Raw genomic sequence first — 65,116 nt, 5'->3', positions numbered from 1 at the left:
AAATAGCCATGGGGATATAAAGTACAGCACAGGAATGTAGTCAGTAATATGGCAATAACTATGTATGGTGTCAGGTGGGTACTAGACTTATCGGGGTGATCACTTCGTAAGTTATATAAATGTCTAATCACTATGTTGTATACCTAAAACTAATATATTGTATGTCACTGTAATTAAGAAATAAAAAATTTATTTAAAAAAGGCAAAGCAGCTGCGTGATTCAAATAACCACAGATTCTTCTTATCTCAACTCAGTTACATTACTTTTTTTCATATATGGAATGATATTTTCTAAGGACTTGGAGGTCATAGAGCATTCTTTGTCTTCTCTATGACAATGTCTTGCTGAAACAGACTTTGAATTTCTTCCCTCTTCAGCTGGAAGACTGGAAGAGAACGGTCAACACATAGGACTTACCAACAATTAACAAATTCTCAGTCTCATTCAGTGCACCTTGTTTTCACTGAAATCTGAGGCTTACAACACTGAGAAATGCTTACATAACTCTTCACGAAGAGGAGCATATTTTGCTGTGAAGCTACAGAATGATATGTATCTGTTACTACCTGAACAAAACTAATTCACTCCTTACTGCTGTCTGCTGAGTTTAAGAAATCATATATATAAAATCAATCACCAAAATGGAACGTCAAACATAATAGATTTTTGCACTGTAGTCCCAAGAAGCAGTCTTTGTAAGGATATATAGAAAAGCAATTTTCTATTGATTAAAAAAAAAATCTCTACATAATTGCTCTGTGGGCATTAAGAGATGTTACCAGCATTTTCTGTAAGTATGAAATAATTTGTCAGGAAATTGTATGCACTTTGGCTTTCCCAATAGTACTGTAGTCAAAAATCCAAAGTGGAACAATTCTTATTGTTAGCTTTCCCTTAGGTAGTACCATATGATAAAATGATTTGTTTAGGATTTTTATTTTATAAAGCACTTTTATATGTATTTTTTAAAACATAAATCTGTGTTGTAGGGAAGTCACACATTACTTTTAACATTTTACAGGAGAGAACATCAAGGTACAAAACCTAAGAGATTCTCCCAGAGTTAATTATCTAGTAAGTGACGGAGCCAGAACAAAAGTACAGACTTTCTGACTAGTCCAGTAGTCTAAAAACAATGTAAGCTACAACATTACTTGATGGAGGCAGCTTCTGATCCTGTTCACAGTGTAGAGAAAGTGGAAAATGAGTTGTTTTATAATATCCATGGATCCAAAGAATCACCTGCTAAAGATAAGAGGTTCTTTTTCTGATAAATATAGCCAGTGGTATCCTAGTAAATGTTTAACAATTAATTCTTGGGGAGAGGGTGGGAGTATCCAGATTTGTAGCATTTGCCAATTTCCATGGTGTAAATATTCCCAATGTGGCTAATTTTAAGCTATCGATGTTTCATCACTGAACACAAAGTTGGGAAAGGATTGTATGATCAGCTCTCAATCAGACTGAATGAATGACTCCAGCACACCAGTGAGTCTACACAACCTTATAATTCCATCTGATGGACGACATTTCTTATAATGTCTAGATAACATTTCTAGCTAACATTTATGAAGCACTCATCAAGTGCCAGACACTGTTCTAAGCACTTCACGAACATGAACTTATTTTAATCCTCACAACAATCCAGTGAGGTAAATTCTATAATTCTATTATTCCCAGTTTATTGATATGGAAACTGAGGCACACATAGTTTAATTAACTTGACCAAAGTCACAAAATTAATAAATACTAGATCCAGGATGCAAATACAAGCACTCTAGCTCCAGAGCTCATGCTATCCTACTTCCAAATAATAATTGTGTCGAAATTTTATATACATAATGATAACAAAAGTCAGCCGATTAATTAGCCCTTACTAATACCATGTTTCCCCAAAAATAAGACCTAGCCGGACAATCAGCTCTAATGCATCTTTTGGAGCAAAAATTAATATAAGACCCTATATATTATATTATATTATATTATATTATATTATATTATATTATATTATATTTATTATATTTATTATATTTATTATATTTATTATATTATATTATATTATATTATATTATATTATATTATATTATATTATATTATATTATATTATATTATATTGTATTATATTGTATTTATTATATTTATTATAGTATAGTATAATATATTTATTATATTATATTATATTATAGACCCGGTCTTATAGTAAAACAAAACTGGTTCTTAAAATACTTTTTGCTCCAAAAGATGCATTACAGCTGATTGTCTGACTAGGTCTTATTTTCGGGGAAACACAGTAGTCCAGGCAGACAGTTCACATTAGGTATTGTTCATCTTTACATAACACAGCATTGTCTTCCCAAACCTTCTGGGGCCACCATCTAGATTCATATCTGGGGAAAACAGAGATTGCTGAATGTCTGCTTCTGAGTCACTGTACAGCCATGGTGATTTCATCTTGTGTCTCTCCCCTTTATTCCAAGTTTGCTGCTGGCCACTGAACAGAACTGGACCATAGACTTCCTTGAACTAGTGATACAGTGAATTGGGGTAGGTCAAACTTCTTGATAGTTTCTGCTCCCCTTATTCACCCAAAACATCTCCAAACCAGCCTGTGCAGAAAGATGGTGATTCAGGTTCTCGTTCCACCCACTCAATGTAGGGGCTGTAAGAGAAGAGACAGACCCCAAGTATTCCCTTCCTGCTTGTGAACCCAGTGTTTTCAGCTGACGCTCCCTCAGAAGATGATCAAGGGTCAGTAAAAAAAATAGGTAAAATAAGAGTCTGTGCAGACCACTCAAGCCTGATCCATGTGTGGGCAACACCTCCCTTGGGAGGCTGGGATGGGAACTGTCTGGGGGGCCACTTTACAGGAAGTGGGGGACCTTATATACTTACATGGCTGGTTGATGTGGGCTAAAGCCAACAGCCTGCATTCCCAGGAGCCAGTGAGTGCCCACCTCTGAGCCTCAGTTTTCCCATTTGTTGAATGAGGGTTCTGGGCAGACAATATAGAGGTGTGCTGTTCAATATGGTAGCCACCAGCCACATGGGTCTTGTAGGTATAAAATACACACCAGATTTCTAAAACTTAGTACCAAAGACACACAAACATAAAATATCTCATTAATACACTTTTATTTTGATTATAGACTGAGATGATAATATTTTGGATATACTGGGTCAAATAATATAGCACATTAAAAATTTTTTTAAAGATTATGATTGACTAGAGAAAAGTACAATATTATCAGGGAAATTTCATTTTTACTTGTAAAAGCTTGTGAACACACATGAAAAAAGTAAACCCTTAACAGGGATTCCTCTCATGGACACCCCCAAGCCCTTGCCTTCCCCACCTCCCTTCCTGAGGCCCAGCTTTCTCTCTGAGAATCCATCTTTCTTCAAACCATCTAAGTGTGACTACCTCACTTCTTTAGAAAAACCCTGCCCCACTTTCACAAAGGTTCATTTGCCTCATACCCTCACCCCTGCCCCAGATAATTGGTGAGACAGTACAAGGTCAGTATTATCTTCCTTCACTGTTGAAAGGTAAAGACATTGAGCTTCCTGCAGTTCTTTGATGTGTACAAGTCACAGTGCCAGTGTGACGCAGAGGTAGCATTCTCCCTCTGTATCCAGAGCCAGTCTTCTTTCTACACCACAATGCTTCCAGTCATGCCTCCCTGACCCCAGGAACAAACATATCCAGATAGTCATCATAACGAGTTTTGAAGAACAGTTACTGGGCATCAATGTGCAGCAAGGATTTTCTAGATGAAAGGATATGAGTGCAGCATAGGTTCTGCCTCAAGATTACCCTTGAGATGCAGTCAAACAGGTAGACAGTCGTGATACACTGACGTCAATATTAGCATTATACATAGGACATTATGAGAGCTCAAGGAGGGAAATAATCTGCCTGGAGCATCTGAGGAAGATTTTGGTAGAAGGTGGAGAAAAAAAAAAATGACAACCAAATGTACTGCTCACATGTCAGCTCATTGGAAGGATTTTGCTTCACTATTGTGTTTCTAGAACACTCCTGATTGTGACTGTAAATGTGGTTGGTGCCAGCGTATGATGCAAAATCATTTGTAGCAGACCTGAATTTTTCCCTCTTTAGTCAACTGGTTATAAGGAACTGCTCGTGAGACTATACATGTAGGTTAAGGGAAAGGAGCAATCAGCAACAGTAGTTGTTGCAGAAGTCTGAACTCGGTTCCTGCAAATGACTTGTGTATTCTATTCCTGCTTGAACCCAATCTCTTACACCACTCCCACTTGATGATGGGTTACTGCTGCACTCTCCCAACCTTAAGGTGTGATGGGCTAGTTAACACATAGTTCATGATTGTCAACTTAGTTGCATGCTCACTTGAGGTCACATGGCCAGGCATTGAGACTCTGCCAGGGCACAGTATCAAACCAGGAACTGTTTTCCAAAGAATAGTTATTGGCAGAAGATATGGTTTGCTCCAAAGCCAATAGGGGTCTGCACTGTGATTCTTTTATTGACACTATTCAGAAATTCCATACAGCATCCCCACTGCAAAAAACTCTGAGTATTGTTCAATCTGCTGTGTCACAACTCCCAACGGGAAGAACTATTTGTATTACAGCCTGAGCTTATAGAAATGCCTTTTCTTGCTCTTGGGCCCACCTAAATCTAGCAGTTTTATGGGTTACTAAATAAACTTTACAAGCAGCACACTCAAATGTAATATACATTGTCTCCAAAATCCAAATAGTCTCATCAAGTATTTTTAGTACTTACAGTTCAAGGTGCAATAACTATATTTATACTTTGGAAGGGATAGTCTGACATATTCCAGGCCACCAAAATTCCCCAAATCACTATCTCTTATGTCCTTACTCAGCCCCTCCAAGATGAAGAATAATGCAAAGTAATATGGGACAGGGAAGGAACAAAGGGCCTTTTCCTAACACACATTTTAGTCCTGAGACTGTTTTTTTGTATTATTAAAACCACAAATTGTCATTTGATCTCTTTATATATCTTTTACTTCCTTCCCTCTTATTTTACCTCATTGGTCCTTTGTTTTAGTTAAAATTCTTGGGTGCCAAGAAATAGAAAACCAAAGTCTGGCTTGAAAAAAAAAGGAGAATTTATCTATAAAGTCAATGGTATCTCATAAAATCCAAGAACAGGAATGAGGAATTGAAATGAGAAATTGGAAAGGTATCAAAATCCTGTAAAAAATTTTGTTCCATTGTTTGATTTCAACCTCAGTAGTATTCTCTCTCTCTCTCTCTCTCTCTCTCCTCCCTCTGAAAATTTGATTTTCTATTTCCCAGTACAATTGGAAGAAAGAGACAGCTTCTACACAGTTGCCCAGTCGATATCACTTCATTTCCAGCCACTCCAAGAAAATAATTCATGATATCTGAATAGCCATTTCAAATATCAGGAGGGAGAATTGAATTGGCCCATTTTGGCTCAGGTTTCCATGTTTATCCTGTGTTGTTTTCTGTCTCGGGGTTGGGTGGTAGGGGGCAGCTAGTTCACATGCCATAAACAAGGATATGAAATTTTCAGAAAACAGAGGTTGGGTTGACATCAAACAAAGCTATAGCTACCAAAATCTTCTTTTCTAAGTGAAGAAGTTGCTTCTTTTTTTATTCCAGATTTTTATTTTTTTCTTTATTTTCCTCATTGCCTTTTGGTATTAAACCGACATCTATGCCCAGCTTCTTTTAAGTTTATTGCATCCTGAATTGACCCTTTTGACATTTATAGAAGGAATTCATATTGGAAAAGCAAATGATTACTAAGGTCAACATGTGGAAAGGGGAGTTAGCCACTTGCCAAGTTTGGCTATTGGTACCGGACCACCAGTCTAGAAAACAGAATCCAGCCAGTTTTTTCTGGTGGTGCAGCCAAAGAACATTGATCAAAGCATGTTTTTGTTGTTTACATCTGTTCAGTTTTAGCTGACGGAAACACGATAAAATGGTTTTTTTCCGATTAACTCTCCATAAGTTAAATTATTTACTTAAGAGTCATCTTAATGTGTGTTTAATTTATCACAGAAAGTTCTTCATCTATCAAGTTCTCTGCATCACTGTGTGGCAAGAAGAGTTTCAGAAGGAATTGAATTGTTACCTCTTACAAAATCAACCTAGCGATAAAGTCAAAGGAAAAGTTGGTGACTCTTGGCTAAATGTCGTGTGGAAAATAATCTAAATCTTTTTATAGTTTGGGTGCATGTGAGGGATTTAGAGTGTTCTACCTCTCATCTCATCTTTGAAGAGCACATATTTGAGAAATTATATGTAATCACAGATGAGGAGACTGACAAACTTAATCTGGACCGTGGAATGACTGACACATCTCGGACAGGCTGCCAAATCTGTCTGACAATGTCTATGAACAGTTTGAATCTCTGAGCACCTGAAGCAGTGGCGACGCCAGATCATTCTTTGCTGTGGGCAAGAACTCCTAAACTATGGTAATTAGGAATCTTTACATGATACCTTACCTGTATTTTTATAAGTTCTCATTGTAATAAATGACAACAGATTAATAAATTTCTTGTAGTTACTAGCTTTAATATTTTAATTCACATTATATGACTACTGGATTTTGTAGAGTGCTAAAATATGTCATTTAAAGGTTTAAATTTTTTAAATGGCAATCAAAATTAATATAATAGCACCTTACACAGGGATATTTAATTGCATTTCTTTACTAACTTTAGCCAAAGGTTTTCACATAAAGTTTATTGTCTATTTACTTATGAGGTAGCTAAAAGAGTTATTATATTCCTATCAGGGTTGAGAGAGAACTTAACTTTTGTAGGGCCACACAACTAGTTAGAATATCTGATACTAAAGCTCACATCTCCTTACTGAAAGTTCTGTGTTCTTTCCTCATTTAAACTATCTGGACTTGTGTGTACATTATGTGTGTGTTATATGGAAAATTTATGGTATATACATCAAAATGTTAATAATGGTTATCTCTGGCAGGTAAGAATATGGGTGTTCAAATTTTCCTACTTTTAGTTTGATGTAATTTCCTGCATTTTCTATAATCAAGGTTTATTATTTTAGGATCATAAGATAACATTAATATATTTTTAGATTTCTATTGAAATATAATACTGTGATATAACTCTCGTAAAAATCAAAATACAGGGAAATAAACATGAGAGTTCTAGTTTGTGTGTTTTTTCTCAGTTGAGGTTTTCATATTTTGTGCTTCCTATTATTTTGTTTAACTGTCTTTGAAATAGTGTGTGCACAAACTTATTAGAATTATTGTATTCACTCGTATGAGCAGTGCTTTGAAGGGTTAAACCTAAGTTATTGCAGAAGTTAGGGTTTTTCCAGCAGTTTCAATTATTGGGATTGTTCAGGAAAATCATTGGCACACAAATCTGTAATTATTCACAATAGAAGGAATATTTGCAAAATGAAAATGTCATCAGTAGCCCTGCTCAGGAATGTGACTTGAAAGACTCTGAACTACCCATTAACTCTTTCTCTTATTAACATCCTCACTTCCACTACCTTAGCTCAGGTTCTGATTATCTTATGCCTCAGTTTCCTAAACTGTCCCCCTGATTGCATCAGATTAGGAAAGCTGTCTTTTACCTAATTCGAAAGAGGATTATTTCTGGAAAATGGCAATAAATGAAAAAATATATTGTCAAACTCTTTTCCATTACAGATATATTATGCTCTATCGTGTTTCAAATAATAGCAGTTATTCAGCCTCTGCTGCCTAAAACACTACTCCAAAACTTTGTGGCTTGAAACAACAATCATTTATTAGCTCACAAGTTGGTGGATTGGCTATTTGGGCTGGACCCAGCTGGGCAGTTTTTCTGTCTGTCTCCGCTAGGCTCACTAATTCATTCATCTGCTGTCAGCTGATGGCTTGGCTAGGGTTGGATGGTCTAGAATGGACACACTTACCTACTAGGCATTTGGCAGGCTGTTGGCTGGAGAGCCTCTTCTACATGGTCTCCACACCAGAGTAACTCAGGCTTGTTCAAAGGGGGGGAGTGCAAAGGGATGAAATGAAATGTGCAAAGCCTCTTAAGGCCTAGGCTAGACATTATCTTGACACTCCTTCTGCAATGTAACAAGGGCAATCTAAATCAAAGGGATGAGGAATTAGACCCAGCTCTTGAGGGCAGCAGCTCCAGTAAATGTTTGGCCATTTTTAATATGTACATTAAAAAGTAAAGAGATATCCAATGACAAAACTAGAACAATTTAGTAGTGAGTTTAATGTTCTTTATTCAAGGGAAAACAGTCCATGGGTTGAGGAAATACAGTGCCTCGCAAGCAGTGAGCACTCTGCCAGAGGGGTTTGGGGCAAGATCAAGTTTTATAGAGCATTAGAAGAACAGGATTGGCTAGGAGATTGGGAATTTCCTTATAAGGCCAGCAGGTCCTATTTTCTAGGGTGAGGTGAGCTAGCTAGAGCTGAGTTAGAGGATTATTGTTATTGGTGTAGGTTAGTTTCCTTTCAGGTGTTTCCTGTAAGTGCAGGCTGATTTCGGTTTAGATTTGTGACATGGACCAGGCCACTGGGGCGGCATCCATTTTGTGGGTCCTGACATACAAATTAACTTTATAAGAAGCAAAGGAAGTCACCTTGTTAGCTACACAGCCAGGCTCCAAGACTGACTGATCCAACAGTAACTCTAAGTAATTCTTATTGTTCCTCAGAGGCATTCATCTGGTTATCTCTCCCCTCTAATCATCCCGCCCTATTCCTGTGACTCTGCCTCTTTTTCAGTGTTCCCCCTTTTACTTCCTTACTCAGCCCAAGAGAGTTCTTATTTGATTGTGTTCTCAATCCATGTAGCCTGTCAGGCAGAATTGTCACACTGGATCACCTCCAGAGGGCGAGCTTTTAAGATTTCTGATTCTGGCCTGTTTGAAGATTTCTGGTTCTCAGTGAGAACTCCCTGCAAAGACAACAAGCCAGTCACCTGTTGATATTATATTTTTACTTATTCAGCCTGAACAACTCTTACCCATTCTTCTAGAATAGGCTCAAACCTGCAAGAATTACCTCCACTGTAAAAGCTTCCCAATCATCCATAGGCAGAATTAGCAGCTTCCACCTCTGTGGTCTTATGGTTTCTCAATTTTGGAACTAGTTACATTTGTAGTAATATCATGGAAAAAGCACTGGGCAGGTAGGCAAGGGTATAGAAACATTTCTGGTAAGCAAAATGGGCTCAGGTTGAAATTTCCTGGAAGATCCCTTTTCTGGTGTTTACCTCTAAAGGTATAGTTATTGATTAACACTCATAGTTCTCGTAATGCTGGCAAAAGACAAGTCCTATTATACTGTTAAATTAATTAAAGAAGGCCATTAGAGTGAGGTGGCTTTAATGCCATGGCATTTACATAAGCAAACCAGGATTAAGCCTGTGAACACCTCAAGGTTAAGAAATCAAAAGCTAAGGACAGCCAATCACAAGCAGCCAACTAGGCTTTAAGCTTTAACCAATCAATAACGTCCTTGCTTTGCTTTTGCCTTTTCCCCAGCTCTTGTTGGTAGAGCCCTCCTAACTACTTCTGATTTGGCACTGCCCAATAGAATTGATTTTTGCTCAAATAAACTCTTAAAATTTTTAATATGCCTCAGTTTATCTTTTAACAACACCAAAGTAGCCTAAGAAGTTCATTGCCTAAAATCACTTATACCTCAGTAAGATATATTTCTAAGTGGTTCTCAAATGGGGTCAACTGAAAAATGATGTTTAATAATCTTTAGTTTCTATTATGCTACTGTTCTCTAACTAGAATTCTTACTAAGTCTAAAATATTGGACTATTTCCTTTTATATCAGTATCGGAAGAAAATTAATTGACCTGCAGATGAATCATTAGAGTGAATTTTAGTTTTAATAAATAAGGCATCTTTGCTAGAGTCAGAAAATCAGGTTTTAGGCTGTGAATATCATAAGGGAGGAAAATTTTTCTCTTCTGCTCTTCTAGGTTCTATGGCTGGTCTAAGAATTAAATTGACATAAAACAGAATGACAGGAGGGAAAAAACAATTTTAATTATGTTTTTAGGAGCCCCAGAAATGGCAGCCAGAGGATTTAGGTTTATATACCATCCTGAGCGGAGGAAAGGAATAGAGGTCTAGGGCTTCAAAGAGAAGGAAGGCAATTTATGGGAAGTTGAATAGAGAAAATGAAATGTTTGGTAAACAAATGTAGCCCTACCAGGTAGATAAGTGTCTCAGATAAAGTTATCTCTCATAATAGTTCTCTTCCTGGTACAGGCCCCCTTTCTAATGGAAAGTACATTAAAAAAAAGTAATTTTTACTCTGTTTTCAGAGCTTTTTTCTGTGTCTTCTGTTTCTAAAAATAATCAGCTCCAAATAATCCTTATGCCAAAGAGGCATGTTTTGGGATAGCATATTCTGCTACCCTTCAATATTTTACTTCCTTTAATAGAGCTGCAGGGAAGAAATAACTAATTTTTCAAAAATAGAGAAAGTGGAACAAAATAAAGAACAAAATGTATTTTCCTAAAAGCAGCCATTTCAGTAGTACAACAAAATTAGGTGGCCTTCTCCTTAGTGTGTTGTATTCATTTATTGAGATTGAACATTCCAATAATTTAACATAATCTAATTAAATTATTTGTATTTTAAAATTTGGTTGAAAAATAGCATGGAATTTCAGGTTAAATTCTCTAGGAAGCTGATTCTGAGCAGTTTAGCGTGTAGAATATTTGTTAGGGAGTGTCTGGGGATTAGGAAGGAGAAGGAAGCAGAAGGGGACAGAACAAGAAGTCAAGATGCAATGCAGGCCCAAGAAAGCTTTGGCTGACCCCACAGAGAGTACTGGATTTGGAATGGCCCTTCAAAATTGTCCTGAATCATCCCAAGATGTCCAGGCCTTCATGCCCCTGCCTCAATTATGTGGCAGTAGAAGCTGCTACAGCCATTCCAGAGAACAATTTAGCATCATTTAGTGTAACTGAGTAAGCACATACCTTTGGCAGAATTATTTGTTTGTGTGTGCTTCTGAGAAACTCGGTTTATAAGGAAACATGGTGTGGCAGGGAATGGGAGTCTGTGTATTATCCATCATCAAGGGACTACATAAACAGAATGGGTGAATTCATATGACAGCCCTGTTCTGTGGTCAGAAAAAATGAACTAGATGATGATGATAACATAGCAAACGTTTAATGCACTACTAGGTAATGATAATAATACTAGCAAACAGTAATTGTCCACTTACTGTTTGCCACGCCCTTTATTTACCTGCGTCATCTTTATTCAACCCTTTGTTATTTTCATTATAGTATTCCTAAATGTGGAAACTGAGGTATGGAGAGATGAAGTAATTTGCTCAAGATCACATAGCTAAAAAAGTAGCAGAACCAGACTTTAAAGGTAGGAATTATAGCTTTGAGAGGTTATACTTTTAATCACTACCCCAAGCATAGATCTTTGAGATAGAATGTTGAGTGGGAAAGAATTTTGAATTAGTGATGTTACCCTTGCCTGGTATCCTGCCTCTCCCTGACTCCATCAAACCTGAGCATCAGAAAGAACCAAGCCTCCTCCCCTGACCATAACAAAGAAATTTTGCAATAACCACATTCACCCGTATCCTTTTGAATAACCCATAGGACAGTATTTTCTAGGCTTATTTTTAAAGAATTGTTTACACAAACAGTGACTATCAATGACAAAGTACAAGGATCCTAGTTGATGCTTTCATTTCCCCCCAGGAGGACTGCAACGACTTGGTGCAGTCAACAGGGGGCGCTGCACATCCCTCCACATCTGCATCTCGAGCTTTCCCATCACACAGATTAAAGCCCTTAAACTTCCAAGCCACACATATTAAAGCCCCTAAGTTTCCAAGCCACACAAATGAACAACAGAGGAGGTAGAAGAAGGCAAACGTGGGGTCAGAATGCAGGAGTCAGAGACAGGGCCAGCTTCATGGGTGTGGGACCCACGTACTAACACAGGGCCCTGCATATAAAAGGGCCCACTCACACTTGGTTTAATGGTCTGCTGTTCTATCCTGAAATCCTTAATATTTTTTAACAGGAGCCCCACATTTTCATCTTGTACAGGATCCCACAAGTTATATAGCCAGTTCTGGTCAGAGGGCTTAGAACCTGGCACTTCCAGCCACATTTGGCATCCCTAAGGAAAGGTTTGATGCTGGGTTTTCTTCAATATTTTTTTACAATCCAGGTCCAGTCATAAAATCTTTCGATCCCATCTCCCCCTAAAATTGGCTAGAAGATACTTTGCCAGTGTTCAGCCAGTCTTTGAGTTATAGCCAATCAAATACTTTTTTTCATGTTCAAATTCCACTCTCCAGATGGGGAAGGAAGGATGGGAGTGAGTCCAACCAACATAGTTCCATAGAGTCATAGACTTGGTGCACAGGGTATCTTTTACCTAATTACTGCAAGTAATGCTGAGAGCCAGGGAACCGCAGAACTGGGACTGAAGTTGCCGTTGAAGCCAAGATAATGTGGCTCAGAAGCAGATATCGAAATATGGGAATCAGAAAGACAGAAATTCGAGCAGGGAGAAGTGTGTCAGGAGAAGAAAACGGCAATCCTGGCATTTGTCTATTGCCCACAGCTAACTTTGATGTACCCTTCAGGTCTCACTTTCATCTTATCTGCTCAGAAACTTTCCCTGAACACTATAACTAAAGCAACTCCCATTCACTTTTTAAATCAATATTATGGATTTGTGCTTCTTTCTTTGCAATTATTATAATGTTTATTTAGCTGTCATTTACTTGTTTATTAACTATTTCCCTCTCTAAATTTTAAGTCCTCTGGGGTCAGGAACCATGTCTGTTTATTCCTAGTGTTCTCACAGTTCCCAGAACATGGTTGGTGCTCAAGTATTTCTTGAAAAAGTAGATGAGTAATTGCTGGTGATCTTAAAAAGACAATGCTATGAGCCTATCATGCCAAAGCAGAAGGAGAGTATCTTATTTGTCTTGCTCTTCTTAGTGTTTAGACCCTCAGTAGCTGGTACCTGGCAAGCACTTAACAAATATTTTAGAATGAATTAATAAATGAGGTTGTGTAAAATGTAAACACCAATGTGTAGTTCATCTTAAAATCCTTACATACATAAATTAGTAGCTTCTGATTTTTTTCAGTTGTGTACGTGCGTGTGCATTTATTTTCTAAATCAAGGTGTATTTTAATGGATTCTAAGATCACTTTCTTCATACAACTGTAAAAGGCATTCCTTTTCTAAAGATGAAATCATGGGGGACTCATATGGTTTCTCATTGACAGACATTTTTAACTCACCAGGATTTGGGGGGGGAAATTGCTAACATCTATAAACTGAAAGAGAAGCTTGTCACTCATTTCAAACTGAAAAATCAAGCTCAATTTTCCTGATTTATTTCTGGTGTGTTGGTTCATCTCTATGTATTCTGACTATGCTAAGGACTATATACAGAGGGTGCCAAAAAATGTGTACACATTTTAAGAAAGGAAAACTGTATTAAAATTGTAATACTCAATATATGCCAATAACAAAAGATTACTACAAGTCATGTTTGACTTCTGCAATTACAAGAGGTGCTCAAAGTGGTTACCATCAGAGTCCAGACACTTCTGATTACAGCGAACTACTGCTTGAGCAACGCTGACCCAAGTGTCCACTTGTATACATTTTTTGTCACTCCCATATATTAGAGCTTTCTTCCCCCAAAGAGCTGACAATACAACCCAAGAGGTATCAATTCAAACAGTCCTAACAAATGCCACAAGAGGTCGGCATGGTCCCAAGTGTAATAGAAGCAGAGAGCAAAGAAAGGTAGATTACTGCTGATTGATGACTAGTAGATGCCTCATGGAGAAGGTAGCATTTCAGGTGGGTCTTATAATGGGCTTGTTGCAGTAACTATTATGATATGAGTGATGTAGAATATTTTATATATGCTAATTGGATAGAATCAACAATTCAAAAGGCCACTTTCAATATCCCTACGTGTTGCTACTAAAATCAAGGAAAGCTTACTTGGGTAGCCAGAAATTTCAAGCTTCAACTCTTGAAAGATCTTTAAAAATTAAAATAATAATAATAATAACAATAATAATATTATGTGTGTGTGAATTTTGTGAAATTAATAAGGTAAATGGCATGACAGAATGATATTTTTAAACATTTTAATGAGTAATGTTTTATCATAAGACCAGTTTAAAATTCTAAAATTTTAGCTTTGTTATCTAGTCCACTTCTCTTATTTTAAAAGTGAAAAAAAGGACTTGGAAAGAATAATCAACCTTCCCAATTTTACTAGCTGGTTAGCACAAGAGAGGGGACTCCACCCCACATTTTCCACTTTGATCTAGTTCTCTTACCACCATGTTATACTAACTTTCAAATAGTAAAGTATGGATTATCCTATTACAATTTACATTTTTCTGCTTGCCAAATTTTGGATTTCATAGAAAAACCTAATTAATAAAAATAAATCTCCCAACTCCTACTCAAAAAAAAAAAAAAGTAGATACAGCAAAGTTGGCAGTGGATACACTTTCAAACTGTTATTGAACAAAATTTTTAAATTATAGTAATTAATACTTTTTTAACACTTACTTTACACCAGGAACTGCATTAAGCAGTTTTAAAATGCATCATTTTGTTTAATCATCACAACAGCTCTACAGGTAGGCATTATTATTAATGTGTATTTTACAGGTAAAGAAGCTGAGGCAAGTATAATTAAGAATTTGCCCTGGATCACCCAGTTGGTAAAGTTGGGGCTTGAATCCACACACAGCCCATACCTTTAACCACTAAGTTACCAAGACAAAACTCTGTAGATGGGAGATGGTATCCATTAACTGACTCTGGACTACACAGACTGCATTATGTACTTTCGTCTCCATCACCTGCCTACTCCTCACTGACCTACCCACCCTGGTCTCTAGCACTTTATAAGCCTACTTATAAGCTACTCAGATAAATAAGGATTATTATTGATTCAGTGGTTCTGACTCACTAATCAAAACTTAAACCAATATGTTTTATTCTTCGGTTGGGGAAATAGTTATTGATCTGGCAGTCACTGGGTGTTGAGTCATGTTCTAGAAATAATATGAAAATATCAAAAAAAAAAAAAAAATCCCTAGCTATTGAGCAGAGCCAGGGCTGTGGAACTAAGGCTGAAGGTAGGGCACTGGGCCAGGGCACAGGTGGGGCCAGAAGAAGGGTGGGCCCATTGTTGGGGGAACTTGCCTCCAGAAGAGGGGAAGGCAATCAGGGGCGGACCAGGCACCAGGAGGACGTGACTGGGGAGACCGTAGGGAACCGTGAGGAACCGCAGGTAACACTCCAGACCCTTTTTCCGCGGATTCGAAATTCCCATTTTTGCCGTGGATATTCTCTTCTCCACACCTCCTCACAGTCTCCTGGGTCGGAACAGGGTTTTTCCCAGCCACTTCTCTCATGCCTGTGGTGGTCATCTTGCATTTGAGTTGGGCTCCTAATGACACCGGAATGCTGTTGGAGGGAGCCAGGAGCCCCGGTTTCAGGACTGATAGTGAATTCATGGAGGGCAGTGTGGAGGGGGAAAGAGGAGGTAATCCGAGCCTGTCCTCGGCGCTGAGGGCGGGTGGAGGGTCGAGGAGAAGGCCAGGCAGAGGCCTAAGAAAGAAATGGGCTGTCACCCATCGGCGGGGATAGTCGAAGCTGAGCTATGAAGGTCACAAGTCAGTCTCTGCTTCTTACCAAAGAATTTGACAAGCACTGAATAACCGGCTTGTCATCAAGTTCACTGGGCAAGACCATATCCACTGAAGCAATCTTGACCTAGGAAATTGGAGGAGGGGCAATGAAGATACCTAGAAATGAGTTAGATGGCGTGGCCAGTGGGACAAAAGGATAGCATGCAATAACAGCCAGTAAATATTAATGACGGTTTTATAAGGAAAAACACTCCAAAGTTCTCATTAGGGGAAAGCAACTGGAAGAAAGTTAAGCTCAAATTAAAATGAAGTTAGTTCAGGAGCCACTTTCTGAGACAAAACCCTAAGTAAACCTTTTTTTAATTAACCAAAAAGGAAGAAAAAGGAGGGAGGGTTTTGCATTAACTACTTTAGATTATCTTATAGTTCTACTAAACAATAACAGTATATCAAATAGTGATAGTTTTTAATTTTATCCCAAAAGGAATTTTGCTATATTTATTATGGGATGCTATTACAATTATTTTCCTGCCTTAAGGATCAAGTTTTAACTATTTAAGGGATTTAATATAGTTTTACTTGTGTATGTGATATAGAGGATAATATTTCAATAAACTGAAAATGTACAGCTAAAATTCTCTCAGATTTAAAAACCACTAATAGTTGTTAATGTAATATAATAAAAAAAGAGGAAGGAAATGGGATTTCTTTATGAAGTAACAAATTGTCAAGCAATGGTGCACCTCATTTTAAACAGTAATATGACCCCCCAAAAAATTAATTTGAGTAATTACTTTAGGAATTTTACTTACCTTTTACTTTGGACTAGTTGCCACTGCCACTTTCACACATCATGCAGTGTCACATGCTCTTTTCTCAACTAGAATACCTAAATTTCAAATTCATGTTTTCTCCTTCCCCTTTGCTAGTTAAAAGTCTAAAGACAAGGGCCTTGTACGTTTATATTGTATTAATCCTAATTCTTCTAGAAACTCTCCCATCCTCAAATATAAATGCTGGCTGCTTTGCAAAAGTCAATTTCTCCATCCTTACTGGATTTCTTTCTTTCTTTTTTTTTTAGGAATTGCAAATAATTTTTATTTTTGTAAAAATATGAAATAAGATGTAATTAAATCTTTAAAAGGTCTAAAAACCTTCAGATCTACTTACTTTTTTCTCATTTTATTTTATTCTTTTAGTGTTTTTATTAAAATATAGCTAACATACAACATTATATTAGCTTCAGGGGTACACCATAGTTATTCAACATTTATATACCTAAAGAGATGATCACCATGATAAGTCCAGCAACCATCTGACACCATACTATGCTATCACAATATTTTTTACTATATTCCCTATGCTGTACATTACATCTGCATGACTTATTTATTTTACACCTGGAGATTTGAATCTCTTATTCCCCTTCATTTCCTCCCTTCTTTAATTTTTCAATTACAGTTGACATTCAATATTATTTTATATTAATTTCAGGTGTACAGCATAGTAGTTAGACATTTATTTAACTTAAGAAATGATCCCCCTGACTAGTCTCGTACTCACCTACACTATACATAATTATTACCACATGATTGACTATATTCCCTGTGCTTTGCTTGATATCCCCATGACTATTTTGTAACTAACTACCAATTTCTGTTTTTCAATCCCTTCACCTTTTTCACCCAGCCCCCAACTCCCTCTCATCTATCACTCCAACAAATCTAGTACCCATCTGACACCATAAGTAGTTACTACAATATTATTGACTATATTCCTTATGCTATACCCCATATCTCCATAACTACTGTGTAACAACCAATTTGCACTTCTTAATCTCTTCCCCCTTTTCACTCATTCCCATCAAAATGTTCTTTGTATCTATGAGTTTCTCTCTGTTTTGTTTGTTTACTTTGTTCTTTAAATTCCACAGGTAAGCGATATCTCATGTGCATCTGTCTTTGTCTGACACTCCTCTCAGCACAATTTCCTCCGGGTCCACCCATGTCGCCTCAGACGAAAAGAACCCATTCCCTTCCATGGCTGAGCAATACTCCTTTGTATATATATGTACCACCTCCTTTTTATCCACTCATGCATTGATAGACACCCAAGCTGCCTCTGCTTCTTGGTTGTTGTAAACAATGCTGTAATAAACATATGGATGCACACATCTCCTGGAAGTAGCATTTGGGTTTCTTCAGATAAATACCCTGAAGTGGGATTACTGGGTCCCTCTTTATCTCTTGTTACAGCCTTTGTTTTAAAGTCTATTTTGCCTGGTATAAGTATTGCTACCCCAGATTTTTTTTTGTTTTTTGTTTTTTCATTTCCATTTTTGTGAAATATCTTTTTGCATCCCTTTACACTCCATCTGTGTATGTCTTTCAATCTGAAGTGAGTCTCTTGGAGGCAGCATATGTAAGGATCTTGTTTTCTTATCCATTCATCCCTCTATGTCTTTTGAGTGGAACATTTAATCCATTTACACTGAAAATAATTGTTGATAGATATGTAACTATTGCCATTTTATTATTCACAATTTTGATCATTGTATTTTTCCATCTTAAAAAGTCCCTCTAACATTCCTTGTAATACTGGTTTGGTGATGAACTATCTCCTTTAGCTTTTTCTTGTCTGGGAAGCTTTTACTGTCCTTCGATTCTAAATGATAGCTTTACTGGGTAGAGTAATCTTGGTTGTAGGTCCTTACTTTTCATCACATTGACTATTTTGTGCCAATCCCTTCTGGCCTGCAAAATTTCTGTTGAGAAATCAGCTGACAATCTTATGGGAGCTCCCTTATAAGTTACTAGTTGCCTTTCTCTTGCTGCTTTTAGGATTCTCTCTTTGGCTTTAACCTTTGCCATTCTAACTAGGTTAGTGCAAATGTAATTTCAGTTTAAAAGGTTAAAAATAATTGCAAAAACTGTGATTACTTTTGCACCAACCTAATATACTGTGTCTTGGTGTGGGCCTGTTTGGATTTATCTTGTTTGGGACTCTGCACTTCCTGGACTTGTATGTCTATTTCCTTTGTCAGGTTAGGAAAGTTTTCAGTGATTATTTCTTCATATAGGTTCTCAATCCCTTGCTTTCTCTCTTCTCCTTCTGATACCGTATGATGCAAATGTTGTTATGCTTGATATTGTCCCAGAGGTCTCTTAAACTATCCTAATTTTTTTGGATTCTTTTTTTCTTTTTACTGTTCCAATTGGGTGTTTTCTGCTACTTTGTCTTCCAAATTGTTTTGTTTGTTTGTTTTTTCATTTTTTTAACTTTTCGATTACAGTTGACATTTAATCTTATTTTATACTAGTTTCAGCATAGTGGTTAGACATTTACATAATTTACAAAGTGATACCCCAAATTAGTCTTTTCCATCTAGCACTAAACAGTTATTGCAATATTATTGACTATATTCCCTATGCTGTACTTTACATCCCCATGACTATTTAATAACTACAAATTTGTACTTCTTAATCTGTTCACCTTTTTCACCCAGCCTGACAAACCCCCTCCTATCTGGCAACCATCAGTTTGTTCTCTGTATCTATGAGTCTGTTTCTTTCTTTCTTTTTTCTTTTTTATAACTTTGCTTTTTTTTTTTCCTAATTTTTTTTGTTGGGGAATATTGGGGAAACAGTGTGTTTCTCTGAGTCATTGTCCTTCAATCTAGTTGTAGAGGGTGCAGCTTAGCTCCAAGTCCAGTTGCCATTTTCAATCTTTAGTTGCAGGGGGCACAACCCACCATCCCATGCGGGAATTGAACCGGCAACCTTGTTGTTCAGAGCTCACATTCTAACCAACTGAGCCATCCAGCCACCCCTCCAGAAGCTCAGTGGCAGCTCGCTGTCTCCAATCTAGTTGTGGAGGGTGCAGCTCACTGGCCCATGTGGGAATCAAACCAACAACCCTGTTGTTTAGAGCTCGTGCTCAAACCAACTGAGCCATCCAGCCACCCCACGTCTGTTTCTATTTTGTTTGTTTATCTTGTACTTTAGATTCCACACATAAGATCATATGGTATGTTTTTCTTAGTCTGACTTATTCCACTTAGCATAGTACCCTCTAGGTGGATCCATGTTTTCACAAATAGTAAGATTTCATTCTTTTTATGGCAAAGTAATATTCCATTGTATGAGTTCTTTATAAATTTTGAATATAAACCCCTTATCAGATGTATCATTGGTGAATATTTTCTCCCATTCAGGTTATCTTTTCATTTTGGTGGTTTCTTTTGCTGTGCAAAAACTTTTTAGTTTGATGTAGTCCCATTTGTTTATTTTTTCTTTTGTTTCCCTTGCCTGAAGAGATATATCAGAAAAAAATTTATTAACAATGTCAGTGAGTTTACTGCTCACATTTTCTTCTAGGAGTTTTATGAATTTGGGTATGACTTTTAAGTTTTAAATCCATTTTGGGTTTATTCTTGTATATGGTGTAAAGCGGTCCAATTTCCTTTTTCTTTTTTAGCATGTGTCTGCCAATTTTCCCTACATCATTTATTGAATAGACTGTCTTTACCCATTGTGTATTCTTGCCTCCTTTGTCATAGATTAAAGGACCATATAGATGTGGATTTATTTCTGGGCTCTCTATTCTGTCTCATTGGTCTGTGTGTCTGTTTTGCTGTCAATACCACGTGGTTTTGATTACTGTAGTCTTGTATTAGAGTTTAATATCAGGTTGCATGATACTTCCAACTTTGTTCTTTCTCAAAAAGGCCATGCCTATTCGGGGTCTTTTATGGTTCCATACAAATTCTAGGATGGTCCTAGTTCCAGGCGGCACTGGCTTGGGAATCCTTGTTCTAAGATCTAGGGCTCTTCTCCTTGTTCTATCTTGATGATCACATTTGGTTTAGTAATACAATACCCTATTGTGACAAGGTGGTTGTAATTTTCCAGCATTACGTCTCTGTGTAATATCTTCTGAGCAGGATCGAGCAGATACCACTCTTCCTGGGTGATGTCCATACATACATCTTGGAATGACACTTGTTCCTGTAATGGTACATTCTTTTTCTGAGATTTGTTCATTTTCCACTCTTAGTGGAGGAGGGAGTGCCACAGCTCCTTCACCAGGGATTGTTTCCTCCCAGGAGCTGGAGGCCAGTGAAGGATGAGCCAGGAGGAGGAGGAGGAGCCCAAATTGTTGATTCTGTTCTCTGCTTCATCTAGTCTGCTGGTGATTCCTTCAAGTGCATTCTTCATTTCAGTTATTGTATTCTTCACTTCGGACTGGTTCTTTTTTTTATGGTTTGTATGTCCTTTTTGTCCTTGCTATCTTTTTTTGAAGTTCTCACTGAGTTCCTGAGCATCCTTGTAACCATTGTTTTGAACTCTGTATCTGGTAGGTTGCTTGCCTCCATTTTGTTTAGTTCTTTTTCTGAAGTTTTCTCTTGTTCTTTCATTTGGGATATGTTTCTTTGTTTCCTCATTTTGGCTGCCTCTCCTTTTGTTTCTATGTAATAGGTAGATCTGCTATGTCCCCCAGTCTTGGCTAGGTGGCCTTATATAGTACGTGGCCTGTGGGGCCCAGTGGTACAGTCTCCCTCATCACCTACACCGGGTGCTGCAGGAGTGTCCCTTGTGTGGGTTGTGTGTGCCCTCCTGTTATATTTGAGCCTTGGTTGCCATTGGCACATCAGTGGGTGGGATTTACCCTCAGGCTGATTGGCTGTGAGGTTTTGCCATATCCATAGCTTACAGGCTACTATGTGGGGGCTTACCCCACTGTGTGGGATTCACCCCAGCAGGCTCTGGTGTCTGTTGAGACCACCCTTTGTGTGTGCCACTTGTGGAGCTAATTGGGCAGTGCTCTGCTGTGGTCTGAAGCCAACCTCCAAGTATGTTGGTGCTAGAGCCTCTTGCAAGGGCTCTGGTACAGGCCCAGGTCACCCACTGCCTGTGACCAGCCAAGGACACCTGGTAAGAGCTACAAGGTGATCCTCAGTTGTTCACTGCTTGGGCTAACCCTTGAGGCATGTTGGAGAGGCCATGTTGCAAACACAATGTCTGCTACCAGTACCAGGCCGGGGGTAGTTCCACAAAATGCCAAGACATCCTGAGACCTGCTGCCACCTGCCAGCTTGCATAAGTTTCAGCCACTGATAAAGCCTCGTGTAGTATGCAAATTGGGTGAAGCAAGGTCTCAGGAAGTCACTAGAGTGGGAAGACTTGTGTTCATCAAGTTAATGTAAATTCTAGTTTGCCAGTGCTGAGCCTGAAGCTATTCAGCAAAAGTCTCAGCACACTGAGGCCAGTCACTGCTCTCCTGGGGTCTGCTGGACTCTGATAGTTTTCTAAGAAAGAGTGCAATGCAGACAGGGCTGATTGCTCTTGGAGAAAGTGCCTCTGGTGTTGGGGGAGTTGGGTGGGGCAGAGTCCCACTGAGTCAGCAGGGCAGAGCTTCGGATCTCATCAGACCAATCAGATTCAGATTTAGCCGTAAGTATAGGGGGAGGGCTCAACACAGGAAAGATGGTGCCAACCTGCCAGCTACACAGGAGCAGGACCCCACTCAGGGAAAATGCTAACTATCCTCCAGCCCTCATTCTGAAGCCACACAACTTAGTCTGCCCTCCCTGTGTCTCCGACACCCCTCAAGTTACTGTCCCTTCACTGGAGCCCAAGGTGAGTGCCTGGGAGTGAGAGAATCTGAGTACAGGCCCATTAAGAGGAAACCTGGGTTTCCTGCCACCTTCCATCCCACCCAGATGGTCAGAATCCCCTCTGTGTTTCATGGCCAGATGTTGTGGGGGCTCCTCTTCCTGGCACCAGTACTCTGGGCTGGGGAGGCTGGTGTGGGGCTTGGGTCCCTCCTCTGGTGGGAAACTTTGTGGCTCAGATGTCCCTCCTGGTTCTCAACTGCCACACAGAGGCTTGGGGTTAGCCAGTTCTGTATCTATGCCCCTCCTATCAAACTCAACGTGGCTTCTTTTTTATATCCTTATTTTTAAACTTCTGTTCAGCCAGACTTCAGATGAGATGGTTCTCCAGGTTGATTGTTCTGTAATTTAGTTATAATTTTAATTCGAACATGGAAGGAAGCAGACACAATATTTATCTACAGTGCCATTTTGGATCTCCCTTTACTGGATTTCTTATGATTGGTTTCATAGAACTAAAACTGTAACTCTTTTGCTTCACTTCAACAGTCAGCTGGCTATACCCAAAGATATTGTTAAACAAAATAAAAAGAGAATAGAAATACTGAGTGATTGCTTTAAGCATATTAATTTCCATATGTCTTTGTTTGCGAAACAGGTTACCAAACAAAATGTGAAAAATAAATGTATTTGTCTACTCAAGGTGCTATAACAAAATGCTACACACTGGGTGGCTTAAACAGCAGAAATTTATTTTCTCACAGTTCTAGAGGCTGGGAAGTCCAAAATTAAGGTGCCAACAGGGTTGGCATCTGTTGAGGGCTCTCTCCTTGAGTTGCAGATGGCCACCTTCTCACTCTGTGCTTCTGTGACCTTTCCTCAGTATGAGCACATGGAGAAAGAGAACAAGATCTCTCTCTCTCTCTCTCTCTCTCTCTCTCTCTCTCTCTTCCTTTTTCTTCCTTTTTTTTTTTTTTTTTCTTCTTCTTCTTTAATGGATGGCAGAGACAGGGCTGCAAGGCTAGTCCTTTCTTAGAGTGTATAGAAATGCCTAGTCTTCCTCTTCTCATAAGGCCACCGACCTATTGGATGAAGCCCCACCCATATGACCTCATTTAACCTTAATTATCTCCTGAAGACCCTATCTCCAAATACAGTCACTTTGGGGTTTGGGGTTGGGGGGCACAATTCAATCCATAGCGATAAGCACAGTAACAGGAGTTACAGCAAAACAACATCTGTGGCGTGGTAGTTAAACAAATATTTTAAATATTTTAAATAGAGAATACCTATATTTAAAGATCATTCATCAGATTTGGTAATACATCAGATTTTAAGTCCAGCCATACTGATGGCAAGTAGATGAGTGTTGAACAGTAGCAAAATTAGTTTTTTTGTATAGTAGGGACAAATAATTTTTACATATGCACATAACAACATAACATTGCACTAATTTTAGATTTGTTTAGAGAAAACTCAGCTGGGGTGGGAGTGAAGAGAGGTAGAGAAGCCTTAATGCACTCGACTGTTGTTAATAATGGTATAACAAAAATTCTCTGAGTGTAATGGAGCTTTAGGAGGTTCTCTATGAATGGAGTACAGAAACTTCAGCATTTGAGTTATTACCACTATTATAGTGCTTTAGATTTTGTTTGTTTGTTTTTAACAGTATTGTCTGCTACTTTAGACATGAATCAAAGCAGCGAAGGATGTACGAAAAAGATTAGCAGTGTGAATCTTGACAAACTTATAAATGACTTCTCACAGATAGAAAAGGTATGTAAATATATCAAACAGTTGTGGTATATAGTGAAAAGTGGAACAGGTTTTGGCCAATGGAAGGAGCTGGGAAGAAAGAAAAAATGTACCCCCAAAAAATGATCAGGGTAAAGATAATGGAAATGTACTTTGCTAAGCCCTTTCTCATTTTAAAAATCTGTATTTAAAATATACCTGGTTTGGGCTTATTTGTACTAATGCATCAAAATGTTTCTCGGGCAAAGGAACAAATAAATGATATACTTTTGCTAAACTTAGTAGGAAAGTACATACTTAAATGTCCAAGATGTCCATAAACTCAGGAATGGTTTCAAAAAACTGAAGTAGACTCAGTCCTCAATCTCTTATCATTATGACTAACTCTAAATTTTTTTTTTCAGTCTTTCCAATTTTATCTGTTGCCCTTTCCTTCTCTTTTACCTAAGCAGACCTATTTGAAGTCCTCCCTCCCTGACTCTGGACAAATTACATGGTAGATCAAATCTAAAAGCATATATTAGGTTTTTTCCCCCTCCTGTGCCTCAGAGAGGACTATGAATAGCTGTTGAGAAAATGTAGATGGATAAATTAAAGATTTGTTTTGTGAAGCAGAAGTGGGAGGGGAAATAATACCTACCTCTATTTTCTCTCCTTTTCTTATCATTTTTCTCTATTCTTTCTTTTTATCTGCACAATGTAGTATTATTGCCATAATAAAAGAATTTTCATTATGATGGTTATTTTGAGGTAACATTATGAGCTTTTTGAAAACAATGAGCTTAGGTTTTCTTAACCAAGTGATTCTTACAAAAATAAGAGAAAAGAGAAAGAGATTTAGCACAGTAGATGGGAAAGGAATTGGAACAGTTTTCAGAGATTAATTTGGAAATATCTATCATATTCTTAAACATTTTAAATAAGAAATATTGTTCATTTTTTGATGTGGTAATGGTATGGTGATTTTACTTTTAAGAGTCTTATCTCTTAGAGATACATATAAATGGTAATCTTTATGTACAAAATAATATAATGTCAGAAGGTTGCTTTGAGATAAATGTAGAAATGGTGACAATAGGGAAGTGGATAGAGATATAGATCCACTTCATGATACAAGACTGGTCATGAACTGATGATTTTTAAAGGCGTTTGAAGGGTGTGTGGCAGCTGTTATACTATTCACAAACATACCAAAGAGATATGTTCAACAATGTTTATTCATTGTCTGCAATAGCAAAAAAAATAGAAACAGCACAGATTTTCCTCACTAGGGGATTAGTTAAATAAATTGCAGAATATTCATAAATGAAATTCAATGCAGCTGTTAAAAAGAATGAGGTAGACCTACACATGCTTATATGACATTATCTCCAAGATAATAGTACTAAGTTGAACTTTCAAGGTGCAGATAAGAGTATAATATGATCCTTTCCTATAGTTGTATAATCATAAAATATTTTGGAAACATATATAAGGAATTGTTAACAATAGAACTGAGGGTTGAATAGTCGGAAAGAAGGGGGTTCAAGTTATGTAGCATTTTTACTTTTCATAACTTTTCATAACTGTTTCAATTTTTACCATGTGACTTTTAAAATTAAAAGTAAATTAGGAAGTTGGCTTATTTAAAAATATATGTCAGGCTTAATTATTAGACATTCAGGTATTAAATGTTTTGTATTTTTATTAGTCTTACAGACATAGGTAAAAAAATAAAAATAGCAGCATTGATTTGGTAATAATGTATATTGCTTCTTCTACAGAAAATGATAGAAATTAGTGGAAAGAACAATATACTGGATATTCAGTTGGAAAAAACTAACTACTTATTAAAAGGAATGCAAACAAAGGAGGTCTCACTTAAAGAAGGTTAGTTCTTTGCTGCCTGAAATAATACTAAGTCTAATGAGAATGTTTTTTGATACAACAGTTATTAATACTGCCCCGTATATTTGTAAAATATTTTAAATTCACATAGTACTTTCCAGGCTATCATTTCATTTTACCCTTAAGATAGCCCTGAAAGACAGATAGGACTGGCATTGTTACTCTACCTCAGTAATGAAAAAACGTACAAGTAGACAAGAAGTTCAATAATCTGTGTAAGGCCACTCAGCTAAGAAATGGCAAGTCCAAGAATCAGTCTGACACTCTCCCCTCATTTCTTTGCCACCCATGCCAAATGTGTCACTCAGCTCCCAGTGGCCGCCTTCCCAGCTATGCCCTCAGTCTGTGCCTTCTCTGCAGCCAGCTGCCTGGCAGGGAGCCTGGGAGCCTGGGCTCCGTGGGATGAGGGACTGCTTACTAAGACATGTGCTGTGCTCTCAGGTGTTTACTTTGGGAGGCAGGGAAACTGGTTAGTTTGGGGGCAGAGATAGTCACTTTTCCCTATACTTATGTTTCGTGTGTATTTTATACTAGTATTTGAAAAAAAATAATTAAATACTTTTTAAAAATCCAATTCTACTTATTCTAAATCTAATTGCCTTTTTGCTGGATAATACATAGCAGAAGAAAAAGCAAGAATGACAACTTACAGAGCCAAGTATGTACTAATTCACTTAGAGAGGAAAAACAAACTGTATATATATATATGATTGAATTTGTTCTACAATAAATATATGATTGAATTTGTTCTACAATAAAGAATGAGATCTTGATAGACCAGATAAAGAATTTATTTGCCAGTTCGAGATGGTAAATAATATTAATACTGAGAATATAAATTCTTTTCATTTATAATTGTATTTAACATTTCCAACTGCTTTATGAAATAGATATTATGCCCAAATTGCTAGTTAATGGTAGAGCCTAAATTTCAGCTCAAAATAATCATTGATTTACTAAATTATATAGTATAAGAAGTAGCTTTGTATTCTGAGCTCTAGTTTGTAAGAATTGAATAGGATAGTAGTATTCTTCAAATTAAATTTTAAAGTTTAATAGAAATGATAATGTTTGCAAAGAAAATTGAAGCCATTATTCTAAAATAATGAATGGTATTCTACCTTGGGAACAATTCCTTGTTGAGCCAGTTTCCTTTGTTTAAAAAAAAAAAAAAAAAAAATTGTGTTGAGAGAGCCACCTTGTGTTCAAATTGTGAAAATACAGATTTTTGAAACATTCAGTATACTTTCAGTTTCAGGACTTCAATTTGCTGATTACTGACTGAGGTACCTTCAGATACCATACTTCATGAATTGCTGGATTCATCCTCTAAAAGACAACTGAGGACTCAGTTTACTCTCCCTTAATTTTTTAATTGTAGCAACTGACATAGTAACATACATGAAGTAGGTAATGTCAAATGTAATTTAACCATCATTCTATTACTGGAAACTAGCAAGAGAGAAAAAGTGAAGGATGGTGGGAACTTTGTCTGAGAGTAGGTGGTGGGAATGACAGAAGGCTGTTGGGAGAAGTGAAAAACCAGAATACTAGAGCCTTCTAACTGCATTAAGCTTTTAACTTCTGCAAAATACTTTAATTTCTATTACTGTATGTGCATGCTGAGTGCAGGACCTCTCACTGAGGGTGACCTTTTGCATGCTCCCTTCACAGTAGTGGTTCTTTTGTTTAGTCAGTAAATATTAATAAAAGAACTATTGAACACCTATGAAAGAGTCACCATGTTAGATGCAAGGAATAGCAAAAAAAAAAGATTATCTTTACCTGAAGGAGTTCACTATCTAGCGGGAAAAACCACAAATAACTACAATGCAATGTGATAAATGGAGAAAAGAGATAAACACAAATTGTGGGACACAAAGGAGAGAGAGAATAACATCAACAATAAGGAGGTTAAATATTTGTGAGTGAATTTACAAAGAATATTTTCTCCTTTGGTTGACAGAGCAGTCTTATATATAAGAATAGTCTCGTGTGTGAGGTAGGATGGGTGTTACCCGTACTTTTATTTTGCAGAGGAAGAACATAAAGCTCAAACAGATTAAGTATCTCACCCAGGGTGTCCTAGCTTGAAAGTAAGAAGGGGAAACTCTAATCTAGTTCCTCTGACTCCAAGTTTCGTGGTTGCCTCAGCATATCCTACAATTCCTGAGGAAGTATTGGATAAGCAGATTAAGAGCACAGGATTTTCAAAACCTGTGTTCTAGTCTATATCTTCCATGTACTAACTGTGGAATCTTTGGCAAGTAACCAGACCTCTATGGATGACTCCCTACCTTTGTAAAATCAGGATAATGATACCAACTTCTCAGTATCATTTAGAATACGAATTGGGGTAACGTTTATAATGCACTTGGTGTAATGCCTGACACAGTAAACATTCAATAAATGGTACTATTACTATACCTAGACAACTTTTTATTATTTGATACAAATGCGGTATTTAATATTTAACCATCAAAACAGATGCCCCATTAGAATGACAGCGAGTCAGCATGTCATACTAGTGCATGCCAGCTGAAAACTGGTCACAGGTCCCTAACGCTGAAAGAAAGAGAATCGGGCTCAATATTTATTAGCTGTTAAGCACATAAAGGTAAAATTGCCCTTAAACCTTAAAAGTTATATTTCCTTTTTAAAATATTAAGTTATTCTTTTTTGAAGTTTTCATCATTATGTATTTAGCTAGTATAATTGTAAATTTAAGCTAGTGCAATCTGTGTTTCCTAACCTTATAGTAAAAATGTGATGGCACTACCACAAAGAGTCTCTCTCCGGTTCAGTTTTTGCTCTCTTTCCAATTTACTCAAATTACTCTGAAGAAGTTCTCCTGAGCTCCTCCTCTTGGTGTCAGTAAAGTAGTTAAAATCATACACTTCAGTGCTACACTGCCGGGGTTCACGTTCTAGCTCTGCCACTTGCTAGTTATAAGTGTGACCTTGGGTAATTTACGGAATTTCTGTGTGTCAATTTCCTCATATGTAAAGTGAGGCAAACACTAGGACCTACCTCACAGGGTTAAGAGGGCTAAATGATTTAATATTTGCAAAGCATTTAAAATAGCAATATATGTTATTGTTTTCAGGCTAGAGCTCCTCCCCTTACCCCTTTCTTGCTTCAGCTTACTATGATATTGCCTGTCTGTAAATCAATCACTCAACAAATATTTATGGAGTGCCTACTGTGAACTGCAACTGCTGTATATGTTAGGGAGAAATGGTAAACAAAACAGAAAATAGTCCCTACTATCCAGGAGCTTATAGCCAAGTGGACTGCTTAAAGTTACAGAGGTTTCCACCACTGTTGCTACCCTTCAAAGGTTTAGCTGTTGCTGGTGATAGCCAAGAATATATTGAAAGCATATATGCACGTATCAGGCCACTAACGCTTGCAATGAAGGCTCCATCTCCCATTATGACGGAAGTCATTGGTACCAAAGTTGCTGATGCCCTGTAACTCCATACATTTTTTACTCCTTTTATTGCTACTCGCTTGCCCTAGCACTCAGGCATACATACTAAGAGGATACGTTGGAGGACGGTGAGGAATTAAAGCAGTATCTTATGCCAAATGACACCTTCTCACCAATTCTGGTTCTCTGTCTTTGAACAAAACAATGTATCTTGACTCTGTCCTTGGGATGTTCTTTCATGGAAAACTCGCATGGATACACTCATAGTTCCCCAGAGAGTCCCCAGTGTGCCTTCCATCCAGGGCAGATATTGCTAAGGCACCTGCAGGGAACCCGTACTAGACTGGATTTATTGTGCCTTAGAAAACTCACTACTAAATCCTGGATTGCATTTGACTTGTCTGGGTGATTAAAAAGTAGCCGTTATATAACTTACTTTGAAATACCTGGTTGCTTTATTAAGATCTCATAATTGTCAATTAAATATTATTTTATTTTAAGTATTTCAACTTTGACAGACTAATTCCAAAATGAAAGCAAATAATCTTCGAATAAATTTCTTTTCTATTTTAGAATGTGCTACTCTTCATAATATGATAAAAGGGCTACAACAGACCATTGCATATCAACATAATTTGAAAGGTAAGTTAGAAAAAAATCAAATCTAAAAAAAATATGATGTATTTGAGCACCTTTAAAAATAGAGAGTTTTTAGATCATTGACAATAAATTCCTTTTAATCTGGTCTTGTTAGATTCATCAGCTCAGGGAAGGATTCCTTACTACTTAATAATATCTTCCTCAACTATTAGGAAATAAGAAATGTTATGCTGAACAGAACAATTCAGTCATATTCTGACAGGGACATCAGGGTTTCACAATCTGTCATAATAATTACCCTTATTATTTTCAAATGTTTAGAGGTGTGTTTATTCTCAGTAGTGCTCTTGGTCTTTACTAACCCCATGTTCAGTTTTGAAGGGTGGGTATTTACTAGTAATTACATAATGAATATTTTATTCAAACTCCAGTGATAGTTTACCATTTGATTTTTTTATCAGAGACTAAGGCCACATTTGTGTAAATGAAGCTGGCACACTCGGCTAATCTTATTTTTGCTAGTCATGCTAACCCAACAGCCTACCATGGACAAAACAGACAAAGCAACCAAGTGTTTTATCCTGTTCTGATTCAGCTACAGTGCAGTGTTGTGGGGTTTTCCTCTACCATATTGGAGATTAAAGTAAACTGCCTTCAAGTTCCCCTCCAACGTAAAACTTACATCAAACGAGAATTTCTCATCTTAGTCTGTTCCTTTTATCATAAAGTACTTTACATATGTAAGTAAGATATAATGGTGATCCTACATGTAATTTATTTTATTTAGCATGTTATTCCTTACTGTCTTTATAATGTTCTAATTGAGGTTTATCTTTTTTTAAGAATTACTATTGTTTGTTTTCTCCCATTGCTTTCCCTTAAAATATTTCCTCAAATGTTAAAGAAACAAATATAAAAATTGTATTAGAAGACTTCACACTTACATTGTCAAAAAGCAAGAGTAGTACAGAAAGGATTCATTTTCCATATCAATATACCACTAAACGCTGTTCTGGAGATTAAGAAGGATAATAGATGGGGAACCATACCGTCTCCAATGCCTTTTCTTTTGGCTTGTTCCTGCAGGCTTCTTTCTCATAAATATTCACTTTACTTGGTACTAGCATTCTGCTCACTTTTTCCCAGTGTTTTATCCTCATCCCACACCTGGCTTGGGCTTTCATTTTGCAAACTTCAATGCTGATGATCAGAACAACTTTTCTCTTCTCTGTGACTAAATATAACACTTAACTGCATTTAAAAAATATGTGAACAGTCATAATTATTTACAGTCCTATTATTAGGTTTTAAATGGTATTTAATCTAACTCTTTTCAGGATGTTGTTTAAATAAAGCATCTACCAGAAATTAAAGTTAAATATTTTGAAATTCCAAAAAGTCAATAATGAATATATTATTTTTTGTAAAAGGATATCAAAAATTGACCAGTAGTCAAGAATACCATCTTTGCAAAAATGTGGTAGTACTAATTTTTAAGTAGCTATTCCTGAAAATGGATATTCCATGGTGCCTCTCAGAAAGAAATAGTGATTCACTGATTTCATTTTTCCAAACCTTCTATAGGCATTGGTTTGGGCAAAGTGATAGATGTGAACTACCTGTCTTTCACCTCTTTTCATCCATTTGATTGTCAAGATTGTATGATTAATTTCCTTATTTAGGCTACAAAGTGGTTACAAATGGTTGGCTCCCCAGAAACTGTATCCTCTCTTTCTTAATAGAAACCTGATTTTTTTTCTGACATTCATTCTTCATCCAACCACATACCTCAGGGGAAGCTAATCATACCCCAGCTCCAATGGGAGGTTTCTGGAATAATCTCCCTTTCTCCCAAAACTAAAGATAGACTGTATTCTTCTGCCTGTTGATAAGTCTGCATGTAATGCTAGAATTTATTACAGACTTCTTACTTCCAGCCTGAAAATTATGACAGCATTGAGGATAGCAGAAAGAAGATACTACACAGACATGGTGTCCTGATAATATTACTGATAAGATTGCTAACAATGTAATAGTTAGACATTTACACCAGGTGAATGAGTTATCCTCTAGGCTTAAGTTTCTTCAGCTACTGTAAGAGAAATGATACCTCCCTTTACTCTTATCCATCAATCTTTTCAGTAGGGTATATGGGCTGTGTAAAAGATGATCCATTGAGATGCAGAAAGAAAACATTGGAATTTCTATTTATCTAAAAACCAAGACAAATAATATGACGAATATTTAATAATAGAATTTATTCCTTACTCTCTCTGTATGTCAGTTATGCATCATTTATGATACACGAGATTTCCCTTCTCCCAAGGAGAGTGGGAGTTCTAAAACTGAACTGCTGCATCTTTATTTTTTCTTGAGTCTCAGTGCACTGATATGTGGTACAGTTTACACGTGCCTGGGTTTACATATTAGCTACTTACAATCAAACAAATCCTTTCAAAATGGACAAGCAGCTTTAAGAAATAAAACAGAGATTAACAATCATACTAATAATACAAGTACAAGTCAACAACAAGGAAGTAGCAGAGCTGTCACTTCTACCCCTGTACAAGCTCTTCATCGGACATACTAAAAGGTTAAAAATGAAAATCTATCATACCTGATGAAATGGTGGCCAAGTAACTGCTTTTGGGAGAAAATTAATCTATAGCAAGATTTTCAAATGGGTTATTAGAAATGATTCCATCATTAAGTGATCTGAGAGCTGAAAACATGTCAACTTTCTCACTCACACATTAAACTTGGCAATGGAACACTAAATTCAAACAGTGATCGATGATTCTCAGTGATTTTGAACCGTTTTGTTAAATGTTTGTTTAAAAAAGAAACGTTTTGAGAAGCTTATAGGAACAAGTAGCATCAAAGAAGATAGATATCTGGCAAAATTTCAAACACCAATTGTGTAATTTGTGTTTAAGAGTGAAAAATAGTATCATGATTTATAATAAGTACAACCAGTGATGGATTTGTTCCATTAAAACCAAGTATGATGTCAGAGGGGTAGTAGATTGGGGGGTTATCACTTTGTGAGGGGTATAAATGTCTAACTATTACATTGTTTTGTACACCTGAAACTAATAATAAAAATTAAAAAAAAAAAAACAAGTATCAAAAACAATCTGAATATTGAAGCCAGCCTTCAAATTTCTATATCAGAGTTAAATCTATTTTTGTAAAATTATCGATGCATTTTTAGTTCCATTGTCTCACTAACATCTATTAAATTTAGTAATAATTGTATAATTTATAAATAAATAGACATGAATTGGGGAGTGCATGCCCATTATTTTTAAGAGGGCGTACAGTTATAAAAGTTTGGAGACTTTTAGTTTAGAATACCACATCTGTGTGTCACTACTTTTTAGATTTTGTTACTTACATTGGCCAGTCTATTCCCTACTAACTTCTTACCACTTACTTGTAAAAAAGTGGTTGGTCCCTCTTGCCAAGGTATTAAACTGTTTGGGGCAAAAACATTGGAATTTCATAGCTTAAGGGAAAACTGGAGTCGTTTTCATTCTCATGAGTGATTGGATGATCAAGTTAAGTATACTTTGTGAGATGTTGTCGTTGCCAAGGACCAAAGAAGCCTTTCCTGTTATTACTGCTAACCTGACCCTCGGAAGGAAAGTCGTGAAGCAATATTAATGAATTACATCTGATATGCTGTTTATCAGGGTGGAGAGAGGCAAGGGCCCATCATGCAGCTTATGCAAAAGTATTGACATCCTTTTATAATATGGGCTTTTATTTCTTGTTGCTTGATTCTCCTATCCTCTAGCCCCCAAATTTGGTCTTTATAATTTGAAGAATGGATCTATCCTATCTTTGAAATAAATGTGTGTTTGGAGTTTAGGATATGGACATGGCTTATTAGAAATAGAGTATGATTTATCACAATACAGGTAACCCCGTATAACACGGCACTTCTATAACACAGTTTCACTCTAACACAGTTCAAGGATTGGGGAAACCTTTGTACAACAAATACAGCATCCTAGAACACGGTTGCACTCTAACACGGTTTGAGAATTAGAGAAATCCCCGAATAACACAGAGCGTAATAAGAGCTTTTAAGAGCAAAAAATATCTCATTTGAAATTTTTCATTTCAGCATGGATGTCGTATCAGATTTGACTGCAAAATTTTAAAATTTATTAGAATTTTAAATCCATTTTGCTCATGAAGTATTAAGTACACACATTTTAAAACTTTGTGTTTTTCTTTTCACTACATTATACATAGATTAAAATTTTTTGGGTATTAGTCAACCTTTTTTAAAGAAATGGTAATTATGTTTTTCACTTTTGTGAATTAATTTGTAGCCCTGAACTATGTCTGGTGGAAATAAAAAAAATACTTCTTAAAAGACATTTCATCTTGCTAGATCAAAAATTACAAATTTTGAATCAGCTTGAAAAGGGGGAAAAAGTTTCATATGTCGCAGAAACCTTGGATTTAAATAAAGCAACAATCCGGACTATACAGAAAGATGAACATAAAATTAGAGCTTCCGTTGCTGCTGGTTGTTCTATCTCCGCAAATATGACATCTCGTCCCAGAGCACCAATAATTGAGAAGATGGAAAAAGCCCTTAGTATCTGGATTAATGACTGTTCAAAAAACCAGATTCCACTGGACACCAATATTATTAAACAGAAAGCTTTCAAAATCTGCAATTACTTAAAGTAAATGTAGAATCTGCTATTAACCCTGACTTTGTTATTAACAAAGGATGGTTTGACCGTTTTAGAAAACGTCTTTCATTACAAAACCTAAAAATACAAGAAGAAAGTGCATCAGCTGATAAAGAAGCTGCCAAAACTTATCCAAAGGAATTGCAAGAAATTATTGAACAGGGTGGATATTCAAAACATCAGGTTTTTAATGCCGACGAGACCAGTCATTGGTGGGAAAAAATGCCCAAGAGGACGTTTATTTCAAAAAATGAAAACGTTGCACCAGGTTTTAAGGCATCAAAAAATCACATAACATTACTTATGTGCAGTAATGCTTCAGGCGATCACATGGTAAAACTATGCTGGTTTATAAATCTCTCAATCCTCATGCAATGAAAAACATAAATTCAGGGGATGATAGCACAAGTGAAAACAAAGAAGTTAAACACTTTACTCTAAAAAGCGTAAAGAAAGGCCTAGACTTAGCCGAACAGTTGGAGCGGTATTTCCTAAAGGAAGATCCTTCCACTGAAAGCGCACAAAGTTTAAGAGAGAACTTCACAAGTGCTTAGCACCCTATAACGAAATTTATAAAGACCTCTCAACTAAAAGCAAGCCATCTAAAATAACATTTTTTGCAAAAAGTACAGAATAGAAAGTCAAGATAATGCTGAAGAAAGTTCAGAGAATGAAGATATCTTGTCAGAAAGAAAACGGCCTTGGTTAATAGTGCTTACTAGTGATGACAAAGAAAACATTATTTAATACATATTAATATGTTAATACTTTTGGTGAATATTGCTTTAATAAAGGTATTTCTCTTAGTTATAAAAATACAATAGTATGATTTTTTAATTTTTGGAACTTAACCCCCTTTTTTGTACTAGTTCTTTGTTTCATATAACACGGATTCGCATAACACGACATTTTTAGGAACCTAACAACCATGTTATACGGAGGTTACCTGTATATCGAATAGGAATTTTTCTCATATTTTACTATTGTATAATATATTACTCTATATGCTAGTTTAGGAGAAACCCCGTAATTTATTGTATGAAAGATAAGGTGTCATGCCTTCTAACTTACTGTTAGTGGTTACTACTAAAGCAAAGAAAACAAGGTTCTCTATTCAAGAAAAATTACCACCAGTCCCAGATTAAATGAATTTTAGGAATTTAGTTTACAAATTCAAACACATGGGCATTCATATAGAGGAAAGAGAGACCCATGAAATCAGCTGCAAATACAGAGCACCTCCAAAATCAGTAGAATTCATATTTATTTTTACCAGTCGTCTCTAGATAATTTCTGGCAACTTAATATTGCTTTCTTCATGTCTGAACTGAATCTGAATAACTTGGATTTATTTATGCCCTTATATTCTATCTGGGTAGGTTTCAAGGAAGACATTGTGATGTATAGAGTACAACTTTACTGTACAAAAATTATACTAAGCAAAATGATTTAATCAAAATTGATCATTGATAAGAATGTTTTAAAAAGAGCAATAGTATATAGTTCAGTGCTATTCTATTTAAGATAATAATCTGAGAAAGTAGGCTAATCTGTGATCAGTTATTCCTTAAGAAAAAAGTATTGCTTAAATTAAGTCGTTTGAAAAATGCAGAAATACTTCTTTCAACATAATTATGAAAAAGATTTCCTTACAATAATTTGACGTTTAGCTTCTAGTATATCATTGGAAGAAGGCTATGTTTCTATAATCATCTTTTGTATGGGAAAATTATCTGTTATGAGTATATATTTCAGAATCTTAATTATTTAAAAATTGACTCCTTCTAAGAGAGATTTGTTAGAAGAGCATCAAAAGGAAATTGAAGAACAAAACCTATGAACAAGGCCAGCTATGTAATTTTCAGGAATAAGTGCACAATAAAAATGTGGGGCCCCATGTTCAAAAAGCAGGAAAAATATAACATTAAAGGTTCTAAAAAATAAAGCTTTTTGCTTTCTTCTGTGCTCTCTCAACTGGTCAGTGTTTTTATTTGTTATTTAATGTTGCTCTAAGTAAATATAAATAAATAAAATTTTTAATTATGAGCATGAATTTTACCATTTATCTTTATATTGTACAAACCACTTTCAAATACAAAGATAATAGCATTTAATTCATGCAGAATCACAAAAGTACACAATTAATACTTTACGCCTTGTACATTCATATCTATTTCATACTTACCAGAAAAGTGGAAATGCTGCACAAAACTACCTCAACCATTTTTTTATTCATTTTACCTCTTGATATGTACACGTTCTACCAACACTCCACCTTCAGCTTACTAGCAGTGAATAAAGAAGGACCGAAAGGAAAGGGAACTGTGAATTTCCTTCTTTCCCTTTCCTTCTGAGTCATCATTTTCAGCATCATTGGTTGGCTAGTAGAGGGAAGTACAGGAGTTAAAAAAGCATATTATAGAGAGTTACTTGGTCATTTGTGTTTCTTAGATTGCCATTGCTTTCTTTTTGCGTTTGAAGCAAGTTCTAGTTCAAAGGGAAAGTGTGCCCTCTCAGATCTTTCAGGGCCCTTGCTTACTTAGTTGTAGATAGAACATGCTTACCTTGTACTTGTACTTGTACCTTTGAGCCTTGCTGAACTCCCACGCATCATGAGTCCACCAGAATTCAGTGTTCATGGGGCATTGCAAATGCTGCGTATGAACATGGTGGCAAGGAGCAGTAGACATGAATATTGCTCATACGCGTATATTCTCTGCTCCTTTGTCCCATTGGAATTTACTTGCAAATACACATTCAAAACAAAATTATTAAGAATTTCAAAATGTTAATGGCAGAGTATTCAACCAAGCTGGCACCCTTCTGAGTGCAGGGCTCTGTGCAACTGCACACCTAAAGAGTTTCCTCCCAGTTTGATACTGAAAGAGAATAACCAATGTTAGAAAAATATATTGCAAAATTATTAGAATCCGAGAGATTAAAGTGGATTTTGACTAGGTCAGAGAAAGACTACTTGTCAAATATCAGGACCAGGTAGACTCTACAGTGGTGTAAAATGCTATTTGAATTTATGATACTACAGCAAAAGTAGCAAGAGTCTTATACAATAAAAATGTAGCCAAGGTGGGAATATGTGTTTGACAATCTAACATAGAATCTGGTAGGATGATGGAAAAAAGCAGTGCTGACAATAACCCTATGTTTATTGTACTACGGATGAAAGCCAACAAAGAGCCAACTGAAATATAAAGTATTAAGGAGGTTAGCTATGTCTTCAATAGATGGCTTTAGTTCACAGATAGTCATGTGGTTTTATTTAGCATACTTATAGATATAGCAAACCAGATCATGTCCAAGTAGTATAACATTTAGATAGTTTGATCAATTTTTCTGGCAAAGAGAAGACTTATCATTATTAAACTGCCCATTTTCCTGAAGTTAATATACACATTTAATGCAATTTTAATTAAAATACTAAATTTGGGGGTGGGATAAATGATAGTATAGAATAATCTTAAATTTCATTTGACAAAAGAAATAAATAAACAAGAAAACTATGAAAAATAAGAAGAATGTGGGGGAGAGGAACCTCCATTACCAGATAACAATCTGAAGCTGTTAGAATGAAATTAATATAGTCTTGGCGTAGGGGTGGCTAGTTAGCTCAGTTAGTTAGAGTGTGGTGCTAATAACACTGAGGTTGCCGGTTCGATCCCGGCATGGGCCACTGTGAGCCGTGCCCTCCTTAAAGTAAAAAAAGAAAAGAAAATATGGTATTGACATAGAAATTGAAAAATATATGTATGTCCATAGAAAGAATAGAGAACTAGATTCTAGAAATGGGCCCCAATATTTGTTAATGTGATATATGACACAAGGAATATTTCAATTTATTGGAAAAAGAATGACATTTTAACACATGGTACTGGCACAACTAGTTTTCCATCTGGAAGAAAAGGAAGCTGGACTGTTTCTCACCATCAAAAATAAATTCCAGATGGATAAAAGATTTTAGTGAAAAAAAAATACAAACTGAAAAGAAAATCTAGGGCACAACATGTACAATCTAGAGCTGTGGAATATCTTCTTAACCAATCTGGGAGCCTTAGATGCTATATAAAGAAAAAACAGACCTACTAGACTTTCTTAACAACAACACAACAGAAACACCAATAACAACAGTGAAAAAAGAAGTTGGCGTGTTATTTTGTCGAAAAACATGTTTTCAAATACCAATGTACTTTATATCTACAATATACAAATAGCTCTACAAATTGACCAGCAGAGATAAATAAAAATTTTTAAATGGGCAAAAGATACGAATAGAAAATGGAAATATGTATTTGTGTATGCATGTATATGATCCAGAGGTTAAGAGCATGGAGAAAAACACAGAAGGATACACAATTACACCAGCAATGTGGAAACAAAGGGAGAAAGAAGGAGAACAAATGAGGGAGAGGAGGAAGGCATAAAGAAATGAAAGACAGAAGACTGTCGAAAAAGTATCTCATCATGTATGATATCCTATTTATGTAAAATTATAAAAATGTATTTGCATATATGCATAGAAAAATTAAAGACTTCAAGGAATATCCACTTTTAGAAAATAAATTCTTTGCAAAGTAATGTGTATAGTACAATTTTATATTGGTAAAAACAAATAAAACCAGTAGAAATGTGTGGTATGTTTACATATAATTGTATAAGCTGAGAGAAAAGTAGGGAAGGGATACAGACCAGGCTGTTAACACTGATAGCTTCGGTTAAGGTGAGTAGGTAGGGGAAAGATGATTAGTTTCCCTTCACAGGTGCTTCACTTACTAAAACAAGCAAGAATATTTTTATAAATTGGAAAACATCAAACACCTTTTCTTGAGCTTTTTCTTGTCTGGGAATCTCTCTATCCTTCAGTCCTAACCAGCTTTGCTGGGTAGAGTAATCTCAGTTGTAGGCCCTTCCTCTTTTGCTTCTGTTATCCAATCAGTCACTAAATCTCCTGGTAATTCTATCATCTAGTTATCTTCGTTTTCCTTTTGTCTCCTACTGCCACTGGCCTGATTTAGTCTCCTGTTATTTCTTACTTGATCTGTTGTTATCGATATCCATTCCTCTAGGGTCAAACCCCTCCCATTCATCCTCTGCACTGCCAGATAATCTTTTTAACATTATAACAAATCATTTCACTTCACTGTTCAAAATTCTTTGATGACTCTGTGACCTATGAAATAAAATTCAGTCATTCACATAGAATATGTCTACCTCCCAATAGGATATGGCCCCAACCTATGTAAGCACATCCTCCTCACAGTTTACACTCCAGCAATACTGTACTTGAATTACAATTGTCCCAAACATGCGGTACTCACTCAAACCCAGCCTTCCGTACAGCTTTCGGTATCTGGAACGCCCTCCTCCCACATGGGTTAGCCTTATCATTTAAGTCTTAGCTCTCAAGTGATTCTTCTTCTGTAAATGCTTTCCTGACTTGAAGCTGAGTTAGGCTTTTCTTACACGGGTGCATTTCAGACACATTGCATTACAGAGCAATTATCCTAACATACAACTACTTACACATCTGTCTCAGCAATAGGCTGTAAATTCTTTGAAAAGCAATAATTTGTTTTTGTTTCACCATTCCCAGTGTCATGTACTCTGTGCACGTGTACTAGATGTGTAGTAGATGCTGTTTGCATGTGTATACATGAGTGAAAACTTGAAATGTTAAACATATTCCCATATTAATTGAAAAGTGCTATAAGTTAGGATGCGCTCTGATTTTTACACAGGTGAAAATGAACAACTGAAAAGAAATGCTGATCTTATGAAAGAAAAGTTAAAATCTCATCAACAGGTGAGTTTATATATCTTTACATCAATCAAATTCCTGTAGAGCATTTGTGTTCTCAAATTAGAAAAAAAAATGGTCATTTTCTTTAACAAAAACCGCCAAAATTTATTGAGTAAACATGTATATGTGTGCATGCGTGTACCAGAATTTTTAATAAATTAAATTTTTTTAAGAAATAGAGATTTTGAGAACGCTAGTCTTTTTCAGACTATAATTTACTAAATCACTGCACTTTTTCTTTCTACCACAAAGATGCTACTATTTTGCTACGTATTTTTAATTACATTAATAGAGATTTTATTCTAGCTATTAATTAGCACTTTTAAACTTTTTTACTATAAAGAGTCTTTAGTCTTTCTGTTTTGAGTAATATATTGCAATTTTATCGCACCATCTAAATGAAGGGAACATTATGTGGATTATCAGTTAATTCTCTCCCAAGGGCCACTATACCCTTTGCTACTTTTTCTTCTCTCCTGTAAGAACAGCATAGTGATAGTAGCAATTACAGACCATACAACACAGTGACTAGCATATAAAAGGTGCTCAGTAAGTATCAGTTCCCACCCCTCTGCCCTTTGGGAGGTTTATTATGCTGATTTTTTCTCATCTCTTAGGAGCCAATATACCAAACTCTAGCAGACCTAAGATTTCGAAAACTCAAGTTTGATCTGTATCAAGTTTAGAACTTCAACCTGAAAGATCATCTCTAAATTCAATCTGGTTCCTCACTTGAGGAGCCTCTAAAGAAACACAAGCTAATTCTAAAACCCTGCCAGAGCTTCTGGGTAATTCTTAGGAGTAATAAATAGCATCTGGCTGTGCTTGAAAAATTTAGCTTCTCACAATCAATTCTGAGATACTTTAAATATCTCTGGACTGTATCGCACGCTTTATTTTTCCTTGTCTTTATCCCTTTCCTTTATTCTTTCCCATCCTTTCCCTACCCTCTAGAACTCAATAGTAGATGAAGTCAGGGTGTAATTGGGGCTGAAAGAAAGGGGAGAAATTTTTGCCTCCTTTCTCTTCTAAAATGTCAAGGCATAGGACACTGCTTTGTCTTGAATACTATAGGAATTTTCAGTGGAATGGAAATTAATGAGAAAACACCACAATCCAAGATAACTTCTTAATTAGCTGCTGTCCAAAGCAAACTACAGATGACCTTAATCCAATGAAAATTCTCTAGTACAAAACCTCCAGGCCCATCCAAAACATATGGAGAACCACTGCCTAGAAACAAACTCAGGAGATACTTAATGGCCATATTTATGGGACTGGGAGAGGTTTTGTAACTTGTAGACAGAGAATCCTTAAGTTTTGTAATAACAAATATACAACCAGAGGCTATCCCTTGTCAGTTAAAATTCCCAAGAAGGCAAACGAAAAGAAGGCAACCAAGAATAATTTATTGGGTCCTGGTCCACTTAGAAAGAGGAAGGGTTTAGATTCCTTAGGGCTGGTACAGGCTAAAGTGAAGAAGAAGAACCTAGTGAAATACAGCCTGGCCCCAGCCCAGACATTAGGACACCTTCACTCCTGGATGTTGGAGTGAAAATCCTGGGTCTTATAGAATTCATAGAAGCATTCCACCTTAGTGGGGCATCTTCAGGTGGCAAAGTCAACACAAGTGAAAAGATACATAGAATTTGTCTCTTTTTGTTTCCCAGAGCAGCAAATGCTTAGTACACCCAATTGAGTCAGGAATGGTTTATAAACGCCACTCAGTAATTGCCCATCTAGAAAGCTAGATACATGCATATGAAAAATGACAATTTATGAGGTTCACCCATATATTCACCTGCCAAGCTTTAAATCAAAGACAGTGGTTGGATAGGTTTGGCCATTTTTCCAAGTTTCCTGGCAGGATAAGTAGCACAAATAGGAATCTAGATTATATCCCTTTGAATTTATGTAATCTGGATGAGTGTACCTGTATTTTTAATTATACCCATCTAAGCCAATAGATCTTGACTTTTTTTTTTTATATAATAAAACTTTTTATTTGGGAAAAAGGTTTAAACTTACAGAAAAGTTGCAAGAACAATACAAGGAATTCCTATATATCTTTTACAAATCTTGACTTTTTTTACATCTTCAGTACCACTGAATATCTATTAAAAGCTATGAACCCTCTCTGAGAAAAATGTTCACACACACGCATATATGTGTATAATTTTGCATACAATTTCAGGAAGTTAATGGATCCTCGAAAGACTATTCACTAGGTCTAATCTAAGAATTTCTGATGTAAATAATTCTTATTGGCACTCTCATTCATTCAACAAATATATATCAAGAGATATACACTAGGAGTTGGGAAGACAAGTGATTAAAACCAAAGTCCCTGTCTTTTATGGTGTTTAGAGGCTTTTCTTGACCTTTTGCTTTCATTATTGTCTTTCTTACTACCCTGCTTCAGTATTCTTCCTACGTGAGGAACATACCACTGGTAAAATTGTAAATTTTATCTTTGGGGAATTTCTCTTCCATCACCTCTCCCAATGTCCCTCTCTGTATTAGCATAAATCACCTCTCACCTTCAACAACCTAAAAAGCTAATCACAGGCACCTGCTGAGCACTTCTCAAACCCCAAATCCATCATTTTCTAGCCTCTCAAACAGCTAACCTTTACCTTAGGTTGTGCTTAACCTCCTTCTGGGAATTAAGGATGTTTATATAATTTTCAGAAATGGAAGTTTCAAAGGGATCCCACATTGAAAGGGATTCATCCTACTGTAGGATGCGCTTACTACCTATTGAACGGTGCCTGCTGTTGCTCTAAAGTATAGCTTTGGCTTTATTGGACATATTTTAATGTTGTTATGGCATTTATTCATATGATTAAACAACATATTTTAAGCATCTATGATATGCTAAACACTGGTGATGAGTATTCAGAAAACAAATATAAAAAGACGTTATCTCTAGATGATTTCTATCTCCATGGACCAGAACTTAGTCCATCTCAAAGGTGATTATTCAAACAATGAACAATATCTTTCTTCTCTAGATATGAGTACATATAAAAATTTAATATAAAATTTGAAAATTTCACCTTTGTAATTAATTAAAAGTTGTATACACATATTTAAATTGAAGAATGAATATATATTTTAATCTTTAGGAATATAAAAATAATATTGCCAAACTTATGAGTGAAATAAAAATCAAAGAGGAGGGACATAAAATAGAAGTAAGGAAACTTTACCAGGATATGCAGAAAAAAGGTAAGTTTTTATTTTTAATTTACTAAATTCTAAGACATCATTTAAATGAACATTTAAATTTTTTTCAGTAATAGCCAGTATTCTTGAATGAACACTGTCTTATTACATTTTAATTTAGATTTTGTACCTGCCTGTATATTTATGTGATATAAATTACATTTCTAAATTGGATTCATGATGTTTGCACTTAATATTGTTTAATATGAAGCAATTAATGTCCTTATAAAATTAATATAAAATATATAATTAACTTTGATATTTATATGCTCAGCATATTGAACATAATTTAACTAATAAAATTTTCTTCCTTCAGTAAAACACGTCTGAACCTATATTTAAAGCTAACTAGTTTCATAAGGGTACTAAAAACTTCTTAATGAGACCATATTTATGCATATCATATGCAAAAAATCAACTTGAAATGGATGAATGGTCTGAATGTAAACCTACACCTATAAAACTGCTAAAAGAATTCATAGAATATTATCTTTGCAACCTTGAGTTAGGCACAACTTCTTGGAAAGAAACAAAAAGTACAATACATTTTTATCTTTATTAGAAAAAAATTCTAAACTGAACTTCACCAAAATTACTAACTTCTGTCCTTCAACACTGTTAAGAAAATGAAAAGACTGGCCAGAGACTGGGAGATAATACTTGTAAATGCATGTCCGTTAAAGGACTTATATCCAAAATATAAAAGAACTCTAACAACCCACGAATAAGAAGTCAACTCAATAAGGAAATGGATAAAACATTTGGATGCTTTCCCCAAGAAATGAGTATACAGATGGAAAATAAGCACCTGAAACATGTTCAACATAATTAGTACGTAAGAAAGTGCAAATTAAAACCACAAGAACATACAACTGGGAAAATTGTAAACATACAAAAAAAAAGAACATACCACTTTGAACCTTTTAAAACTGCTAAAATATTTTTAAAATACTTGGTATTCCAAGTATTGATGAGGATGTGGAGCAACTGGAACTCTGATCCCTTATACTGGTGGAACTATAAAATTATACAGACATTTTAGAAAAGAATTTTGGAATTTCTTTGAGGCCTCTGAGAAGCAGATAATTATCAAATCCCTATATGTTTATAAATTATTTCTAAATAACCTGTGGATCAACAGAGAAATCCTAAAGGAAATTAGAAGATATTTTGAACTGAATTACCTGGACTACATATCAAAACTTGTGGGGCACAAATAAAGCTGTGTTTATGGGTAAATTTATAGCCTTAAATTAAAATGTTGGAAAATGTTAAAAATCAGTTATCTAAATACCTATATCAAGAACTTAGGAGGAAAAAAATCAAACTAAGCCCAAAGAAATTAGAAAGAAAGAAGTCAGATAGTAATGAAATTACAAACACATACATAATAAAGAGAATCAGATCCAAATTTTTTTGAAAGGACTAATAAAATTGATTAACACCAAGACTGAGCAAGAAAAATGGAGAAAGTACCAATTATATCAGAAATGAGAAAGAGAAAATCACTTCAAATATTAAAAAGTGAATGAACTCCATAATTAACTGCATAGCAAACATCTTTCTGCCAATATATTTGAAATTTTTGATGAATTAGACATCTTTGAGGGGGGGAAAAAAGCACACAAGAAGAAATAGAAAATCTGAATTGTTCTATGTCTAGTAAAGAAATTAAATCTATGATAAATATTTTTCCCACAAAGAAAACTCCAGGCTCAGATGGCTTTCCTGGTGAAATTCTACAAAACATTTCTGGAAAAGTAATGTCAATCTTACACAAATTCTTTCAGAGGATTAACAAAAAAAAGAGAGGAAACACTTTCCAGTTAATTTCATAAAGGCCAACATAATCTTAACAAAACCTAGCAGGGGGATTATGATAAAGAAAATCACACACCTGTCCTCCAACATAGTATCTGAAGATGGATCCATTTCAGTGCTTTACTTCTTGTTTTAATCACAACTGCTTTACATTCGTATCTTCAAAATGCTGCCTCGAGGCACATAATGAGTATAGACTGAGACCAGATGGAAGTCCATTTCTCTAAGGTTTTGGATAGCTAAATATATTCTTCTGGACTTTGCCTCATCCCAGGCTGAGATAGGACCTTAGTGTTAGGCCCTGCTCCTAAATCCTGAATATGGGTAAGGTTGATTGGTGAAGATGGGGAAAATAGCTTCTAGACAAAGAGAAAATAAAAGCCAAGATATACAGAGGGGGAGACCTGAGTCATGCTAGGGAATAACAGTCCATTTTCTACCTTTTCTTTGCACTACACAGAGAAGTTCAGCAAGATAAAGGCCACTGTGGCTAGTGCTGGATTCTTTGACTTCTGGAATTGTTTTTTGAGAAAGTGATGGCCATACTTAGAGGTATGCTTTAGGAAGATTAACCTGGCAGCAGCCTTTAGGGGGTTAGAGACTAGTGATAGTCTAGAAACAGAGACCAACTGAGGAAAAATGAGGCCTGAAACTAAGTAAGTAGTGGATTTGTTGTGGATGGAGTCCCTTATTTGGGGGGCTTGTTGTAAATTAATTGACTCTTTTCTCCCTAAAATCAAAGATTTCCTGGAGGCTCCCATCCTGGATGGCATGGTATCACTTACAGGAATAAGGAAGTTGAGAGAAGAGGAAGTTTGATGAAGCATAAAGACATGGTGTGAACATCAGAGAGGCCAAATTATATGGAATAGAGTATAGGAGGTGTTTGATGTAGCTCTACAGTCATCCAATAATTTGGGGCCCTCTATACCTAAGAGCACAGGTTTTGTATCCTTCTTTACCACTAAATCTCCTACTTATTTTCTAGGCCATTGATGTTTTGAGTCTAAATTAGTTTATTTGTTTAAAAGCATTCAGTGGGTGACTTTTGTGTTTCAAACGTTTTGCAGGGGCTTGTCAAAAATATCTAAACTACTCTGCATATAAATAGTTTCTAAAATACTACATGTTTTTATTAATAAAATTTACTTTCTTGTGGATTGTTTAAAATACTGAAGAAATATAAGCTTATAGGATTTTGGAAATGTTATAGTGAATTAATTTTATTTATTTTTGTTTTATTCAGTTGAATTAAGTGAAGAAAAGAACAAAGAACTGATAGAGAAAAAAGAGGTAGAAATTTCAGAGTTAAATGCAAAGTTAAGAACTCAAGAAAAAGAAAGGCAAAATGAAATAATCAAACTACAGCTAGAGGTAAATGTTTAAGACTGCTAAATTTAAGGATGCATCCCTTAGTCTAGAGTCTAGACCGTACTTTGGTCATCTTTCATCACAGTGAGAGAAATTTCAGGAGTGAAAACAACTCTGAGAGGGCTTCACACACCCTCATTCTCCAGCTCACACAGCGCTCAAACCCCATATAATTTAACTCCGCTGCCTTATAGCACGCGGCCTGAAGGTGGGACTATTCAGTCATCAAAAGGTCCTGGTTTCCAGAAAGGTATTGTTTCCTCTGTGAGCAGGGATCAGATAACTCAGGGAATACCTGCATTTTACAGCTGAGTCTATGCAGACTTCACAGGACTACCATTCCAGCAGTGGGGAGTTTCTAATCCTTAACATTACTCTCTTCTCAGCAGTAATTGTTGAACACTGGTGAACCAACTAGAAGTTCCTTTTTCTTTGTTTAGGATAAAAAGGGACAAGTTTCTCCCTAATAAATTGTGTAGGAAAATGTGTATCAAAGGGCAGACAAAACAGATTTTTTTTAAAATTTAAAGGGATTTCAAATAGGGCATCTCAGAGGCTGAGGTTGCAGTTCTTGTCTGGGAAGCCTTTTCAGTAGGTTGTTTAAACAGATGTCAAAAATCTCCAAGATATTGATATTTACACAATATATTTGTCCTTTAAATTTTTTTCTAAATTTTACCAATCTCCCTTTTCATCGTTATTTCATCACTTTCTCCCAGCCTGCGTCCCACTTTACCTCATTTTATCAAAATACACTGGCTTAGTTAACTTTGTTTTCATGTTCCTGACAGCTTGGTATCCCTGGGGTTCTTGGTGAGGTAGTGTTAGAGACCATATAATCATTGAGCAAAAGGGGACTTTGTTGATTTGAGAGGCTCTTTGCTGCTGCTACTGCCTTCTGGTCAAGTGTACCCACAAACCACAGAGAGGGCTGAGTGGCCAACTGAGACACACTAGGGCATGTTTCAAGACCGACATCAATTTCTAATGCGTTGATTGGGAATGTGCATTGTTTGCCATCTGGGGCCGTTAGCCCAAGTCTGTTGTTTGACTGATATACAGAACTCTTTTTGCTATTTATTTTCATTGTAACTATCCCTAATATCTCCCCAATCTGGAACACAACCTCACAGAGAGTTCATTCTTAGTCCACAGAGAGTCTACACTAAACCCAACCTGAAGGGAAAAATTATAATGGAAGACTTTGCAAAAAATATGACCTGTAAGAATGGCCTATGAGAATTCTTTTTAATCTGATTTAGTTTAATGTCATACCAGCAAGAGGTCAAACTAAATCAACAAAAGCATATCCAAATTCTACTATTGAGCCTCAAAGTCTATACAGAAGAGGGTGTATGAGCTTTCTCCCACAACTGTTGATTGCACATTTTCTTTACAAAAGCACAAAGTGATGTGAATATATTTTTATCTATCTTTAACTAGAGTCTCAACCCTTTTAACTAGATTCTGACCCCACATGATAGAAGCACCTGATGTCTTGAGAAAAAGATGATACTGACCCCATCCAGAATCTCTGCCCAATATTTGGTACTTTTAGAAAAACTCCCCAGGTAACCTTAACATGCAGCCAGGGTTAATCTTGTTTGGGAGTTCTTTGCTCTTTCTTAAAGAAAGACTTTCTATCTTCTGTTATACAGAGAGTACACTTAAATTACAGATTATATGTCAAAGATATAATGGATTATACTTGTATTTATAGAAACAATTGTTTCTAATTGTTTAACTAGAATGTTCTCAATGACTTTCTTTTTAAACTTGACTCAGTTTGATGCCAAACTAGCAAGAGTTCAAACTAAACCAAAATCATATCCAGATTCTACTGTTTTGCCACAGAGTATCTACAGAAGGGTATGTGAGTTTTCCTTCCTTGGCTGTTGTTTAAGAAAATAAACACACTAATGTGTTTCCATAGAAGTTGTCTAATATTTACTAACAATACACTTAACAATTTTTCTTAAAATATATCACACAATTAGAAAAATACTAGATTTTGAATAATCTTTAAAGTTCACTTTCAATTTAAACAAGTAAAATCTTAGTAGTAAATTAAACCACTAGAGAAATCCTGACACTTTGGACCATCTAAGGAATTCCATAATCTATTTTGGACTAAGGCTGACTTACTATTCTGAAGTTACTTAGGCACTCAGATGGTCGATTTTTTATTCAACTCTTTAATTTATGCTTTACAACTTCAAGCTATATAGGGAGATGGGAACAAACTAAAACAAATGGTGCCAATGCATGTTTTTGTATCCTTTTACCAGTTTTACCCCATTGTCCCACAAAATAAAATTATGAACCTTTCAAAATAGGGTGTCTTTTTTAGTACCTACTTCTACTTAAACCAGAAGTATAGTTTTTATTGTTGTTTTGTTGTTTCTTATATTTAATCGTATTATTTCTGGATTGCAATAACAAAATTTTTCTGCTTCATTTAGAAGCTTCAACATCTTCAAGAAGAAAAAAACAAGGAGATTGCAGCTCTCCGTAATACCATTCACGATTTAGAGCAACGCCTTTCTGTTGGCAAAGAGTCCTACCTTAAACGTAAACGGTTTTGAGTACAGCAGTAAGCTCATTAGTTGCTATTTAATCTCTTTAAAATCAGTTGAAAAAATTCACTTCTATTTAGAGTCAACACAACATACTGCCTAAATAATAACAATAAATAAAAGACAGCTTTAAACTATTTTTTTATTGAGTTTATTGAAACAAATCCACACATTGACCAACTTTGTACTGCATTCTCACTTAATAGTATTAACCATAAAGGAGTTCAGGTTTATAGGACAGGAGTTTACCTATTGAACCATCATTGACTATGGAAATACTTTCTAAGCAATCAAGAGACAGACAACATTCTTGTATCTTTCCCCTTATATCTTTCAAGACAGCCATTCTCAAATTTTAAAGAGTGTGATGCAATACCAGACAGAGAAAACAATATATAAAGGCTTCACTCATATATGAAAGTAAAAATCAAGATATGAGTCTTAGATATAAAAAAAGTATAAATGGTTATTTCAAATGTAGTCATAGCAAAATACTCATATGTTAAGTATTTCTAGATCTTAAAAGATAGAATTCACTTCTTTCTTTAAAAGTTTAATTAGTTAAAATTGTAAGATTAAAAAGACAATGGTAATATTGTTTTGAGAAATAAGAAAACAATGGAAAACATGTCTTTGTCGTTCTTCCTCCATTCTAAATTGCTAACTATCCAACAGAAACCCCTAGGTCATAGTTTATGTTCCTGTTCTCATTAATGCAAGTAGAACGCTGGAAAAAGAAAAAGAAAGACATATTAACCAAATGCTGCAATCACCTTTCAGCTGCCCTGTAATTTTAAAAAAAAATGGGTCACAATTTTCTTTGATAAAAATCTTAAAATTTGGAGGCCCGTATAGTAGGTTGCTCTATGTTTGCACAAATCCAATTCTTATTTTTTGATCATTATTAACTAGGTAGCTTATAAAAATGCTGGAAATGAAACTGTGTCTAGACTGACTTGGGGAGTAGAACCCATTTGAAATATTTAGTTTGAAGGTCATTTTCACATTTCTGCCTTATTTTTTCAGCTTCAATTGCTGCTGGCTTCCGTGGGCTTAAGCTGCTGCCTTTCCTGTCAGGCAGCTGGAGGCAAACGTCACTGTCAAGATTCAATGACATTCTCCTCTGCCCACAGTCCCTGTCAGCTACATAAAGAGGGGAGCTTTTCTTTACACTGTCAGGTGGTTGCAGACCCTGTTTTTTCAAATACCACATGTCGACAATGTCAGCATCAGCTACTAGGAGCCAACTCTGAATCTTTGAGCAACTTTCAGAGTAACTGATTTATACATCTCCTTCCTCAGAGTTTCTTGTGTGAAAGAGAACTGACAACTGGCACATCTCAGTTCTTTAGGTGACCCTGTCTTTGAGGGTCCTTGAGCTTATGGTGGTGATGGAGACCTGGAAGAGCGGTTTGCTCAGATGCGCTTGGCGCTTCTGGTTGCTGGTTCTCTGAAAGCTGGCCACCCGGGATATGCTGAAGCCCATGCGTGGGATGATGGTCATGTGGCTGCGGAGCCTCGGATGTGTTCCTCACGGTACCCAAAGATACGTTTTTACAGACGTCTTCATCTTCCAGTGTCTGGAACTGATTTATAAATCGCTTATCAACACATGTATTGATTTAGGAGGAATACGTGGAAAATGATTTGTAGAGATAACATACATGAAATTCCAACTAGTTAATGAACTGGCTTTGTTTTTCTAACATCATACTAATGAGCAATGGATCTGATACTAATCTCAACACCTAGACTTTTTATTGAAGTTTGATTCCCATCTATAGCTAACATAAAGTGCTGCTAGTGCATAGTTGGCACTTAAGCAAAGAATCCTCAAGCCTCTTACAAATGAATTAACATTTATGTTTTGAAAATAGATAAAATAGGGTATAGGCTATAATACAATTAGAGTTCAACAATTCACCTCAGCTTCTATACTAGTTAAATCAACAGCAGAATTCAAATTTCCTTTTCTTATCAAGTACATTTCCTAAGTTTTCAAGAATTTTGAACAAGAACTTGAGAGATACATAAGGCTTAAAAAGAAAATTAAACCACTGTTATTTGTACCTACAGAGCAAAACTAAATAAACTGGTTAAAATAACTTAAATTGACTGCAGTAAACTCAACCAAATATCAAATCCTAAAATCAGCTGACCTGCATGGAACTCTTTGCACCTGTCAGCAGTGCATCCAGTCTAATATTCTGAGGTAAAGTAATTTCTCTCTGGTAGTTCAAAAATGCCAATAAACTCCTCAAAATCGATAACTTTTTATACCTCAGCTTATGCCTGGAAATATTTTGAACTTCACCAAAGTTTTGTTAATGTGTCTCTACTGTACTTCTATCAGCCAAAAGTACCCATTGTCCATTAAATGTAATATTCCATTCTGCATAAATCTTGTTCTTTAATTTGCTGCAAGTCTTTCTTTATTGTTTTGTATGCCCACAAATCATAGGCTCAAAATTTATAGATATAGCAATGTAATATGAAACCTCAACCTAAATGTATTTGTAAATAAAGTTACAAAATCAACTTGAGAGACCTCATTAAGTGGTTTGGTTTGGTGTTTTAAAGGTTTTGAACAGATATAGATTCCACTGCATTTTAACATACAACTACTAAGTGGTACATTTTTTTGGTTATTTCTGCATTACTTTTGAAAACTTCATAGTATTTGATTAAAAACTTAAATACAATTTGATAAATGTTTAGAATATACTGTGTAATGTTCTAAAGGTTCAATGATTAAACAAACACAAATAACTATAGTAGTCTAATTAATTTCAAGAAACCAATTATATTTCATTGCTTCTACAATGTATGTTTTTCACATTTTAATATCTTTCAAATTGGAATGCATCCTATTGTTGACGGTGGGGTAGCTTGTGTCCTACTTTAACTGAGAGCATTTTTTTAATTTGACATAAAATAATGTATCATACAATTGATGGCATCTAGAATACAATGAAATAGAAAAACTCCAATTTGATTTGGCATATCAGATACATATGATAAATTATTCCTTTTTACAGATGATTTGTAAATTTTGAGCATGTCGTAGGAATTGTTTCTACCTTTGTCTCAATATAACTAGGTATATTTAAAACTATTAGGCATTTGCAAAAATGCAAAATACCGAAATAATCCCAAAATATGAGGAATGAATATAGCTAGCATTTATTCAGCACTTAGTATAAGGTAGACACTGAGGTAATACTTTATTTGCATTATCTCAGTCTCCCCATCTTTAAAAGCAGTAAAATAATCTGATAGAATTATTCTGAAGATTAAAATGTGAAACATGACATAACTAGAGTAATTAGCCCATTGTGCTCCTTAGCAACTAATTTAATTAAATGATTCATTAGGATTTGAGATGACTTTCTTTAGAGCTGGGGGAAAAATCTGAAGGAAGAATAGCTTACAAATAAAATTCAGAATTATTTTTAAACCTGGGTTTAAATTTTGCCAATTTGCCCGACCAAGCAAACACTGTTTGCAATTATTTTCCTTCTCAGTATGAGGGGGAAAGAGTCTAGTTAATAAAAATTAAAATTCCTTGAGTATATTTTTTATAAATAATATTTAAATATAGTGCTTCTTATTATAAGGAAAAAAGATTCTCATGGTTTCTAGGAAAGAAATACCAGTAATGAGTAGAAAACTTACTCCTTTTTAAAGTAAATGTAGTAATCCAACTGCAGAATGGGCAGACAGTGTAAAAGCTTCTGGAAAACCTGACAACGTCTTGCATCCTTAAAAAATTAAGTACTTATCTGGGCCCGATTCTGTTTCAGGTAATGCTGGGTTTAGATTTTGCTGTCACTGTGCTCTTGAGTGAACTACACTCAGAGTAATACAATAATGTTGTCTTTCGTTGTCTGAGTTCTTCAAGCATTTAAATTCCCACCATATCACTTGGTGGTAATTGAAATATGTGATCTATGTTATTTATTTTCTAAAATCCTTCCAGACAAAAGCGGCAATATGGATCTTGAAAAGATGTGTGAAAATGTATGTTGCATAACAAGAAGTGTGTGTAATTATAAAAATTACTGTTGTAGTTTATGTTCAGTACACCAACAGAAACAATGATTAGCTAATTGGTCATGAAACCCTAACTTATTTAGACAGCTCTTAAAAGATTTTTCTCTTTTCTCCCAGTAAAAATAATTGAGAAAAATACCTTGAGAGAGCAGTTTCCACATTTGTCTTCACAGTAAGCATCCTTAATGGCATTTTCCACGTATAAGAAATTTAGGATGGAGAAAGGCAAACCAAGATGATATACAAGACGGCCACATCTGAAAATAAAAAAGGACAAATACAATGTCATTACACTATTTTCTATATCATGGTCCTACTCAAGCATGGTCTAGAATAGTATTATATAGGTTTAATGGTCTTATAACTAGGACACTTTCATACCTTCAGTAAAATTTCTTCAGTGGGGTCTCAAACAAGCTCCCTGGCCCTGCATACCAGGTCCGGTGGTCATAGCAAGACTACAGTGAGTCTAATTCTAGCATTTTGCAATATTATAGATATGTGTACATCACATAAATAGTATCAAAATACTATAGTCATTGTGACTAGATCAAATACAATTCTGTAATTGACTTAAAAATTCTACCAATGCCCAAACCACTGACTTATAATAAACTAGGCTCTGTGAATCACATGAGCTTTTGCTAACTGCGAAGGCAGCACAAATGACACACAGCAAGAAATCACAACATAACAAAAAAATCCTAGAGTCTTGGCCAGTAGCCCATTTATTTAAAAATATATCTGATGCAACAAAAATTTCACCACAATGAAAGAAACGGAATTATAATACTTGGTATTCTCAGAAATGGTGGAGTTGAAATGTCCTTCTTGCCCACATTTTATCCTGTATACTATTTTATGTGAATATCAAAGGTTTACACTTTGCAACTGACTAGAAGTTTGTGGTCCTAAAAAAATGACAGGTAATATTAAAAACATTTAGAGTAAGACCAAGCAGGCTTAGGCAAAGTCTGGCCGACCATAAATAGTAGCAACTAAGAATGTGAATAATATCCAATAATGTATACATTGAGGTTCCCTCAGCATACAAATGTTTTATTCGTTCATGGAATCAAAAACAGATTCATGCTTGTTATACTTAAATAATTAACAAACTTTATAGCTCAGGAATTGAGGTAGGTAGCCTGACATTATTATTACAGATAAGGAAGTGGTCTGCAAAGTGTGGTTGTTCATCTTGCAGAATTCCTAGGTTAGAACTGTATGTGATACACAAACTGATCCTTCTTATGGTTTAACCACAATGCCAATTTACAGGGGGGAAAATATAGTCAATTTTCTTTATTTCCCTACTGAAATGGTGAATTCTTTTTTGTGAAAGAAAATCATTTCAAAAATATTAAAATCAAACATTTTAATGGGTTCACTTTGAAACTGAGTATTTGGTAATAAAATAAAAGCAGGTATTTTAAATCACTTCCTATTAAATTAAATACAAAGCAAGTCTTTTAATTTGTGTGTGTGTGTATGTGTATGTGTACACACCTGTCATATATGAGGAAGTCATCTTTGTTTCCATTTAAGAGAGTCCAGACATCTGTTTGGTTTTCTTCTTGTTGATAAACAGGAATATGCTCTGAAACCTTACTTTTAAGATGTATATAGTTTAATCGAGAAGGGAATCCTTGATGATTAACAACAATATAGGAGATGTTAGAAAAACCTTCTTTCTCCAGTTTTACTCGCAGGTCTTCTAAACTATTTGGGAAAAAATACAAAGAATAGAATAATCTCATTTAATTTTATCAGTGACTTCTCTCTTTCTCTTCTCTATATTTTCCAGATGAAACTCTCTTACTACTTTTTACTTACTCATACCTCTTCTTTATATTGCTGTCAAGAACTAAAACTTTCATTTTTAAAATTATTTATTGAGCACTTGTGCTCAGTTAAAACCTTATGCTAAATGCTTGCACAAACATTAGCTCATTTAGTCCTCAAATTAATCCTATGAAGTGTACATTTTTTAATCCATCTTACAGTTACAGAGAATTCTACCCAATAAATATTTGCCAAATAACCCAACAAATACTTTTACAGGTATGTGTCATATAAACTTAACAAATTTATTTATTTATTTATTTATTTATTTATTTATTTATTTATATTTACATATTTATTTTAGGTGCACATTCAGAGGGTGCCAAGACAAGTATATACATTTTAAGAAAGGAAAACTGTATCAAAATTGTAATTCTCAATATATACCGATAACAAAAGATGACTACAAGTCATGTTTGAGGTCTGCAATTATAAGAGGTGCTCAAAGTGGTCACCATCAGTGTCCAGACACTTCGGATTACAGCGAACTACTGCTTGAGCAACGTTGACCAAAGTGTCCACTTGTATACTTTTTTTTTGGCACCCCCGGTGCATGTATGTGTGTTTGCATATATTCCGCATATATTTGCATATATGTATACATATACATGTCTATATGTATATGTATATATTAAATGATATATATATATATATATATTAAATGACCCAAGATCTTTGTGGCATGTCTAGTGTTTATTCTACTCTGGCAAAGCACTCATCTTTACTTGCTCTATTGAAATAACTAATCCATTTGCAGGAGTACATTTTAGAACATTTCATTACACAAGTAATACATATTTAGTAGGACACTATAAAACATAGGTCCACAAAAAGAAGAAAAAATTTCCATAGCGCCAAGAAAACCACTGTAAACATTTTGGTGTATATCCTCCTAGTCTCTATCTTCTAACATGTTCTATTCAAAGATACACAGTTTTTCCAAAAATGTGATGTACTAACTATATCTTTTCTATTTTTATTTTATTTTATGTATGTTTGTATTTAATAGCTTCTCCCTTACGAAATCTTAGACCACAGAAAGGCTATCTTACCTAGACGCCTGCCGAATGCAAAAGGATCAGCTAGCTTGAAGAAGAGCAACCACGGTCACTGAACCATCAGAGTTCAGCATTGGGTTTTCATCCCCTATGCGCCAGACTGGAGGTTTTTTACAAAAGGAGCTCTGCCTGTGGCTCTCTGTTCCTCCCCAGGGGAGAAGACAGAGAGCCAGGGCAAACCCCAGGCTTCTCCACATTGCTGGTGTTGCCCTGTAAAAGAGAAAACCTTCTGTCATCTTTACAGATAACTTCACAGCTGTAACTAGGAATTTCTATAAATCCAGCAAGTATAATTCTCTTTCCTATAAATATCTAGCCACAGATTCTGTCTCCATATTGTTGGGCTCATTAGGTTGGACCACCATGCACCAAATCGTCCCTTGAAGGCAAAAAGATCCACCGGAGGCACGGGAATTGTCAAAGCACATCTTAACTATCTGGCTTAGCAAGATACTTCAGTAAGCATGCTATGAAGATTTGCCTAAACAGGGAGCCAAGTACTTCTCTAGAAAACAACACACATTTAGAAAAATTTTGAAACTGTGGCCTCTATAACTAAGAAATGTTCTAAAAACAGGATTTGATTTTTATTTCAGATACACCAAGTTCTCATTGCTTCTTTCCATCCTTTACCCTTCTAAGAAAGGAAAGGGTAAGCAGACAATTCTGCACAGAAAGGAAAAAAGCCAGCATAGAAAGAGAACCCAGGAATAAAGGAGGTGGCAGTGAAGGCAGTCTACCAATACGAAGGTGGCTTATGTGGGCCCTTAACTCTCAAGATTCAAACCTTCTATATTTATAAATCTCTTGGATATGGCTCCCTTTTCTTGCTCTTATTCATTCTTTAGAATCTAGTTCTATTCGTATGTCAATATTAAAGGAGCTGAATTTCTTCAGATATAAAACTACCTGCCTAGATGTTACTACCACATCCTAGAAAAATATGGACCAATGAAAAAAACCTTACCAAGGAGAAACACTACAAATCATTGCCTCCTGTGCCATTTGAGACTGACTGACATCTACACTCAGTTATTTATTGGGTACCATTTACTTTCAGGAACTTCCTGTGACCAGAGGGCACATTCTTGGGTGTAAAGATGCCCTCTCTGAGTAGGAAAATTAAATACCTGACCAGAAATATTCCCAAAACTAAGGCTAACTCTCTCAGCCGAGAGATACAAAAATAGGTGAATTGTAGAGAGGTGATGAAAGAAGGAACATATTCAGTGGAGATGACCAGAGAAAGAAAAATCCACACAAGTAATTAGGCTCATTTTGATGTAAGAGTCTGTGGAGAGAGATCAGGACAAAATTCCAGAGCTGGAAAGTCTGTGCATTTTCAGGCACTGATCCGGGATTTAAAAAAAGTAAAACCACTTTTTTTTTTTTGGGGGGGGGTTCAGAGGGGGTGCAGGGAGGTCAGGAGGCTAATGGATAAGTTTCTTAGAGTGAGCCCAGAATTAAGAGGGGAGTAGAAAGGCTAAAATCAGATAGATTTGGGCTCTAGTGCGCTGCTAGATATAGCTAGACCTTTATAAAACCTGATTATCTTTTACATCATTTAACACCACAAAATTCCTACCTATATATCATAAGAGCCTAACTAAAGGAAAGGGGGGTTGGTAAAGAGAGGATAATTTATTAGGGCCATCCCAACTATTATAATATTTTTAAAATTGTAATATTTTAAAAAGGAGAGAGTATATCTGAATGAAACGTAGGGAATTTCTTTAGTATAGTATTTACATTGACGATACAATTATCCTTATTATAGCTACCATTTTTTGAGCATTTATACAACTGTATGCAGGTATATGCAGGTGGTGCTAAACACTTATTTATATCATGTCAATTAATCCTACCAATTATGTGACCATCATCCCCTTTTGCAGTTGAGGAAACTATGGCTAAGAGAGAGTTGAGGCGTCTTGCCCAAGTCCACATAGGTAATAAATCACAAGAGACACTGGATTCAAACCAGTTCTGCTAAATCCAAAACATGACCTCTTAGCTACTGTAATATATTGATAGTTTTTAGATAGGTCACCTTCAATAATTATAGCTGCCAGGGTTTTGTTTGTTTGTTTATGCCCTAGAATGGCAAAGAGAACATTAAGATTCTTCAGGCTGTTTTATTTCTTACTGGAATGGCTAGATTTTTCCCTACTTTCTAGAATATAAATTCAGTAATTATAGAACCATCAGCATAAATTCAGCACTTGGTACTCTCACTTTGCCATATAGCATGACGTTCTAAATGGCTAGTGAATATAAATGAAAAGGCTATTTCTCTCATTTATTTTTTTGATGAAAAAATAACTAAAGCCATTGGCAGAGGGTAGTGAAATACAGAGTTCCCACTTTCAGATTTTCCTCAGTTATAATCAATTGGCTGTTCAACTGTGTTTATTTAAGATCATTTTTACATAATAGACTTTTGATTGTAATTATAGCTGTCAGACATCTACATAAAAATAGTGAAGATAAATAACAAAATTGGATTTACTGGAGGCTGATCCAATAACATTTAGAAAATAGTTATTAGGTAGGTGCAAAAGAAATGGTTTAAAAGTTAAAAATAACTGCAAAAACTGCAATTACTTTTGCATCAACCTAATACACATGTCACTAATCGCACCACTTTTTAATCACAAACGCTAAATTTGTCGGCCATATACAGACCTACATTTGTTCAAAATTCCCCATTAGAAGGCAGGCTATGCAGAACCTTATTCCATCCTCTTCCCCTGAATTTCAGACTGGCATCTGAGGGTCCTTCCTCATTTACCTGAAAGCACCCACTCACCACTTAGACTGCAAAATTTTGCATTTAATCGCAGACCACCGGATTTTGACATGGTTTTTGACTCTTTCAAGGGTGACCATTTCTGCACAATGGACGGAAACTGCTCTCCCTTATGTTTGTTTGTTTGTTTCTGTTATTGCTCACAATATCCCTGGACATTTCTACAGCACTGCAGAATGGCCATATTTCATCTTTGCTCTTCAAATCCATGAGTTATTTTTGCCTGTGGAGTTCTCACTCTGCATTTCAGTGGGAAATACTTAAGCCTCAACATACAATATTGATGATTGTATTTTTAAAATATCACAACTTTTTGCAGAGTCAAAGTGTTGCATTTCACCAGCCTCCCCTGCTCCCAACTTCATGCTAAGCTGTGCAGACAGGCAGGGCAGAGATCAACAATCAATGTGCCTGCCCACTGAGAGCACCCACCACCCCCAATGTTAGAGTATTTTGTTCTCTTCCTTCTGTATCACTTTTCTCTACCTATCTCTTTTTGTAAAATCTATTCTGAGGAAAGAAACAGTTTGTCAGAGGCAAAATCATATTATTTACCAAACTCTGAAAGAATCAAGTACTGGAAAACACCAAGTTCCTACTTACACAACCCCTCCTGACGAGGCTGCTTCCTTTCGCTGGCTCTCAGCTCTGCAGTTTCACAACAGCACTGGGAGAAACTGATATATATAGTCCTGTTGTTTACCTCACCCCTCAGCTAATAGTCCAAAGTGCAGTGCTCACTCTGGCTGTGACCCTGCAAGCAGAGTAAACCCCTGACCCGATTACTACAATCAACTTAAAAGAAAGTAGCAAGTGCTGCCACGCACAATGTGGGGGGAAAGATTTTACTGATTTATTCCCTATCCTTTTTAGTCACCCCAGTATCCAGGACTTAATGGTACAGTCGGGGGCGGGAAGAAGGGCTAAGGGTAAAGAGGGCGTCCAAGTCATGTTTTTTTCCGAACTATAATAGGGGAAAACATTTGCTGAGCCAGCAAGTTAAGCTGCTGCTTTAAAAAACAGAATTTCTTTTTCCTTTTGCTTTGTAGTGGTTAGGTGTTAGCCCAACTCCAACTGTGTCAGCGTTGTTAGAAGGTCACCTGCTGTTTCAAAGCTTCCTGGTCTCCTGCTGTTACAGACCTGCTGGGATTGTTTTTGCTATGGTTAAAACTTGATCTGTGCGGATTCTCACCCGACCTCTGCTTTTTCATTTAAGGAAAGGAATAAGAAAATAGGCCTCCTGTCTGAGGGAAACCAGGCCTCATTTTCATTATCATGGAAGTCCTACTTCCTGGAAGAGCCATATATTCCACAGAATTTTTTTAGGAATCTAATGTAAAATTTTGTTAAGTACCATACAAATAAAAGTTAGTAGTTGTAGTAGTTGGATGTGGAAAAGGGTTTGGACATTACAAAACACACAAATAAAATTGAAAATTCCTACTCTTTCAAAAAGGGGTAAATTATTTCCACTAGCTGGCAAGTAACACACTCATGGTGGGTAAGGTAAAGAGCAATGTCAAATGATGGCATCCCTGGGTAGTGATCGTTTTCAAGTAAGCATTGCTTTTACTTTGGATGCATTGTATCCACACACACAAAAAAAAAAGAAAAGAAAAAAAAACACCCTGTTGATTGCAATGCCCTAAGAACTGTTGTATGAGGTGCCAGAAGTAAAAAAGATGTTATCCTTCCTCTAAAGAAACTTATTATCAAAGTAGAAGTTTGACATTTGAAAGCCAACTTCTGTGTATTCACAGTAAGCAGTAGGTGTTATCCATTTTGGGTCCCAGATCCCTTTGAGAACCCAGCTAAATGCTTTTTTTTTTTTTAATGCACCTTTACATACTTGCTTTTTTAGAAGACTCTTGTGAAACAATTTTTGTATAAAGCAGATTATCCCTCATGCAGTTTATTTTCTAGACAAATTGAGTCATGTTGGGCCTGTCTTGTAGCAGAAATCAAGTTATTTCACCATCACCTCCTTCTTTAACATGTGACTTGGCAGCTGCCTCCTACCCTGGAAAGATTCCTTCTCAGTGTGCAGCCAACTCCAAAACAAAGTACACAGGCCTGTGGCCAGGCCGTGTGTGTCTAAACCCCCCAGATGTCAAGAGAAGATAGGGAGCTTGTGATGTTTGAAGGGAAGCCAGTCGTAATAGCCTCTTCTGTGGTGGGCAACCTGGGAGCAGTCCACATTTTTAAGAAAGCAAGATTTTCAAACATTTATTGGGTGTTAAATCAAATTACATTAAATCAAATAAATAAATGTATTAAGTGCTTATGCTAGGAACAATGCTAAACTGACCCTTTGCTCTCAAGGATCTCAAAATCTAATAGGGTAGACAAACAAGTAAGTAGGAAAACACACGCTGTAAGGTGTGATAATGTCTCAGATGGCTGTAAGCACAGGTTCTGTTGGAACCTCGGAAATGAAAAAAGAAATATCTTAACCAGTCTGGAGGTAGGACCAGCACCATAGGTTAGCACACTTTCAAGCAAGTTCAACAGGTGTTTTACCGTAGGTTTTACACTCTAGCTCCAAAGCACCCAGCAGATCTAACCACAGCACTGTCTAGAAAGCTGTTTCATTTCCATTTTGGGGGTTGATTAAAATCTCTTGACCGGTTGCTCCAACCATTGCCACATAATCCAACAACGAAATTACTGACTGTATCCTATCAAGTTGAATTTTATCCTAATGACTTCATCTCTTACAACTGCCCGCACTGGATCTTGCTTCATAGCGTCTCATTCTTCCTCATCCTTATCATTTGTCCCCAGAATGTTAATGCATATATTTAATCCATGTTTTTAATAAGCATTCTCATCTTTATGGGTCAAAGGTGATTTCCATGGAGAATAGGCCCCTACAAATCTGTAAGTCCATGATATACTTAAAAGAGAGAAGGGCTATGAACTCTGGTCTTATTAATCAGTTTATTCGCTATAGCAGGTAAGTATATGGCATCAATCCATTAATACTTGTAAAACACTAATATCTCAAAATATTAGAAGGAGAAAGAGTGCTACTACTACATGAAAGGCCTATGTAAAATACTAACCCCCTTAGTTTGTTAGGTGGTGTTTCACGTGCAAAGGGAAATGAAGACTTTCCCAATATTTTGGGAAATAGTGCCTTTTGACTTAAGTTATTCTTCCTTCCCTTTGCATGTACAAGAAGGTGCCCTAGACATCATCCTATGTATTGTACCAAATATAATATTGTTTGAGCATCCATGTTGAAAGATATGCAAGGGATGCCTAGGAAAAAGCAAGATGTTTTCAAAGTGAACAAGATACATAAGAACAACGGCTAAAGGAAGGCATGGGAACAGCAGCTTGGATTAGATAAAGATTAATTTGATCCTTTGAGATTCATATGAAACTGAAATATGCTTTGAAGGGAGCTTTTCTTCAAGCTCACATGTTTATATCAAACGTGGTATATCAAACGTAAATGCAATAGAGTGCCGAATTTCATGTGGGACTAAGTACGTTCAGAGAGTAACAAAAATCAGAAGAATTTTTGCTCAAAACAGGATGGTATTCATTTAAAAAAAAAAAGAGGAACTTGTGTGGCTAATTGAGTGGTGCTCTGCTATGGTCTGAAGCCAACCTCCAAGTATGTTGGTTCTGGGTTCTCTTGCAAGAGGCTCTGGTGCAGGCCCAGGTCAGCTACTGCCTGTGACTAGCTGGGGGCTATCTGGTAGGAGTTACAAAGTGATCATGGTTGTTTTGCTCTCTATACTAAACCTGGAGGCAATGTGGGAGAGGCCATGTGGTGAACCGAGGATGGCTGCCACTAGTAGCAGGCCTGGGGTAACTCCACAAAAAGCCAGAATAACCCCGAGGCCTGCTGCTACCTACCAACTCCCTTAAAGTTGAGTCACTGACAAAGCCTGGTGCAGTGAGCATGAGTTGGGTGGAACAGAGTCCCAGCTGAGTCAGCAGGGTGGAGCTGGGCCAATCAGATTCAGATTTGGCCTGTGGAGGGCGGGCTCAACACAAGAAAGATGGCTCCCCTCTGCCGGTTGCACAGGAAAAGGACCCCTCACCAGGAACATGCTGACTATCCTCCAGTTCTACCTCTTACGTCACACACCTCAGTGTGTCCGCTGTATGTCTTCAAGGCCCCCGGAGTCACTGTCCCTCCGCTGGAGCCCAAGGTGAGTACCTGCAAGCGAGTGAGTCTGTGCGTGAGTCATTTAAGAGGACGTCTGGGTTTCCCACGGCCTTCCATCCCACCCAAATAGTCAGAATCCCCTTTTCACAGCCAGATGTTGTGTGGGTGTCTCTTCCCAGCACCAGAACACTGGGCTGGGAAGCCTGGTGTGGGGGTGCTGGGGTCCCTCACTCCTCCTGGGGAAACCTCGCAGCTGAGGTAACTCTCCTGATTCTCAGCTGCCACAGGGAGGTTTGGGGCCCGTTCTGCATCTCCTCCTACCAGTCTTGATGAGGCTTGCTTTTATTTTTAGTTATAGGACTTCTGTTCAGCTAGATTTCAGATGATTCTCCAGGTTGATTGTTCTGTAATTTAGTTGTAATTGTAATGTGTTCACAGAAGGATGAAGGCACAGTGTTTATTTTTTCCACCATCTTGGATCTCTCAATATTAACAATTTTTAAAGCATTCATTAAAAATATAAAGAATATACTATTCAGCTATTTTTTAAAGTATTTTAATTAACATTGAGTTTTTAACATTATGACATTTTAAGAATTGTATATTCTTAAAACTTGATGTTCTATTAACTTTTTAACTTGTCTTTAAAAATATCAGTACCAGAGTTTCTCATTAACCTTGAAGAAGAATTTTTGCATGTATTAGAACCGTGTCCACCTGACACTTTATAGATGCATTTCAGTTCTAACACACACAGCTGTTGAGCTTGGAGAGCAGCTAAGGAAATTTTTTTAAGTCAATTACAGCCACATTAGACAGAGGTAATGTGAGAAAGTGGTATCCTAATTCATACCATCTGCCCTGCACTACAGGTAGGTTGGGTCCCCAGTCTTCATGTGGAAAAAGCAAATTAAGGTCATAGTTAACCAGCACTCAAACTGAGTGTGTGGCTTTGATCAAGGTCTCCTTATGTGGGTTTAATGATTTTTTAGAAAACTGTTTTCATAGAAAGAATATTTCTGGCAAATCTTACGCTATTGTTCAGATCAATATTTGGAGTGGGTTTTATGGAATTTCTTTCTAAGTGTCCCATCCAGTTTTCCCAAAGCCTAAAATGAAATGCATTTATTTCATTCTGGTTCTTTTGTTTTCTAATAAACAACCCTTGTCCATTATATTTTTCCTCTATAAGTGAATTGGCTAGCCCAGCTGGTCAGGGTTCCTTAAGGTAGAGCTAGCTGGATTGTCTCTGACTCAAAAGCTTCAGGAGACACTGAAGTCAAAAGACCCTATAAAGCTAAAATCTGAGTCAGAAGGTGAGTTTCGTAATAGCCCAAATAAGTCAACAAACTAAGGTGAAATAGTGGCGGGGTTCAAAAAGCCAGGTATGGAATTGGCGGAAAAGGAACAGAGAGAAAAGATTAAGGAGTTTGGGATCAAGAGAATAATCTGGAATTCATGTCTGGTTGGATACCTGGGCAGGCCTGTTGACAGTAATTGGCTCTTACAGACTTAACAGGGCAGTGAGAGAAGGACCAGGGACAGGTGCTCCTGACATACAGTGGGAACATGTCACAGCTTTCTCAAGATCCTTGGGAGTTCTGAGTCACCAAAGTGGAGATTCATTGGGCAGCTTGATATAAGTAATTAATTCTTAATGAGTATTTGCTGAAAGAATGTGTAAATGAATGGTAAATTTTTCCAGAAGACT

At 36.2% G+C, this 65,116-nt stretch overlaps 2 protein-coding genes and 1 pseudogene across 2 annotated transcripts; 1 reads left to right on the top strand and 2 right to left on the bottom strand.

Annotated features, from left to right (window-relative positions):
* Window positions 1-20,469: 20,469 nt before the first annotated feature.
* On the bottom strand, window positions 20,470-20,745 carry LOC109456304 (zinc finger protein 248; annotated as a pseudogene).
* Window positions 20,746-23,995: 3,250 nt separating this feature from the next.
* Window positions 23,996-49,523, top strand: CCDC152 (coiled-coil domain containing 152). The gene is made up of 8 exons (XM_074328963.1): window positions 23,996-24,092; window positions 25,835-25,940; window positions 29,965-30,033; window positions 40,457-40,521; window positions 43,647-43,749; window positions 46,814-46,941; window positions 48,724-48,807; window positions 49,401-49,523. The coding sequence occupies exons 1-8, from the start codon at window positions 24,006-24,008 to the stop codon at window positions 49,521-49,523; spliced, it is 765 nt and encodes a 254-aa protein (XP_074185064.1). The 5' UTR covers window positions 23,996-24,005.
* A 126-nt stretch (window positions 49,524-49,649) lies between these two features.
* On the bottom strand, window positions 49,650-60,039 carry SELENOP (selenoprotein P). The gene is made up of 5 exons (XM_074328962.1): window positions 59,883-60,039; window positions 56,465-56,680; window positions 55,077-55,289; window positions 53,707-53,824; window positions 49,650-51,100 (listed from the first exon to the last, which is right to left on the bottom strand). Exons 2-5 carry the CDS (start codon window positions 56,665-56,667, stop codon window positions 50,498-50,500), a joined length of 1,137 nt encoding a protein of 378 aa, XP_074185063.1. The 5' UTR covers window positions 56,668-56,680; window positions 59,883-60,039; the 3' UTR covers window positions 49,650-50,497.
* Window positions 60,040-65,116: the final 5,077 nt, after the last annotated feature.

The sequence above is a fragment of the Rhinolophus sinicus genome, linkage group LG03, assembly GCF_036562045.2.
Source record: "Rhinolophus sinicus isolate RSC01 linkage group LG03, ASM3656204v1, whole genome shotgun sequence".
Taxonomy (NCBI): Eukaryota; Metazoa; Chordata; class Mammalia; order Chiroptera; family Rhinolophidae; genus Rhinolophus; species Rhinolophus sinicus.
This window is presented reverse-complemented; position numbering and strand designations above follow the sequence as displayed.

Bases quoted from the DNA above. Each gene is read 5' to 3' on its own strand.
- CCDC152 (XM_074328963.1), top strand. From the start codon at position 24,006: ATGAATCAAAGCAGCGAAGGATGTACGAAAAAGATTAGCAGTGTGAAT. The intron at 25,941-29,964 runs GTTAGTTCTTTG...TTTCTATTTTAG, and splicing joins GGAGGTCTCACTTAAAGAAG to AATGTGCTACTCTTCATAAT. The intron at 30,034-40,456 runs GTAAGTTAGAAA...ATTTTTACACAG, and splicing joins ATATCAACATAATTTGAAAG to GTGAAAATGAACAACTGAAA.